General features: G+C 36.4%; 1 protein-coding gene across 3 annotated transcripts; it reads left to right on the top strand.

The window, feature by feature from the left end:
- Positions 1 to 13,270: 13,270 nt before the first annotated feature.
- Positions 13,271 to 54,851, top strand: LOC127249136 (beta-galactosidase 9). Of its 3 annotated transcripts, XM_051271800.1 has the most exons (19): positions 13,271 to 13,693; positions 14,314 to 14,409; positions 14,491 to 14,603; positions 14,852 to 14,918; positions 15,184 to 15,276; positions 15,611 to 15,754; positions 15,936 to 16,024; positions 16,379 to 16,484; positions 16,803 to 16,890; positions 17,135 to 17,256; positions 18,350 to 18,511; positions 19,174 to 19,406; positions 38,892 to 39,007; positions 47,171 to 47,268; positions 47,609 to 47,719; positions 51,854 to 51,964; positions 53,102 to 53,307; positions 53,539 to 53,881; positions 53,984 to 54,850. In XM_051271800.1, the coding sequence occupies exons 1-19, from the start codon at positions 13,520 to 13,522 to the stop codon at positions 54,143 to 54,145; spliced, it is 2,634 nt and encodes an 877-aa protein (XP_051127757.1). In that variant the 5' UTR covers positions 13,271 to 13,519; the 3' UTR covers positions 54,146 to 54,850. The 3 variants fall into 3 exon arrangements, with proteins under 3 accessions (XP_051127757.1, XP_051127758.1, XP_051127759.1); XM_051271801.1 differs by lacking the exons at positions 14,314 to 14,409; positions 14,491 to 14,603 and having other exon boundaries at positions 13,576 to 13,693; positions 53,984 to 54,851; XM_051271802.1 differs by lacking the exons at positions 13,271 to 13,693; positions 14,314 to 14,409 and having other exon boundaries at positions 14,523 to 14,603; positions 15,184 to 15,290; positions 53,984 to 54,851.
- Positions 54,852 to 64,259: the final 9,408 nt, after the last annotated feature.

The raw sequence follows: 64,259 nt of genomic DNA, 5'->3' as shown, positions 1-64,259 counted from the left end.
TTAGGCCTGGGCGCCGAGCGTGTCAGCTTCTCGCATGTTACAAATCATCTTTGATGGCCAGACAAAAAAATGGATCATTTGTTGTGAAAGAGGGAGTATTTTATTTAATTAATAATATTTAAAGTTTTAAAGTAAAGAACAAGTATCAACTTCCAAGGATCAAAGGCTTGTTCGATCAATTGAAAGGGGCACAAGTTTTCTCAAAGGTGGACTTGAGATCAGAGTATCATCAGATTCGTGTGAAGGAAAGTAATATCCTAAATATGGCTTTTCGAACACTATATGGACACTATGGATTCACCGTGATGCCGTTTGGACTCACGAATCCCCCAGTTATGTTTATGGATTTGATGCAAAGGGTCTTTGGGCAATGGCTGGATAAGTTTATTGTTGTATTTATCGATGATATCTTGATATATTCGAAGGATCCTGATGCACAAGACTTAGGAATGGTATTGGAGAAGCTTCGAGAAAAGAAGCTATACGTGAAATTTTTGAAATGTAAGTTCTGGTTTTCACTGTGCACTTCCTTGGAAACGCCATATCTGTTGAAAAGATCACAATGGATGCCTCAAAGATCGAGGCAGTATCCAATTGGAAGGCTCCGTCCAACGTATGGAAAGTTAGAAGCTTTTGGGTTTGGCAGGTTATTACCGATGAATAATTAAGAACTTTGCAAAGATAGCTTGACCATTGAAAATTTTGACAAAGAAAATAGTGAAGTTCGAGTGGAATGATAAATGTGCAGCAACATTCTCGGAATTAAAGTAAAGATTGACTTGTGCACCCATGTTGGCATTGCCCCAGGATAGGGAAGATTATGATATTTTCACTGATGCTTCACTTAATGGTTTAGGTTATTGATACGACCCGACCGTGTATAATTATGCCCAAAATAATTTCCTTAGCAACAAAGTTCAATAAAGAACCAATGGTTCAGAATATGGGTGAAAGAAGGGAGAATAAATAAAAAATGATAGTGCAGATAATGTGAATTAACATGGATGATAACCAACCACGAGAATATGTCTCGGATCTGAAATCAAAACTATAGTTAAAACACAAACAATAGGCTAAATCCCATGGCAAATGATTGGAATTCACGAACCGATGAAATCACTCTAAAGACCCGATTTGACATATCTAAGTGGGAGAAAATCACATTCTAGCACTAAACAAATATTGAGAGGGAACAATAAAGAAATTTTATTCAAAATTCACTATACTCTATTACAATAATGGGCAATGACCTTATATAGAGGTTTTTAAGAAAAATAAAAGATAACAAATAATAAAAGAAACAAACCAAAAGGTAAGTCTAACTATAAGGAAACAAATAATAAGGAAAGTTCTAGATAGGGAATTATACTATATAGGAACTTATAATAAAAGGTAATATATAATAAGGTAACTTTGAGATTCTTTCATAATTATTTATTGTCTTAGTCTTGAAGTCCCGGTTTTTGTGATCTTGGCCTCGGGATTACTCGCTAGGTGACATTTGAGTTGGATACAAGAAAATGTATTGTCTAGCAAGTCCATCTTCAATTTTTTTGAGCTTGGACGGCCGCGCCATTCCCCTCTTCTTGAAAATTACTCTTGTTCTCCCGAACATGATATTCCTCGACTCTACAGCTCACAAAAAAACTCAATCTTCCCAAAGACAATAGCGAGAAAAAATCTAAAACAAAGTAGAGAGAGAAAATATTGTAGAGAACGAGATAGTTGACAAATACCACAAATTAATTTTTTTTTTCTTTTTTTCTAAACAAAATCGACTAAGGATAACTCAAGTTTATAGAAAACTTGAGCACAAGGCTCTGATACCAAATGACATTGCTCGAACGTGTCTAAGTATGCTCAAAATAATTTTCTTAGCAACAAAGTTCAATAGAGAACCAATGGTTCAGAATATGGGTGAAAGAAAGGAGAATAAAGAAGAAATGATGGTGTAGAGAATGTGAATGAACGGGGATGATAACCAACCATAAGAATAAGTCTCGGAATAAAATCAAAACCATAGTTAAAACACAAACAATATTCGAAAAGAAATGTGCACATTGTTGATATAAGAAGTCTATTCAATCCATTTAATTTATACTCAATCTTAGATGGCTAGCACCGGCTCATCTACGGGAGTTGGCCTAGCACCGGCCCAACTCCAGGGGTATTACATCCACGCCCACTTAAGAATGCAACGTCCCTGTTGCACCCAAGGATCATCAACTGCATGGCCCGTCACCAGTCCGATCAACGACTGCAGGCTGTCGTAGGTCAGCTCTGATACAAACTGTGACACCCCGGCCCGTAAGTCATGTGAAGTCGAGCATGTTGGAATTGTAGACTGGCCCTACAGGTCAACACGAGTCCTTCCAGCGCTTCTGTCCTCACTCATGCGCACCTTGAGAAACTATCCAAGGAGTCACCCATCCTCAAATTACTCTAGAGCAAACACACTTAACTATAGAGTTCTTTCAATAGTACTTCCGAAAAGAAATGCGCACATTGTTGACATGAGTAGTCTATTCAATCCATTTAACATATACTCAATCTTGATTGGCTTGGCACCGGCTCATCCACGGGAGTTGGTGACACAGCCTGACCGTGTATAATTATAACCAATATAATTTTCTTACTCACAAAGTTCAATATAACAAATGGATTAAGAATATGTATAAAGGAAAAGAGAAGGAAGAAGAAAAGATAGTGCGGAGAATGTATATTAGTATGGATGATAACCAACCACGAGAATAAGTCTCGGACCTGAAATCAATCCATAGGTAAAATACAAACAATAGGCTAAATCCCACTGCAAAAGATTGGAAGCCACGAACCAATAGAATCACTCAAAAGACCCGATTTGAGACTCTAAATGCGATGAAATCACTCCCTAACACTAGAAAATTATAAAAGTGAAATTCGATTCAAGATGTAAAAAGTTCCGATTACAATGATAGTCAAGGACTTATATAGAGGTCCTTGAGGAAAATAAAAGGCAACAAATAATAAATGAAACAAACCAAAAGATAAGTCTAACTATAAGGAAATAAATAATTATGAAAGTTTTAGATATGGAATTATACTATATGGAAACTTATAATAAAAGAAAATATATATTAAGGTAACTTCTAAAAGCCTCCACAAGTGATGATTCCCTTGATAATCTTCCATGATTAGTGATTCTCTCCATAAGTGATGATTCCCTTGATAATCTTTCATGATTAGCGATTCTCTCCATAAGTGATGATTCCGTTGATAATCTTCCATGATTAGCGATTCTCTTGATCTTTCAATTCCGATTCTTGCGGGTCCCATTGAATGAGTGTCATGTGAGAGCTAAGTAGTCTCCAAACATCATCCTTAAATTGATTCTCCATGAAAAATTGTTCGATCAATGCAGTGACGGATTTTTTAAACTAACGAGCTTGGCTTTGAGTGATGGGTCCCACGGGCATTTGAATGCTTGAAGATTGGACGTCCTTGCCATTCCTTTCTTCTTTAAAAACTTTCTTGTTCTCCCGAACAAGATATTCATCCGCTGCATCAAAAAGGCTTAAGTCAGAAACATTAGAAGTAGCATGAACTTGGTACTCACCTGGGAGTTCAAGTTTGTAGGCATTATCATTAATGCGTTCCAACACTCAAAAAGGCCCATCGCCACGGGGAGTAAGTTTTGACTTTCGCAATTGTGGAAATCTTTCCTTCCTTAAGTGTAGCCAAACCCAATCTCCTATCTCGAATACAACTTTCTTATGCCCAAGGTTAACTTGTTTTGCGTAATTGTCAGCTGCCTTTCGTACGTTATCCCGAACTTGAGAATGAAGTTGTTAGACAAATTCAGCTTTTTTTCTGCCATCAAAACTAATGTGCTCATTGCGTGGCAATGTCATAAGATCAAGAGGAGTTAATGGGTTAAAACCGTAAACAACCTCAAATTGAGTATAGTTATGAATCGTACGGTTATATGCAAATTCAGCATAAGCTAAACATTCTTCTCGACTCTTCAAATTCTCATTAACTAAGGCACGTAACAAGCTACCCGCAATTCGATTAACAACTTCTGTTTGACCATTAGTTTGTGGGTGGTGTGATGTGGAAAATGTTAATTTTGTACCTAATTTAGCCGAAAGTGTTTTCCAAAAATAACTTAAAAATCAAGAATCCTTATCATAAACAATTGATCTTGGAATACCATGCAATCTAAGAACCTCTTTGAAAAATAATAAAGCAACATGCGAAACATCAGTGGTTTTTGTGCATGGAATAAAATGTGCCATTATTTAAAATCGATCAACCACAACAAATATTGAATCTTTAACAGACCTACTCCTAGGAAAACCTAATATGAAATCTATAGAAATATCAACCCAATGGGATTTAGGAATAGGTAGCGGAGTATACAAACCGTTTGGATGAACAGTAGACTTCCTCGAGAGGCATGTTGTACACCAACGAATTGCGGCTTCAACTTCAGCTTTCATTCGTGGCCAAAAAAATGTTCCTGCAGCAAGTTAAGTGTCTTGTTCCTACCAAAGTTTCCCATCAAACCCCCCGAATGACTTTCCCAAATTAACAATTCTCTCAAAGAAAATTTAGGCAAGCACAATTTATTTTCTCGCAGCAAATACCCCTCATATACATGATACCTTTCAAATGCATGAGAATTACATTTAGCAAATATATCGGAGAAATCAGGGTCAGTTGCATATAATTCTTTCAAATACGAAAAACCTAATAGCTTAGACTCAAGTGTGGTAACAAATGCATACCTGCGTGACAATGCATCCGCAACGATGTTTTCCTTACCTTTTTTGTATTTAACAACATAGGGGAAGGTGTCAATGAAGGAGATCCATCGGATGTATCTCGTACTCAACATACTTTGGGATTTGATATGCTTGAGGGATTCATGATCAGTGTAAACAACAAACTCACGAGAACGTAAGTAATGTTGCCATGTTTGCAGGACCCGCACTAAAGAGTACAATTCAACGTAGCGCCATGTAGCTTTTCACTGAAAAATGCAACGGGTCTCTTTTCTTGCGAGAGGATGGCGCCAATACCTACACCAGAGGCATCAAAATCAAGTTCAAATGGTTTAGAGAAATCATGTAAAGCAAGTACGGGTGCACATGTAAGTTTCAATTTCAAAGTATCAAAAGCATTTTCTTGTTCATTTCCCTACTCAAACTTATCCTTTTTTTTGGTAATTGGAGTTAAGGGTGCTGCAATAGTGCTGAAGTTCCGCACAAATCGATGGTAGAAACTTGCAAGGCCATGGAAACTGTGGACATCACGTACGTTAGTAGGTGTAGGCCACTCTTGCATGGCTGCAACCTTCATAGGATCTACACATACTCCATCGTTTCCTACAATAAAACCCAAAAAGTTGCACTTGTCAACACAAAAGTCGCATTTTTTTAAATTAGCATATAACTTCTCAGTCCGTAAAACATCTAAAATTGCTTGTAAATGTTCAACATGTGTTTTAATAGAAGTACTATAAACAAGTATGTCATCAAAGTATACTACTACAAACTTATTTATAAAATTCCTTAAAACATGATACATCAATCGCATGAATGTGCTTGGGGCATTAGTAAGTCCAAATGGCATAACTAACCACTTATATCGACCAAAAGAAGTCTTGAAGGCAGTTTTTCATTCATCACCTCGATTCATCCGAATTTGGTGATAGCCATTTTTTAAATCAATTTTTGAAAAAAAATTAAAGAACCACACAAATTATCAAGCATGTCATCTAATCTAGGAATGGGATGACGATACTTTACTGTTATAGCGTTGATGGCTCGAAAATCCACACACATGCGCCAACCAATAGCACAGATACAACACAAGGACTTAGGCTTTCACGAATCCAACCTTTGCTCAGTAGATCCTCCACTTGCCTTTGTATTTCTTTACCTCATCTGGGTTGGCTCGATAGGCTGGCCGATTAGGAATTGATGCTCCCGGAACAAAATCAATTTGGTGCTCAATTCTACGAGTGGGTGGTAAACCATGGGGTACTTCATCAGGAAAAACATCATCATACGCCTGCAATAAGTTAGCAAAAATAGATGGAAGTTTGTTCGAGTCATTCATGGAAAAATAAGTAGGTTTAGAAAGTAATAGCAAACAATGAACTCCATGTTGTAAGCGTAAAGCTTCCTTCCTACACATAAAAAGATTAGACCTCTCACTCCCGTGTTTAAGATTTCAGCTGGTTTCACCCTGAATCACTACACTCGTGTTTGATTTTTGAGTAGAATGGTAGAGTATTTGAGAGTGGCTCAACGCAGATGTATTTATTGGTGAGGATGAAGATTTGAGAGGTTGTGGGGTAGTTAGGCTATATGAAATAGTAGATGCACTTGTATACAGAGTACTTTTTGTTGCGGGTGATTCTAAGGAGGACTTAAAATTGGACTCCTCACATTAAGTTGATTCAACGAAATAGTCCACCATCTTATTGTCTTTCTTTTGGTTCTTTTCTCTCTTGCTTTAGCGGCAAACTGCTTGTACAAGTATTTTTTATCTTCATTTACTTCTCAAGGACTCAACGGCTTTAGAACTATGGTTAGTACGGCATGTGTGAAAGTATATCGATTACGGCGGCCATCATGTACAACTTCTTTGTCAAATTGCCATGGTCTCCCAAGCAAAATATGATATGCTTGCATTGAAACTACATCGCATTTTACCTCATCCTTGTAACCTTGTAGGTCAATTCCCACCAACACTTGTTTGGTGACGTTGATTTCCCCACAATTATTGAGCCACTGTAGTTTGTAAGACCTCGGGTGCAAATTCATCCTCAAATTAAGTCTTTTCACTGCAAGATCGCTAATAACATTAGTACAACTACCACAGTCAATGATAAGACTATATACCTTAGTCGCGATCTTACACCTTCCATGGAATAATTTTTTGCGTTATTCGGTATCTTTAACCTCCTTTGGAAGGGTGCTAAGAGCTCGGAGAGTGACTAACGTCAAATTGGACTTTGGTATGAATTCTACAGGTTCTTGGTCATAGGAATTTGCCTCATTGACCTCTTCAGTTTCTGATTCGAATTCGTACTCACCGGAGGTCGTAAGAACCATAGTATACTTGATGCTTGTTTGGACATTGATTCGCAAAATGTCCTCGACCTTAGCATTTGAAACATAACACATCTCGGCTATGAGTGGTGTTCTTTTGGGCATTTGTTGGCGGCTTAGAGCGCGTCGAATCAACTCCCGCTGCCTCTTTTGGTTCAAAAGAAGGGAAGATATGGTAGGGAATTTAATGAAAGGGGAGGAGGCGAAGGGAGGGAAGAGAATATTTAAATTGTAATAGCGTGTTTGGTTCATATGGAAGAGAAGGGGGGCGAGGCGAGGGAAAATAATATTTTTGTGTTTGGTTAGGTAGGGGAGGGAAAGGAAAATAAAATAATTTTACTATTTTGTCCCTATATTATATATATAAAGAAAAATAAAAGTATTTAATAAAATTTGATTAATTTATTCATAAAGCATGACACAAAATTTCCTTGTCTAATATAATAAAACAAAAACTACATTATAAAGCATCGGAGAAACCAAACACCATATACATAATGACCGATCTGCGTGCTTCGGGTGGACATTCAATAATCGCTCATAGTTGGTCTGGATTATTTATAATAAAATAATTTTTATGAGCCCATCGTGTTGTTTTAATTCCACATTCCTTAATCAAATTCCAAGTTTCTTTTCCATTATTGCATTACCGTGTTCTATTGCCTGCGCTACTTCTTTTGAACATCCCCTATCTCTTCAATTTTATTAACTTTGTCCTTGAACTTCTTTTTATTTCTTGTTTTTAATTATTAAACTAAATCAAATCATTTAAACGAATTAATTAAAATATATACTTAATTATAAAATATATTCGATTAGATTTATTTAAAAGTATTTTAAATACATTTGAATTAAATTAATGTGATTTGTTTTAAATAACGTAAATATTTATTAAAATCAAATAAAAAAATAACAATTTTATATACAGGTATAACAATAGATATCGTAAAATTTATATAAACTAAATCCATTATAAAAATCATATTAATTTTTTAAAATATATTTATTTGATAAAATCAATTATTAAAATTAAATACAATTATTTAAAACTAAATCAATTTAAAATTATTTATTTTTTTTAAAAAGTATTATATATTATTTTTTGAAAATATTATAACTAAATTTAATGCAAATTTTAATTTAAAATATTTTAAATATATAATGTAATTTAGATATATCCATAATATACATTAGTATTTATACGTATATTTAAAAATAAAATAAATAAATATTAAAATTTTGAAAAATGTTATAAAAATTTAATAAAATGTTAAAAATGGTATAATAGGCAAAAATTGTTTAATAATATCCCTCACCTCAAAATTCCCCCAAATTGAAGAGGAATAAAAATCTAAAAGATTAAATCTCCTCCCCTGTCTTATCTTCCTCTTCCCTCTCAAAAAATTTGAATCAAACACAAAAATTATTAGAATTGCATACATTTCCCTCCCTTCCCCTCCCATCTTAAACCCTCGAACCAAAGAGACCGTAGAGGGGAGGAGAGGAGAACGGGGAGGGGAGACAATGTCTTTTAATTTTTTCTTTCTTTTTAATTACGGAATTTGGAGGGAATGTATTTTTATTTAAAAAAAAAATATATGTAATTACCTATCATATATTTTAAATATTTTTTATATCAAATTTAGTTATAATATTTTTTAAAACTATATATATATAAATTAGTATATAATTATATCTATAAAAAGTTTATTTGATTAAAATTTTTTAAAATAATTTAAATTTAAATGAATGGATTTAGTTTTAATAATTTATTTAATAAAATAAATATATTTAAATTAACATCCATTATTATAATTAATATTTACAATTGACTTAGTTTATATAATTTTTTTTTATATCTATTATTATTTGTATATAAAATTAATTATTTATCTATATTTTATTTTCAATAAATACTTACTTTTATGATCAGTTTATGTATGTTTTGAAATATTTTAAATTAATTTTAATTAAATTTATTATATAAATAATTATATAGTTATATTTATAATAAAAAAATATTTTAATTATTTTATTTAGTTTAATAATTAATTTAATTTATTAAATATTTTTATTTTTTATTTATATAATATAAGAATAAAATAGTAAAATTATTCTATTTTTCTCCCTCTTCGGTTTAACCAAACATAAAAAAATAAATAAAAAAGAATATTATTTTATCTCGTATCCCATCTTTTTTATTTTATATGAGCCAAACGTACTATTATCATTTTAACATTTTCTCTCTCCCTCCCTTCACCTACTCTCCCTTCTATTAAAATCTCTCTCCTCCCCTCCTCTCCCCTCAAATTTAACCAAAAAAGCTCTAAAGTTGCAAGCCACAAGATGGAAGAAAGGTTCAGAAGAATAAGATAACTCCAACTAGGCATGGCTTGGGGTTAGCGGCTTGGCTAGCCCATAAATAACAACAAAGATAGACTTTGAGCCATGGGTCATGTTCCATGTGGACTGAGTTCAATAACAAACAAAAAAAAGAGTTAAAAGTCAATTATTAGATAAATAGAATGGGTTCTAAGTAATTACAGCGTGTTAGAAGTGAGTGGAGATTTTGTGGGAGTGACTTCTTCTTCATATGTTTCAAATACAAAATAAAACCCTTCTTTCAAAAATTATTATTTTTAAATATAATTATATTCTATTTAATTTTTCTACTATCTCATTTTTAAGTTTTAATCATTGGAAAAACCTATGTGATTTTCTCCTCTCTTCCTCAAAACAAACCTTTTGGAAAATAAAATAAAATAAAATCTTCCTATTTTTTCAATTTTGTTCAATTCAAAATAGTGATTCTGAATTCATTTATTATATCATAAGAAGTGATTAGTGGTGTGTTTAAATTCGCTTCAAAGAATTCGCGTTCCACGCGAGACTCGAATTCAAAGTTATTTATTTTTTTCGAATTTTCTCTCATCTTATTTCACCCTAATTTTTTGGAAAAAAATTTTATATTTGAGACCACACCTCAACTGAGGTGAGCGGACAGGAAAATCGGATTGGTCCGTTCAGAAATACCAAACCCGTTTCGACCGATGGTTCCACAATCGCCTCAAATTAAAATCAACAATAATTTTCACGGTTCGGTTTGAAAATTCTTTGAATCTACAATTCATTGTTTTTATTTAATTTTTAGTGAAAAAATATGCAAAACATCTATGGTGTCTACTTCCACCAGACACTACTTCTTTTCTTTGATTGCATTTATTTTTCGAGAAGATCAGATCCTTCTCTCAAAGCAGCGAGGTGAAGACTTTAGAATAAAATGTTAAAAAGAGAAAAAAAAATTAAAAAAAAAGGTAAAAGAATAAAGAGAAACAGAAGAAAGAGAATGGTGTTTTTATTTTTAATGAAAACATGAAAGATATATTAATACCTAAATAATATAGGTAGAAAAATAACAGATAAACGGAAAGATCAATAATTTACAGATAATTACCATAAAAAGCGAATACCACGAGCTTTACAAGAAATACAAAATATGTCATGCACACCCAAGAAATAAAAAATAAAAGGTCTTAGGCTGAGGAACTTTTGGCTTCTACTTCTAAGAAAAAATACTTTCTACTTGCTTGCATTGGTTTATGTCAAAAACATAAGCAATTTTGTAGGTTGAAAAATGTTTTTTTTTTTCGGAAGTACATTGAGGGTACCTTTTGAAATAAACAAAAAAAAAAAAATTTCAGTTAAAATTAGTGTTTTTATCCTTAATAAAATAAATACAATACTATAATATAATATAAAAATAATTAATTAATATATTATAGTTTAATAAAATAAAAAAATATAAATATATTATTATTTTATATTTATATGTTATACTTGAATTAAAATTTAAAATTACAATTGGTATACCAAATTTAAATAGGAGTATATACTTTTTTTTATTATACTAAAATTATGAATATAATTTATAAAATTTTAAAATACAAATAATTGAATATTAGATTGTAATTTGTATTTTAATTTAGATATTATCCTTAAATTAAAATTTTAAAATATAAATAACCAAATTTTAAAAATATATTTTGTACTTTAATTTTAAAATCTTTAAATATAATTAATAAAATTTTGAAATAAAACATAATTTTTTTTATAGGAAAATACAATTATATTAACAACATGTCCTATTGAGTGATTTTAACGGTTTAAAATCACTTTCAACTCTATTACAAGACAAATAATTTTTCAATAAAAAACTACTTTTATAATGAATCATCCAAATACAAATTGGAATTACTTCTGCTTTTGATTTAATTCAAAAGGGCCTTAATCCACCCTCTTAAGCGCAATCTCGCATAAGGTTAGTTACATCCCTTGTCGATCAAGATCAACAATGAAAGATCATGGTAGTGGCGTAGCTCGGCAACTTTATTCCTAATGTGTCATATGTCCAACAAAACTATGAAGGGCTAAATCCAAAGGAGATTTGCCAGGCTGATTTCAATAATTTCTATGGATGCGAGTCCCTGCCAATGCATAAAATATACGAAAACAACAGGATTTAATCTTTGCCATCGAGATGTTAGGACTCAAAGAAAAATTTTCTATCACACATTTGTTTCGAGCGGTCCAAATGTAATATACAATCGCAACAAAGGCCACTCGGTGCAGAACAAATAAGGCCGAATCCTTGCATTTGTCTCTTTTAGCCTAATCCGAGACACTTTCGAGAGAGTCGAGCCCCGCTAGAGCATTCAATGAAACATATATTAGTCCAAACATGATTATAAAATGGGCAGCTGAAGAATAGGTGGTAGCAATCCGCCGGCTGGTCTTTGCAAAACACATATGTAGTATCGATATCAAGAAAGGACAAATGGACCTTAATTTTCAGTTTTCTTAAAGCCGCAACCCATGAGATGAAAGAGTGCTACAGAAGAATAAGAGGACTCTAATATCAAAAATGGGCCTTAAGCCATAGGGCTGTAGAATGATTAGAAAATAGGCTTGACTTGGGCTTAGCTTGTACTAATCCAAATATAATATCAAATATGGGCCTTAGGCCATTGGGCCATAGAGGCTCGTGGCTACATGGGCCCAGACCAATTACAAAAATATCCATTCTATTTTGATTATTTTGATAATTGACTTATTAAAATTAATTATTAGATAAACAAAATTGGTTGCAATTAATTGTAACGTGTTCAAGTTGGTTGCGAATTTGGTGAGAGCGACTTCTTCTCATGAGATCCGCCGGGCTTATTAATAATCTCTACAGATACGAGTCCTTGTCAATGCATAAAGAATTCAAAACCAACATGTTTTAATCTTTTCCACCGAGATGTTCGCATCCAAAGAAAAATTTTCCATCACGCATTTGTTTTCAAGTGGTCCAAATATAATTTACAGACACAATGAAGATCACTCTGTGCAGAACAAATAAGGTCAGATCCTTCGTTGTATAAAAAAATAATGTCATATCCTTGCATACAAAATTTTCATCATGCATTTGTATTAATAATTGACTTATTAAAATAATTATCATATAAATAGAATTGGTTGAAACTAATTGCAACGTGTAGGAAACGGGTACAGATTTTGTGAGATCCCAGGTCAAATTTTCAAAATATGAGGATTAAAGATTTTTAAATTTATTTTTAAAATATGAGAAATAGTGTAAAAAACTTATTTTTAAAATTTTAAAAATCAATCCCAGGTCAAATTTTGGTGCCGCAAGTTTCTAGACAGTTAAAAGTTAATAGAAGTAGCAAAAGAATTAAGGATTGATTCAATTTCACAAAAAAATTGAGTTCTAGTGAAGTTAAAAGACAAGTTGAATCATATTGTGATGTCAAACTCTTGTAGATCACAAACTGTGAAACATCTCTTGTTCGAAAGTTAGATCTTTAAGTGGGTGCGTGTGAAGGTGCTTAAGGTATTTCTTTTTTTGTTATTTTTCAAAATGTACTGTCCATCATTGATTTAGTACACTAAATTGTGTTTTTCTCTAACAAGAATAACATATTTTCTACTAACTTTGGTTAATTTAGTAATAGAAAACGTTTAAACTCAAGTCATAACTTCGCCAAATTTACTGTATTTATTTATTTATTTTCTTTCTCTAAATTTATGCACTCGGTCAAATATTTATATTAGCCAAGGTTAATCCATTCGCTTAGTACTAATATCACTGATTGGCCCGTATCCTATATTCGTGAAACCGTCGTCAGTTTCACTTCACCTGCTGTAGAATTGCAGGCGCTGCTGATGCAAGAAAACTTTTTACTTCCAACATCTGGACGGTCATCCGATTCTGTGTTTTTTGTCGCCCGCAAGTCTCTTTCATCGTTGGTTTCTTGACGTATACTACTGTTCGATATAATTGCAACTGCAACGCCTGCGGTTCTTATTTCTATTCAAGGAGCACTGCACGCTGGCGGAACGAGTTGAATTGGAAGATGGGCTTAGTACTTCAATGGGTTTTCTTGGGGCTGATTGCGCAATCACTAATTGTTGCTGGAGAGTTTTTTGAGCCGTTCAATGTGAGCTACGATGGCAGAGCGGTGGTCATCGGTGGAGAGAGGCGAATGCTAGTCTCCGGTGGAATCCACTACCCCAGAGCCACCGCCGAAGTAAGTCATCAGTGATGATTCTTCTGTTTACATGATTACTCGTCTGCCAAAATTCGTTTCCTTTTTCCGTTTGTGCAGTGCCGCATTTGTTGCAGGTTTTGAATCATTGTTGTAGTTCCTTTCTTGGTGGGATCTTGGTCGTTTGGTGCTGAGGTTCTTTGCGCATAGTTTTCACTTGGGATGCTTTTTATTGCTTTCATTGTAAAAGACTTCATAGTTGCTTGCGTAGTTCGTTTAGTTGAGTTTAAAAAAAAAAGGAATTACTGGACTTGGAGGAACGCATTATCTCATTAGGGGCCTAGACTTGGAAGGAAATAGATTCACTAAATCAAATTTCCCCTTTGCCGCGCCCACGCCCCCCCTATAACACGCAATGAGAAAATTTGCATATTATTTTTAGCCCATGTCAATGTTGCTAGAAAACAAAGCATGACCAGGATGGATTATTTCCATGGAAATAACGATATCCAAAGTGAATTTTCATCTGGTTTCTTCCTGAATATTTAGTTTCTGCCACTGAAACAATCTTCAGCTTCCGAAATAGATTATGTGTGTATTAGTTTCTTTAATTTTGTCATTTGAAGAGTATATGTTTCACTGATGGCTCCGAATGATGCCAGATGTGGCCTGATCTTATTTCAAAGAGCAAAGAAGGTGGAGTTGATGTCATTGAAACATATGTATTTTGGAACGTTCACGAGCCAGTAAAGGGACAAGTATAACTTTTACCTCTGCATTCATAATCTGGTTCTCTATGATTGTGATATTGTTATCTAATAAATTGCCCATAATTTCAGTATGACTTTGAAGGGCGATATGACATTGTGAAGTTTGTGAAGCTAGTGGGTTCTAGTGGCCTATATTTATTTCTACGTATAGGTCCTTATGTTTGTGCTGAATGGAACTTCGGGTGAATTTCTCTCCGCTGCTTATTTCTATATCAATAATGGTTGCAAGATTTATAATTTGTATGTCATATCCTGAAACTAATTCACCAATAATGAATTAGGTCATTGTAAAATCAAATCAAAATTGTATTGGGATAATCTAACTAGCAAACGTGATTATATCATTTTTTATCAGTATTCATCTTTGCACATGCATTTGATTAAAGGGAACTTACATTTTCTTCTAATAGCTCCACTTAATTATTTACAGGGGCTTTCCTGTTTGGCTTCGAGATATTCCTGGTATTGAATTTCGAACAGATAACAAACCCTTTAAGGTATTGAACAACATCATTTACTTATACTATTAAATTGTTTGAATATAATCATGCATCTCATTGTGATTTCCATTGACTTACATAGTGTGATTTCTTTTGATGGCTGGATAGGTTAATTCGGAAATTTAAATCTTGTTGGTTTTATTTTATTCTCACAAAATACTGAACACCTAAGGCTTCATACACCACCTTGTTTTTAACACTAACCTAAAGGCTTCATACGTCACCTTGATTTTTACTGTAACCACGGCCTTGCATTCTGCAGGAAGAAATGCAGAGGTTTGTCAAAAAGATAGTGGATTTGATGTTAGAGGAGTCACTTTTTGCATGGCAAGGCGGCCCAATAATTTTGTTGCAGGTCAGATAAACAAGGTGACCCTAAACCCTAGGCAATTGTTTATTGTGGCACTAAAGCAATCAATTTTGTAGTTTCTTTTATGGATAAGAGTAGGGAAATTTGCATATATCTTTTGTTTTCTTTTATGGATAAGAGTAGGGAAATTTGCATATATCTTTTGTTTCTGCTTGCTAGCCTAGCTTTCACTGTGAGCCAAGTGATTATCAGTGATAGAGAAGCTACCAACTTAATTTAAAAATTGTGGATACTCAACTACCTTTCATAGTGTGTTATATTGTGTCTTAGTTTTATGTAACAAAATTCTATCTCCTAGTAATCACAATGTGCACTGCAGATTGAAAATGAATATGGAAATATTGAAAGCTCTTTCGGTCGTGGAGGAAAAGAGTATATGAGATGGGCTGCGAAAATGGCAGTTGGACTTGGTGCTGGTGTTCCTTGGGTTATGTGTAAGCAAGTTGATGCACCAGAATACATTGTAAACTCGAGATTCCTTGCATAAATTGTGTTTATCTGGCTTGTTCTGTTTGATATGTGTAGATATATAGCAATTTAAAATACAAGTATGCTTTTGCGTGTCAGATAAATTTAATTTTCTGTATAGTGTTGTATTTGGGCTATTTTTCTCATAAAATGTGCTTATCTTTTGGATTTACCAGATTGATACATGCAATGGATACTATTGTGATGGTTTCAAGCCAAATTCGAACAAGAAACCAATTGTATGGACTGAGAATTGGGATGGATGGTACACACTCTCTCACTCTCTTTCTCCGTCTCTCTATCTATCTATTTCTCTCTCTCTTGAATAATAAATAGAAAATAATAATAATGAAATGGCTTACATGTCTGTGCCCAAGGGATGCTGCAGATATATATTTTTTGTCTGACAGTGTATTTCTACTCAGCTTCTAGTTTGATATTGAACGATAATAAGTAAAGACATGAAGTTTAATTGGATCTGGAAAATTCGCAGGATTGAGTTTCTTCACTCGAATCTGACTTTGACCATAAATTTATGTTGGAAAGCTATTTGTTCGTGTCAAGATTAAGGCTGGCTTTGAACATTGAATGTGATATTCTTTTCCTTCTTGGTTCGAAGGTATGCAGATTGGGGTGACAGAGTTCCCCACCGCCCTACTGAAGATATTGCTTTTGCAGTTGCTCGCTTTTTCCAAAGAGGGGGGAGTTTGTTTAATTATTATATGGTATGCTGCTAACATAAACTGGGTGTGACTTAAAATATATGTTAGCTATTTGTGAATGCATACCTGTAATATGAGGATGGTATATGTTTATTCTGCACTGGGAATTTATAACTTTGAACCTTTTGTACCTGTGGATGCTTTTGTAGAAGATAATCAATTGTAACCCAAGAACTGTCATTGTCTCTGTTCGATTTTTGTATATTCAGTTTAGATTCTTCAAAGGGCCTCTTTTCCTTTTTAGAAGATCTGCTTTCATCACCATATGATGTTAAGATGATTGGAAGTATAATTTCCCAAGTTATGCTACTGTGGTTGCAGTACTTTGGTGGGACAAACTTTGGTCGTACTGCAGGAGGCCCAAATATCATCACTAGTTATGATTATGATGCACCAATTGATGAATATGGTGGGATTTTCAACTTCTTCCTCTTTTTAATAGACGTAATAGAAAGAACACGGTTTTATGACATACCCTCTGCAACATTTGCTATGGCAAAGTGTGCCAGAGGTGCACCGTTGCCATGTCACAAGGCACTATTTTAATATTATTAATATTAATTATTAGGGTTAATTAAGATTAGTTATGGCTTGTTGATCTATGTTGTCGTACATCTAATGCTTTTTTCTTAATTGCTTCACCACATTTCTAGGGCTCCTGAGACAGCCTAAATGGGGACATCTGAAGGATCTGCATGCTGCCATAAAACTATGTGAGCCTGTTCTTGTTGCTGTTCATTCACCTACATATATCAAATTGGGACCCAAGCAAGAGGTCTGTATGAGTTTTTTATGTTCTAATTTTACTTCCTTTTGATTTCTTGTGTTGCATCATACGATAATGTTCTGTTATTTGCTTCTATATTCTTTTTTTCCTGCATAGGCCATTCCCAAAATCCTAGGAAATGTGATGTTGTGATCTTGCAGTTATAGCTTCTTAAACTCTGTCATAAAAATATTTTGCCGTGCTTTTTTTATTATTTTTTGCATCACAATTTGCAGTTTCCTAATTAATAATCTTATTATTCCTTTCGTCTTTTTCGTTTGAATAAGGTTTTAGTTTTCTTGATGTTAATTATAACAGGTACATTCCATAAAGTTGTGTTGACAAATTAATATTTAGAGTTTATTCATGTGCTCCTAGTTTTCTGCATTACAGTGAAGTGAATAGGTGAGTAATATTTTCTTGCTAAATAGGTTATATTTTATTTAATTTTTTTTTTTTTGTAAAATCAAATCTGTTTCTGTTTTACCTATTTGGTGTTGGATTTTCCCCTTTGGTTTGGTCAGAAACAAGTTGATTTAAATTAGATCAACCAGAGGCCCTCTATTTATAGTACTAATCAAAGTGTTCTTGATTCACACAGTAACAAGAATGTTGTGTCAATAGATTACTTAATACTTGAATTTGGCTGCCTTTTGTTAAAATTGAGTACTTTAAACAGCTATTTTCCCAACATAGTGGTCACTTATCAACAGAAATTCAAACACTATTGTATTCTAGTTACTGTAATCAGGGTGTTTTTGGCACATGGAATGCAAAACGGTTGATTACTTACAACATAGAAACCTCTCAGATAATATGGAAGTAAACTTCTTCTGCATATTGCAGTAGTGAATAACTCCATTGATTTGCCTAAAATTTCACACTTCCATCCGCAGTGTAACTGCCATTGGCTAGTATTGTATACTGTTTGAAGACTACTGAATTTGTTACTACATTATGGACTTGTTTTTTGTTTTGTTGCTAAATACATAGCCATTAGCTTTTCCGGTAACTTAGTATTCTTCCACATATATCAAACAGGATGAAAGTAACTTTGAGTTGCATGTTACTCTGGCACTTACAAAGTTACAAATATTTACAGGCACACGTCTATCGTGATGATAGCAAGTGTTCGGCTTTTCTTGCTAATATTGACGAGCATAGGTCTGCCACAGTGAATTTTCTCAATCAAGCATACAATTTACCACCTTGGTCTGTGATTATATTGCCTGATTGCAGAAACATTGCCTTTAATACTGCCAAGGTATCACTTGCTTCGGTTAGAAGATTTTGTTGAGAATATATAAATTGGGTTATATATATTTTATGTTTGCAACATGATTCTCATATAGAGCCAACTGTGATTCATGGATATATCCATGCTGATTTATTTATAATCTATTAATAAATTTTCATAATAAAATAAGGCAAAACAACATAAAACCCACCTGTGGTTTATGAAAAATTATGTGAAACTCCCTATTATTTTAAAGCACCGTTAGACTCCCTTATAGTTTTTTTAAAGTCATGCGTTTAACCCCCATTCATCTACACGCGTTCTAACTGTAAAAGTAATTCAGAAACTCCATAACTACTAACTCACCATTAATTAATGATGGAAGAGTGTAAATGCAGGGGTTTTGAAACAATAAGGGAGTCTGATGTAATTTTAAAACAATGGAGGGTTTCATGCAATTTTCATAAATCACAAGTAGATTTTATGCTATTTTAACATAAAATAATGAATTTCTACAATTATAATGATTTCCCACAATCACATTCTGTTTAAGTAGCCACCAAGATGGCTCAACTATCTGATATTGAACGGGCATGGAAAAAGCTTAACGGGGAAATAAAGCGTAAAGTACATTTTAGAGCTATAATATGTCCATACACCACACACTTTTTCTTTGATGATTAAAACAGATTGGGGCACAGACTTCCATCAAGACGACTGGACTTGGTGTCTCTTCAGGCATATATGATCTTTCATCATTGAAATTGATGGTGCCATATGAATCTGAGTACATTTCAAAAGCCTGGAGTTTTGTTAAGGAGCCAATTGGTGTCTGGAGTGACAACAACTTCACTCACCTAGGCATTCTGGAGCACTTAAATGTGACAAAGGATAAGTCCGATTATCTATGGTATACCACCAGGTATTTGCTGTCTTAGTCATTGACTGAATAGTGGAGCTCTGCAATTAGAATTTATACTTCGTTTATAAGTTTTGCCAGGGAATTTAATTTTGAAGTATCCAATGCTGTTGAAGTTACTTATGCAAAATAAGCATTATACATTTTTCTTTTAAATTTATGTGCATATTGGATTAAATTTGGAAGTATCAGACATAGATGAACTTTTCCTTCATTCTTTCTACACAAAACATTATCATTCTTCTTTAAAGCTGAAATTATTGTTTAAAATCCATAATAAGGATTATTCCAGAGAGCAGAATTGTACAAGAAAAGTTGGAAAGAAAGATTGGATACACTCCATAAACTTACAGACTTGTTCATGTGTGGTTTTGTTGTTGGGGGATTTTTGTGGACCAAGGACAAAGAGCTGTGACAGATGCAGCAACATAAGGTTCAGATAATGTATAGGTTTATATACATACACAAAGTCTTGGATGCTTTAGTTGTTAGACTTGAACAGATGAGATCGTCAAAGCTTGATTACAGATTTATGAAGTTGATTTGATCATTTGCCATGTTGCATCAAATCAAATTACAATCGTATGAGAGTCTGAAATTCAGAAGGGAAAAAATCTCAATTTTTCTATTAGATCATTAGTCCTACATATACTGTTACAGACTTAGGTAAAGTCAAGGTCTATATTAGAAGAGGGAGAAGCACCGTACTCATTTAGGATAATTATTATTTTATTTCTTATTATTTCTTTTATTAATTTATTTAATGTTTAATTGTTGATTATAAGTCTTGGGCTTGCCATAAGTCCGCCCTATATATAGGGCACATCTAGGTCATGCTAGGTCAGACAGTCATTATTTTGGTTTTGGTTACAAAGCAAATTAGTTTCCTCTGTAGTACTTTATTTTCATTGATTCGAATAAATTCTCTCTTCGATAGCCCTAAGTCATAACAATTGGTCCGACCTGCCGGATCCTCTGCTGACGGAATCATGCCTATCTCCGATAAACAATGATTCGAATTATTGGGAACAACCGTTGGAGAAATACAGGAGGAAGTAAACCAGATCCGCTAGGATCTTTCCGCCAAACTCGAGACTTTGGGAGAACAGAACACGAATCAGATGGTTTCGCTACTGCAGGAGTTGCTCGCAGCGATCAAGGCAACGCTCGGCGGCGTCAGCGCCGCTGTTGATGCCATTGCGTTAGTGGGTCAGCCACCGACTCAGCGTCACCATGGGACATCCACTAGTGCCGGGTTCTCAACCGTTAGGGGAGTTGACCCCCCGCCACGGTAGCTTCGCCATTCCATTCCTCTCAGAAGTCAGATTACCACCGTTTGACGGGACGGAACCTATTGGTTGGGTTGCTCGCGCTGAGCAACAATTTGAACTCCACCAGGTGCAAACAACACTCAAGGTAGCATTAGCGCGCATCGTCATGGAGGGTACAACGTTGCACTGGTCTCTATGGCAACACTTTCGCCACCCAACCGCCACTTGGGCGGAGTTTTCCCGAGCCCTAGTCCTTCGTTTTGATGATCGTTACGTAGGGAGTCCCTACGAGCGCCTTGCCACAGTTCGGAGAAAAAAGGGGAGTTGATCGGTATATCAACGAGTTCATCCAACTGTACCTCGGATACTTCATGGGGGGATTGCAGCAGAACATCCGCAATCGTCTGAGGACACTAGACCCCAAAGATTTGGACTCAGCTATCTAGATCAGCCGTAGCATTGAGTGGGAATTTAATGCTGGTTCTACCACGACATATCAACAACCTGGACAACCACTTGGTCAATTTGCGAGTTCGCGCCGTAATGGTGGAGCACAAACTGGACTTCCGGTAGGTCCCTCTAGTCTTGGGAATGGCATCGAGAGCAGTGGACCAGGCACGGACAACAGCTCCACTGGCGGATGCCCGGTGGCTTCGGACCAGTCCTCCGTGCGAGTTCCTTTCCGAAAACTGAGTCGTGAAGAGTATCGCGAGTGTCAGTCTAAGCGACTTTGTTACTGCTGTAAGGAGCCTTATACACCATTGCATAAGTGTGCAAGCAAGTCCGTTCGAACTTGTGTGATGGACCCAGATACGAATTGGGTGGCCGAGCCCAAAGAGATGGACGAGGTCAAAGGGTGGACAGAAGGTGAGGTCAGATCCACGGAGTCAAGCTCATTCCTCAGGTTTTGATTCATTGGCATGGACTAATGTAGAAGGATTCGACTTAGGTTGATGAAAGAAGAATTGCGCTTCCAGTTTCTTGTCTTCTGCCTTGAGGACAAGGCGGATTTCAAGAGGGATGGAGTTGTTATGGAGTTAGGTAAAGTCAAGGTCTATATTAGAAGATGGAGAAGCACCGTACTCATTTATGATAATTATTATTTTATTTCTTATTATTTCTCTTATTATTTGATTTACTGTTTAATTGTTGATTATGAGTCTTGGGCTTGGCCATAAGTCCGCCCTATATATATATGGTGCATTTAGGTCATGTTAGGTTAGACAGTCATTATTTTGGTTTTGGTTACAGAGCGAATTGATTTTCCTCCGTCTCACTATATTTTCTCTGTCTCACTATATTTTCATTGATTCGAATAAATTCTCTCTTCAATAATCCTAAGTCATAAAATATACATGTACTTAATCTTGGTGGCTGCACAACCCATAGCAGCCTAACTCAGAGGATCCCATCAGAATTCTGAAATCAACCGTGCTTGGGCGACTGTAGTACTAGGATGTGTGATCTCCACGGAAGTCAAAATACACTGTTAGATACTAATTAGAGAACATTTATTAGTGTTAGGTAGGTTTGTTATTAACAAAATTTGTGAGTTACTTGGTATGCTACCTTATTATTGATGAATTCTCTCACATGATCTGGTTGTCTCTTATGAACTTATCTAGAATTTTTCATATTTTGTTTTTTCTATGCTGAAATTCAAACCCAATTTGGATGTCTCATTCACACTTTGTAGTGTTAGTGCTCAGAAAGTTTTCCCTAAGCCATTCTTTATCTTGATCAGCTTGGCATAAAACATTAATCTTGCCCTCATACTCCATAACATAATGGGATTGTTGAAAGAAAATTCAACATTTCATTGAAACAATTCGTACTATGTTAATTAATTTGAATGTCCCAAACTTTTTCTAATCAATGCTATTTTTGCTGGATGTTTTCTTACTAACTGGATGCCTTCGATTGTACTCTCAGGTCATACCCTATTTTTCTGTTATGTTACTAGGGAAATAACCTGTTTCTATCATTCCCCTTGTCTTTGTTTGTGTTTGATTTGTTTACCAACTCTGACCTGGTACTGATAAGTTGGATTTGACACCCATTAAGTACATTTTCTTCGGATATTCCCATCTTAAAAAAGTTTATAAGTGCTTCAGTCCATCATTGAATTGCTCCTTTATGTTTGGCGATGTCACTGTTTAGAAGAAACTCCATACTTCTGCCCATTCCACTCATCTTTATCTATTGAGGATAGCTTGTTTGTTTGACATTTCATTTCTCATTTTCAAGATACAACCTCACCTCATTTTTTCAGGCCCATATTGCCCTTTCTTCCGAGCCTGGCATTGCTTCCGATCCTACTATGTGTTTCTCTCGGCCAAATTTATAGGTATATTACTCTCGTTGGTCTCGTCTCTCCTTACAAAACGTTGACTTTGTCCCGACTTCATTTTGTATGCCTTCATCTCCACTAGATAATGATCTTGATTTTCCCATTGTTTTTCACAAAGGTCGGACCTGTAATTCTTATCCTATCTCTAACTATATTTCTTATGGCTTATTGTGTCATTTGTGTCATCTTTATTTGCTATCTCCATTACCAGGGTCTCGGAAACTTTGAGTCACCCTTGATTGCGTCGTGTTATAGAAGAAGTGTACCCTTACAAATCAATGATACGTGACGCCTTGTCCTCTCCTCCACTAGATCATTAAATTATTGGTTGTCATTGGTTTTTACCATTGAATGTTTCTAGGCTTGTCTTGTTGCTAAATGATACTCATTACCATTAAATGTATCAGGCTTGGTTTCGTAGCAATGCACGATTGATCCCTTCATAAAATAGACAAAATGCTTCTCCTCATGGTAATTTACATGAGGCAAACTATATAGAGTAACCACGAAGAATTCTTGCTCATAGGGAGATTCATTTGGTGTGCACGTTGAATACACTTTATATGGTTTAGAGAAATTTCCAAGAGCATAGTTTGGGAGATTTAGCGTAGTTGTCATGGAATTTGGGTTACAACAATGCTTCATTGATCACTTAGTTTTCTATCGTTGTACCGATGATGAAGAATTCTATTAATCATCGATGTCGATAGTATTGTGATCACTAGTGATGATTGTTGCAATACAATCATTGAAATATTTTCTTCACATGAAGTTTGAGACTAAAGATCTTAGTTAACTAAGATACTTTCTAGGCATTGAAGTTACTCACTCTAAGATGGGCATTTGCTTATTTCATGCAAATACATTCTTTATAATTTGTAGGAAACTGCAGTACTTGGTGCAAAACCAGTTGACAACCCTATGCAGCCTAATGTTAAGCTTGATGGAAAGATGTAAATGTTTGAAAGATTAAGAAAGGTACTGCAGACTTGTTGGAAAATTGAATCAAGTAATCATCATTCGCCAGATAAAATATCCCACAAGTATGCCAATTTATGGCATCACCTTAAACAACACATTGGGATATTGTAATCAAAATCATGCGATATTTGAAAAGAAAACCGAGACAGGGTTTTATTTTTTTTTATATAAAATAATGGCAATTCCTTAGTACAGGGATATACTGATTGTTTAGGATTGTACGGTCCAAGATCTCCTTTGTATTACTGTATGTTTTTTGGTGCCATTTTTATATTTTGGAAAAGTAAGAAGCAAACAGGGTTTACCTGTTCTAGTGTGGAATTTGGTTATCAAGCAATGACATATGCAAGTTGTCAATTGCGACATATTTGTAACACAGTTGGAGCTTATGATATTTTTTAACTTAAGGTGGATTGTTTGATACTATTTAGGAACATTTATTAATGTTAGGTAGGCTTGTGAGTTACTAGCTATGTTTGTTCTTAGATGGTAGTTGAGAATTGAGATTCATCTCTTATAAACATGTGTTATGTATAAAGCATCAAGATAAACAATATAGTTCTCCCATTTCCCTTCATTTTCTGCCTCTACAACATAAATAATGAAGAGCACAATTTTGCTTTTGGATAAGTCCCATGTGGCCTGCCGTTGGGTCTATGCAGTTAAGGTTGGCCCGGATGATCAAGTTGCTCGTCTCAAGGCCCGTTCAGTGGCTAAGAGATTCACACGTCTTTGGTGAGTATTATACTAAAACCTTATAGCTTATTGCCAACATGTCTTCGATTCGGCTTTTTCTTGCTTTAGCTGCTATACACTCATGGCCTTTTCATCAGCTTGATATTAAAAGTGTCTTTCTTCATGGCGAACTTTATAAGGAAATTTATATGGAGCAACCACCTGAATTTGTTTCCGAGGGGAGTTTGTCTCGATTGCAGACTACGTTGTTCGCTATAACAATCTCCAAGTGCTTGGTTCAACCATTCAACAGTGTTATACAGGATTTTGGCATGATCTGAAGTGCATTAGACCATTCTGTTTTTTACAAACACACATCAAGTGTTAACTGTTTTATATCTTATTGTGTATGTTGATGATATTGTTCTCGTTGGAAATGATCAAGAAGAGGTCATCTATGTTAAAGTAGCACCTTTTTCAGCATTTTCAAACTGAAAATATGAGACCATTGAATTACTTTCTTGGTATTGTGATTGCTAAACCACATGATGGTATTGTTCTTTCACATTTGAAGTACTCATTGGATAATCTTGAAGAAATTGGTTTGTCTGATTGCAAGCTAGTAGATTATCACATGGATCCAAATTTGAAGTTTCTTTTGGGACAAGGAAAGCCATTAGCTGGCGTAGAAAGATATTGCAAAATGGTTAGTAAGCTTAACTATCTCACACTTAGTCAACCTCATATCTCCTTTGTTGTGAGTGTTGTGAGTCAATTCTTTAGTCTTCATGCAATAGTCACTAGGATGCTGCAATTCGAATATTGAAGTACATCAACGAACTCAACGAATTTTGAAGTACATCAAAAGGTCTCTTGTAGAAGATTATTGTACACTAATCAAGATCACACTGAAGTATTGGCTACTCGGATGTTGATTGGGCAAGATCCCCATTTAATAGATGTTTTATTATAGGGTATTGCATATTTGTTAGAGGTGATTTTATCTTATGGAAGAGTCAAAAACAAAATGTTGTTGATTGATCAAATGTAAAGGCAAAACAACGAGCTATGGCATTAGCGACATGTGATTGTTTAGATAAAACAACTTATTCATGAACTCAAGATAGTGGAAGTTTCGGATATGAAACTCTTTTGTGACAATCAAGCTGCTTTGAATATTGTGTCTAATCCGTGTTTCATGAGAGGACTAAGCATATAGAGCTTGATTGTCATTTTATTCGGGAGAATGTGTTATTTGGATGCATCATCACTCACCATGTTGCTTCCAATGATCAATTTGCACATATTCTTGCTAAACCTCTTAGACCTCAAATTAATTCTCTATGTGACAAACTTGGATCATACCATTGTATTCTCCAATTGGAAATGGAGTGTTAGATATATTATGTATAGGGACATTTTTGTATTTATAAATATAGGGACTTTTTAGGTATTTTGGATAGTTGGGTTTTTTTTTATATAATGTAAAAAGTAGAAGAATATGAATGAAATAGAACGAATCTCTTATGTATGTCAGTCTCATATGCGAGGCATTTACATTACTTTTGTTGCTCATTTTTTATGTCCTCAGTTACTACAATATCATGTATATACACAGGTCATATATTACTTTCTCTAAAACTGAAATTTTTAATAAAAAAATGGTTTCCTCACTTTATATACAAATATATATTTCTATTTTGTCATTTTCTTTTAACATTATTGTTCGAAATCGGTGGCCGACCATATAAATGCCTCCGAGTAACTTGAACAACGGAACTGTGAAACGTTCGATGTGAACACAGCTTTACAACGTAATTGTCTCGAAGTTATAACAACGGTGTGTGTTCGTACACAGATTGATGACTGAATAAGTGTAGAAAGAAAAATAACACACCAAATTTGTTTACCCGGTTCGGTTTTCCACCTACATTTGGGGAATTTAGATCCAGGAGTCTTAACTAAACCAAATACTTGGTTTACACCATATAAGATACCAACATGAACTACTCAACATATCTTTGTTGGTTGTTACTACGCCGTAACGACACCAGCAGACCAGCGGCCAAGCTAAGAATTAGGTTGTATACTGGATGATTATCATCTTCGGCTTTAACTCCAAGAATCGTCCTTCTCGTCTTCAAACCTCTATGGATGGCACACTAACTGATGGAGAAGAGAACACTCTTTCGAAGTGTTGTTTATCTATCTTCTAATACAACAAAAACAACAAACAAAATACAAACACTGCTCATATGAGACAAAGTTGATTGTGTGCAGCTTTGGGGCAGTGTACCAGGGCAATAAATGCCATACAGTAGAAGAGGACATTACATAGAACCTCTCATGCAGTTCCTCTGTCCAACACATATACATTTGTCCTGTTCTATCGAATGTGGGACACGCTGAATACATCCAAAACCACCAACTCGGTCAAATTTCTGCCACTGTGCAGATTTCCACAAATGATTTCAACAGACAACTGCAACAACGACCTGCATACTTGCTCATATGTCAAAAGTAGGAACAAAAAGGGGTTTGGCTTTTTGTATATGCCAACAATCTCCCCCTTTTTGACATATGCAACAAGGCATAATTAATTAGCAAACAGACACACCCATTCACACATCCACACCACAATCACAATGCAATTTAGAGTTATTACAGGCCATCAATTCGTACAAGCCACAAGCGGCTTTAACATCCAAATGTTGTAACACCAAACAAACATCGGCAGTTAATAAAAAACAAGCAGAAAATATAATCAGGAAATAGCATATGGTAAATGGCAATACCTACCCCCCCTCAACAGCACCCACTCTCCCTGGCTTGCGGTATTCTTCTCCTTGCGTTGTAGCAGAGGCCAAAAAAGAGGTGGTCAAGGGTCGGCTTCCTCTGCACCATCACCAGCATCATCATCGTTATCAACGTCCTCATCAACTGCTCCGAGGTGGTGAGGCAGCAGCCTCAGCGCCTATGCCACTTTCCGTTTCCGAGCAATGAGAATAGCAGACATAGCTGATTGATCCTTCATCACCTCAGTCAGCAATTCCTTACACTTCTCCACTCGGGCATTGGCATCCAATAGGGCACCGAGGAGAAAGTCATTGTGGAGTTTTTTTAAGTTGGACTTGGCAAGAAACAATCTAATGGGAAACACCTCCTCATCCAGTTCTGGATGAATTCCCTTGGAACTCAAGAACAAACAAATTAAACGAGGATAGGGTAATCTTGTCCAATCCACTTTTGAATCCGAACAAAAGTCAATCCTCTTCCCGATGACCAAATAGCCAAAATTAATTAGCTTTAAATGTTTATCAATAGAGAAAATGAGGGTACTCATATCGGTGCTGACACTCGTATTGTTGACGGTTGGGAAAATGTTGCATCCACAAAGTCGAAAGAGACATTGATATTTCATCGTCAGCATTGTGTCTGTCACTCCAGAGCGTCCAAATGTTGAAGTGTTTCCAACAAATATGGTTCTGGCAATCTCCTTTGTTGATTCCTCGATTAGTTTAGGTAGAGCTTGTTTTCATCATTCGTCGGCAGTTGTAACTACTTATTGATCACTACAGGATTGAGTTCCAAAATTTAGCAACGTATATATATATCTTATGGCCCCAGATAGAGTTTAGATCGAGTACTTTGCCACTCAAATTGGCATAAAACTCCTTGACAAGACGAGGACTATAACCTCCAATCCTGTTGCCCAAAACAACAAATGCCTATCCTCAAGGAATGCGCGAAATCCGACATCGGTATAAGCTCTTCGAACAAACTGAGCTTCTGAAATCACCATTCTTCCAGGAAGAACATCTTGAGCAAAGCGACGGCCAGAAGCAATATGCCTCGTTCAACACTTTATCTTCACGAACAGTAGGAGGATCATAACTCCTTAGGACTTTCGAGCCTTGCCTTAGTCCTTTTGAAAGTCTTTATAGCAGATGCAAGGGCATCACTAGACGAACTTCCAAACTTTCTTTTTTGGAGTTTTTCCAAGAGGACAGATGAAGAGAGTCCAGCTCATCTTCTTCTTTTTCGGGGGTTTCTAGAGAAACATCTTCTCCTTCCTCAACCACATTTTCAGGAATGATTTCTTCTGCCGCTGTAGCTCCAGTATTCATATCCTCAGGTTGGGGCACTTCTGCTCCAACTTCCCCAATGTCTTCAGCAGGTACCTCTTCATTCACAGCTTCACTTTCAGGTTCTCCAACAGCATGAACCTCTACTGTGGTTGCAGCAGCCTCTGCATTACCACCAGCAACAACTTCATCTGTTTGAACATAACAGGGTTCTCTACATTTTCTTTCTGTGCACCAAAAATTTCAACAGCGACTTCTCAAGCTCCTCTAGAACATCTTCATTTGCGGTTTCCATAGGTGCAACTTTATTTAGATCAATTTCGGCGACAACAGCTTGTTCTTCAGCATGGCCTTTAAGTCCTTCAGATATAGGACGATCTTCAGTTGTTGGGACAACGGTTTCCTCATCATGGGCAGTAGCAGTTGGTTGAACCTCAACATCAAGAACAGGTTCTTCCATCACACGTTTTTGAACCATTTCCAGAACAGGGGAAGTGGATTCGTGCAGTTTCTTTCCTTTCTTTGGAACACCACCTTTCTTCTTTGAAGCTATTTTTGACTTCACGTCCCTTGAATACCACCAGATCGAGTTTTCAGCATGGTTGGAAATTTTGAGAGAACTTCACAAGCTCGAAATTAAGGTTTAGAGAAAATGACGATGATTCACACTCCTCTGATCCTTATTGATATTCACACAAAAGAATAAAAACCCTTTACACGCCATCATCATTAGATTGCATCAGTCTAGACGCGTGAGTGTGACAGAGCGTTGTTTCAACATCACATCATTGCACAAGGTGCAGTCGTTGTAGCCCTAAAAAAGGGCTATTAAATTTCCCTTCTAGTAACAAAATGCCACGATTTTCTCATTTTCTTTTATTTATCCAATATTCAAACATAATTTATCCAGAATATCCCATGAATATTGGAACTAATTCACCATAAATGGAATTAGTTGAGGTATGAACACATAGCTAATTCATTTCTCAAACCGATCCGAATCAAAGGCTTTGGTGAAGATGTCTGCCTTTTGAAAATCAGTCCCAATGTGATGCAATTTGGACACTTCAGCTTTCACGAGCTCTCTAATAAAATGGTATCGAATTTCTATGTGTTTTGTTCGACCATGTTGAATTGGTTTTTTCGAGATGTTAATTGCACTGGTGTTGTCACACCATAGCACAAATGACTCATTTTCAATCCCATAGTCCTGAAATATCTGCTTAATTCATAACAATTGCGTACAACAACTTCCAGTTGCTACATACTCCGCTTCCGCAGTAGATAAATCAATCGAACTTTACATCTTCGAACTCCAACTGATCAACTTCTCACCAATGTAAAACATCCTTCAGTCGTACTCTTCCGGTCATCACAACATCCGGCCCAATCGGAATTAGTAAATGCAATTAGATCAAGTGATGATCTCTCAGAATACCATAATCTAAGTCCGGACATTCCATGAATATACCTCAAGATTCTTTTTGTGGCTTTCAAGTGAGATTCCTTCGGAGATAATTGAAATCGAGCACAAACACTAACACTAAATGTGATATCGGATCTACTAGCAGTGAGATATAACAGGCTTCCGATAATGCTCATTTAAAGTTTATGATCGACATCCTTTCCTTCAACATCCTTAGACAGCTTGTCCTGTTGTCCTAACGGTGTTCTAATAGTTTTAGAACTCTGCATCCCAAATTTTTCAACCATATTCTTTGCATATTTCGTTTGGTTCAAAAATATCCCATCAGCACATTGCTTGATTTGCAATCCAAGGAAGTATGTCAGCTCCCCTATCATACTCATCTCGAATTCTGAATGCATGAACTCCACAAATTCATCCTTCAACTTCTTTGCCGTAGATCCAAACACTATATCATCAATATAAACTTGAGCAATCATAACATCATTACCTTTATCCTTGATGAATAATGTCTTGTTAGTGGATCCTCTGGTGTATTTCTTCCAATCAAGAACGTAGTCAATCGATCATACCAAGTGCAGCGGTGTTTGCTCCAATCCATACAAATACTCATCTTTCAGTGCTTCATCAATATTGTTTGGCTTAATGGTAGACACAAAGCAATTCATATCAGACATATCTTTGAAATCAATTTGCTTTCCTCTAGTTCGACGACCTTCTTGTGGATCTCCAATCACAGCATCAATGGGATGGTTCATAGGAATCCTTGAACCATATCTCGTAACTTCAGGATCAGACTAACATTCTCCAGGTTGTTCAGCAGCAGTTGTAACTTCAGTAGATTCCTTTACTTCACTGCAATCGAATTGCATCGAAAACAATACTTGCAGTTACTCTTCTGTTGTGACGACAGATTGACAAGTTTGTTCCTTCTGCGATTTTGATTTCGTCTCTCATTTATGTTTTCTTTGGTGGGACCTTCAGTGTTCTTCTCCTTTAGGGGTTTCTCTGGAATCTTTCACATCAATAAGCAATGCACTTTTCACAAAGGTAGTTGGTTTCACCTTTATGGATTCTTGGTAACCGATTCCACGATGATCTCTACATAGTTTTCCAATCGATAAAACTTCATCGAGTTTGTCTTTTCCTTTCCTGAACCTATCGTTCTCTTCTCTCAGATCATCACACTTCATTTTCAGATGCTTGACATTCCTCTGAAGTCTTTTATTGATTTCGAACATTTCTTGATTCACTTCCTCAACTTTTTCAACTCGAGCTTTCAAACGGTAAACTGTGTTGATCAAATCCTTGTTCCTTTAGACACAAACTTTTTGTTATGCTACAACTTCATCATAAGCTCCCATCAGCTCATTGATGTCCATCTGAACAGTGTCGTTACATTCTTCTTCAGACATATTCTCTTTTCCTTTGCTAGGTTCTCCTTTCCGTGACAACAAAAGCCACTACACTTTCATTGTCACTTTCATCTTCAGATTCTTGACTTCCTTCTTCATCACTCCAGGTAGCTAGAAATACATGCTTTCCTTTCTTCTTAAATGTTGCACAATCCACTTTCACATGGCCTACTCCACCGCATGCAAAATATTTTGGGTCATTTGAATGTTTTGGCCTAGAAGCAGTGTTGAACTTCTTCTTATAGCTTTTATCATAAGCTCTCTTTTCTTTGCTGTAATCAACATTTTTCTGTTCTGGATACTTTCGTAGTTCGTCAGATGTTTTACCACCATAGTGACCTCTGTTTTCAGACCTGTGGAATTTTCGAGCACGCTTTTCACTTATCATTCGAGACAGCTTCTTGGATAGCAGAGATCTTTCTTCGTCAGATTCGACAAGCTCTGGATCGTCAGTAGTGAGGGCAATCCCTTTTGAGCTTTTTTCTTCAATATGATTCATCTTCTAAGTCATAAAAATATCATTCAAGGTCTCAAGGTCATATTCTTGGTTTTCTTGTTGTCTTCAAGAGTAAAGACTTTGACTTCAAATTTTTCGTTTACGCTTCTCAACATCTTTCGAACCAGTCTTTCTTCATCATATTTCAAGCCAAGAGCATATGCTTGGTTCACCACATCCTTGAATCCAGTGTAGAACTAAGATATGGTTTCATCATTTGTCATTTTCAAAGCATCAAGTATACTTTCCGCCCTGAGTTTTGTTTCCTTAATTCCATCAGTCCCTTCGACTGCATTTTCCAAGGCTTTCTATGCATCATTTGCTTTCTTTCAGTTTGAGATGATATGAAACTGAACTTCATCAACCGAAGTAAATATGGCATTTGCAGCTTTAGCATTTCCATTTGCTGCAATCTTTTCTTCAGTTGTCCACTCATTTTTTGGCTTCAAAACGATAGTTGGAGGGTCGTTCGGAGTTTCTCCAAGCATCACTTTAGTTGGTGGAGTCCACCCAAGTTCTACAATTTCCCAAAATTCATCACCAATAGTTACCAGGTAAGCTTCCATCATGTTCTTCCAGTAGCTGTAGTTATTCCCATTAGACACAGGTGGACAAATGGATGAGGTTAATTCACGACTCATCTTGAACCACAGATAGATCTACCCAGGTATTAAGCACGATGCTCTGATACCAAATGTTGGAAATCGGGTGAATGATCGAATAAGAGGTCCAACAGCCTCCGAGTAACTTGCACAACAGAACTATGAAACATTCGACATAAACACAGCTTTACAATGTAGTTGTTTCGAGGTTATAACGGCAGTGTTCTGTTCGTGCACAAATCGATGGATGAATAAGTGCAGAAAAAAAAAAAAAGCCAAATTTGTTTATCCGGTTCGGTTTTCCAACCTATATCTGAGAAATTCCAATCTAGGAGTCTTAACTAAACCAAACACTTACACCATATAAGATACCAACCTGAACTACCCAACCTATCTTCTACCCAAGTTCCATTTAGTTTTTACAAATTCTCATGGACTTGTTGAAACTACGCCGTAACGACTCAAGCAGATCAGCAGCCAAGCTAAGAATTAGGTTGTATACCGGATGATTATCTTCTTCATCTTCGACTCCAAGAATCTTTCTTCTCGTCTTCAAACCTACATGGATGAGTTCTCTCAACACACTAACTAGTAGAGAAGAAAACACTTGCTCATATGCCGAAAGTAGGAATAAAAAGGGTTGTCTTTTTTTATATGCCAACAATTATATTTAAGCAGTATCCTTGGCCTTCTATTGCCTTCTAAATTTCAGTTTCTAATATAAGGAATGTAAACTTTGTATTATTTTATTTCATTAAACAAAACTAGTTTACATATAGTACATTAATCTTTCCTACTTTGGGTTATTATGATGGGCTAGGCCCATAATATACAGTTAGACGACACTCATCCTCGAGTTGGAGCATAAATGTTGAACATGCCCAGCTTGTCTCAAAGGTATTTGAGTTGAGGGCTAGGCAAAGCCTTGGTTAGTAGATCACCAAGTTGGTCTCTTATTTTGACATGAGTTGTAATCACACTCCTTGTTGGATCTTCTCTCGAATGAAATGACATCAACTTCAATATGTTTAGTTTGCTCATGGAATACAGGATCCGATGCTATGTGAAGAGCTGCCTGATTATTACATTATAATCGTGTTGGATTTGAGGTTTGGATTCCCAACTGTCAAGAACTAACAAATCCAAATAATCTCTCAATCATAATGTATCATGGTTCGATACTCTGATTCAGCACTTGATCCGGATACCACAGTCTTGCTTTTCCATGAAATTAGATTGCCGCCCACAAATACACGATATCCAGATGTTGACCTACGATTAAATTTAAAGTCTTCCTAATCAACATCATAAAAACACTCAATATGATCGCCTATAGTCCTTGTATAACAACCCCTGTCCTAGAGTACCCTTCAAGTACCCCAAAATTTGTTCCAAAACCTCCCAATGTTGGATTGTAGGTGCACTCATGAATTGACTTACCACACTAACGGAATGCTATGTCTAGTCGGGTTACAGTATGATAATTTACTTTGCCTACTAGTCTTCGATATCTTTCAAGCTCCTCAAAAGTTGTTCCTTCCTAAATATTTGGTTTGGTGTCATAGGGCAATATATGGTTTAGCTCCTAATTTTTCTATTTCAGTCAACAAATCAAACACAGTTCGCTAAGAGAGAAGCGCCATTCTTTAAAATCGTACCTCACCAAGATCTTTAGTCTAAAATTGTGAGTGGATGAATTTCTTTAAAGTTAAGATTCACTCTCGTATCACTATCAGTGATAATAATGTCATCCACATATACTACAAGAAGAGTTATGTTAGAATTTGTACAACGATAAAATACAGAATGGTCGGATTTGCACTTCATCATCCTAAAAGTCTTAATCGTGTGGCTAAATTTGCTAACCACGCCTGAGGACTTTGCTTCTATCCATATAAGGACTTTAACAAACGGCATACTTTTCCGAACTCTCTATGAGCAACAAACCCAGGAGGTTGCTCCAAATACACTTCCTTGACTAGTTCGCCATATAAGAAGGCATTCTTCACATCTAATTGCCACAACAACCAATTATGGCTAGCAGCCAAAGAAATCAATATGCGAACAGAGGTCAACTTGGCGCCACACCATAAGTTTGAGCATAATCTTTAGCCATAAGACGCGCCTTGAGGCGAGCAATAAAGCCATCAAAATAGAACTTCACTACAAAAACCCAACGACAACCAATCGACTTTTTGCTTTCTGGTAAAGGAACCAACTCCCATGTGCCATTTAAGTCTAGTGTGTTCATCTCATCAATCATAGTAGCACGCTAACCAAAATGAGAAAGTGCCTCAGAAAGAGATTTAGGAATTAATATGGAGTTAATAGTAGAAACAAAGAGACAAGATCTATAGGATAAACGATCACTAGAAACAACAGAGGCTATGGGATAGGCACACTGATGTTTACCTTTACAGAGGGAAATTGGAAGATTCTAAGTAGGCTCAACCGACGGAGCAGGAACTGCATATGAGGAGGGGATTGGTGCAGAGCACGGCAGAGAGGGTATGGGACGACAACATTACACGTGTGGAAAATAGTTAGTTTGATATGGAGTAAGAGCCTTAGACCAAGTAGGCGGAGCTGGAGGTGGAGATCCAGCATAAACCAACTAATCATTGTTTGAAAGGGGAGTAAAAGCACTAGAATCTAAGGATAAACTAGTAGATTCAAAGAAGGCTACGTCCAAAGAGACAAGATAGCGGTTAAGATCCGAACAGTAACATCAATAACCTTTCTGAACACGAGAGACACTTGAGGGACTTGGGATCGAGTTTAGGGATATGTGGTTGAACATCCCGAACGTAACATAGACACCGAAAAACTCTAGGAGAAAAAGGAAATAAAGACTGACGGAAAGAGAGTTTGATAAAGTGTTTTACCCTCAAAATGGATGATGACAAACGATTAATCAAGAAACAAGCTGTAGAGATAGCATCCGCCCAAAACATGTTAGAAACTTCGTTTGGAATAAAAAAGCACAGGCAGTCTCGAGGAGAGGCCGGTTTTTGCGCTCAGATACAATATTTTGAGTCAACACGCGAAAACTGGTGTTGATTGTTCAGAGAAGTTCTGAGTTTGAATTTCAACACAAAGGCAGAAAAGTGGAAAAGACCTCATAATGAAATTTCATAAAATATATCCATGTCATTCGAGAAAAATTATCCACAAAAGTAACAAAATACCGAAAGTCCGGTTTTGACAATATAGGACAAAGACCCAAACATCAGAATAAACTAATTAAAAAGGACTACTTGACCTTTTATTAGACCGGGGAACAAACGCTAGGCGATGGAGCTTAGTAAACTGACATGACTCACAATCTAAAGACTTAATATAATGAAATTCAGGGTGTAACTCCTTCCGCAAGGATAGGGAGGGATGACAAAATTGGAAGTGAACTTCAAAGGGAGTGTGGGTACCAGAACATGCAATACGAGAATCAAACTCAACTAATGCAGGGATATAAAGGGTATAAAGCCCCTCTGACATGTGTAATTTACCAATAATCTTCCTCGTCACACGGTCCTGAAACAAACAATGATTGGGGAAGAATGAGACACAACAGTTTAAGGCTTGAGTTAGTTTGCTAATAGAGATTAAATTGAACGCAAGGCCAGGAATAAGTAACACAGAATGAAACTAAAGAAATGGTTTAGGATTAGTGACCCCAACCCCAGTAACTTGTGCACTAGACCCATCCCCAAGGGTAACAGATGAATAGCTAGAAGAAATAGATGATAAAAGGCTTGGGTTACTTGTCATATGGTCAGTTGCTCCAGTGTCAATGACTCACTTGGAAAAAGAGAAATAAGACACTTATCTGCATTAGCAAATTCAGTTGTGGTGTTGATTGATTGAGATGAATTCACCAAGTTGTCTTGGGACACAGTAAGCTGGGCATTCTCATCGTAAAAAATAGTAACCATGTGAGGCTTATTGTCGGATGTAGTCACATTTTTTGTATGAACTTTTTGATTCTGATTCTTCAACTTCTTGCAAAATCACTTAATATGTAGACTCATGACAATAATAGCAAATGATGCCCCCACCCGTGGAAGTATCATGAGTACTTGATGAGTTCCTCTAGCTTGACGGGAGGAAATAATGTCCTGTTGGCTAACCAATGCATGTATGTACAGGAGTAGGGGAAAAAGTCCCAATGTACTCAGGCACTGAAACATTGTAGATAAATGGGGAACATCAGAAGTAGTAAGTAATTGAGACTGCACATTGTCAAAGCGAGAGTGTAGACCGGTCAAAAAACTCATCACCGCCGTATGTTCTCTTTGTTGTTGTTGAACACGCGCATTACGGCTAAACAACATCAGCATATTTAACTCTTTCATAAGTTCTTTTGGCTAATATGCCTGAAGTGATTGATCCTACTATTCGGCCCGATAAAAGTTCTGACAAAAATCATAGATATGCGAAACATTTCATTCCCCAGAGTATAAGAAGCCTAAGTATTCAAACAACTCTTTAACCGTATCACACTGAATAATTAAACTCACTATGTCAGACTTAATTGAATTCTTGATTTGAAGGAATAATCTGGAATCATCCCTAAAGCAATCATAAGAGCAGGGGTCTGGGGTCTGTAGCTAAGACAGGGCCTCTGTCTTGATGATTAGCTTTACTAATACTCCTTAGATACATCTTGATAGTTTTAGACCAATCAAGATAGTTCAACCCATACAATTTGTACTCTGTGATTCTCGGAATAATAGGTACTCCATCAAGATAGTTCAACCCATACAATTTTTTGTCCCTAAATGTATCTTTTTATCCCCCATTATGAAAACACCAAACTTGCACCCAAAGGTGTATTAGAATTGCCCCGAAATTGCACCAAAAGATTAATCATGCAGCCAACCTATTACTATCCAGAGTCTGAGAGAAAACTCGCGGCGGCGAAGGGACTGACAGGTCAATTAACCTGTCTCTAGAACACATCACGCTACGCGCAAGAAGGTGTGGGGCAGCGGATGGATGGACGGGCGGCTGACAGAGACGACTTTGACTCCGGCGATGACGATGCTCGACGGCAGAAACTCCGATGATGAAATTAGCCTCCAAACCTCCGATTCTAAACCCCAAGTTAATCGCGCTCTGATACCATGTAAACTTCGTAATATCTTATTTCATGAAACAAAACTAATTTACATATAAATATAAGTACATTAATCTAGCCTACTTTGGACTACTATTTTGGGCTAGGTCCATTATATACAATTAGACCCAAATATATATATATTTACATATATTTAACAATATATAACAAGGAACACACATATTTATTCAATTTCTGGGAATATTGAATTCCACAGCCATACCATGATCATGGAATTTTTGTTATCCCATTATTTGAACTGAGCATCTTCTTTTTCATTAGTGGTGTTGTTAGTTTGGTGATTGACCTTTCCTTTCTTTTTAAGATGGTACTAATGAGTTGAAACCATTTGAGGTAATTTTGTCTGTTTTATTGATTAGTAGAATGAATGTTCTGCAATTCTCCAGTGGTCTGAGATCTGTCACCAGTTTCTAGAACAGGGTTCTTGATTTCAGCCATCACAGATGGATGCAATCAAGATAGATTCGATTGTGCTGTAGTGAAGGCTCAATATGGCTCAAGGTCATGATGCAATAAAGATTGCGACTTAGTGTTTCCAGGCACGGTCAGAGGCTCCCAAAGATTAGGAGCTCTGATGCCATCTTATAGTTACAAGGAAAAAATGTTTCATTTCATTGTGATTCCATTAGACCTATATATATACATGAAATAGACGGCTAGTTCTAGGGAGACAAGTCCCCGTTATTATGAAATTGTTCCTATCACACATAATCTTAGCATTAATAACAAGATACAATTGTGATATGCAATATAACTACAACAAGAATACAATATAAAACTTTATAAAACACACAATGAGCAACATGCTTGGGTGTAATATACTCAGGATATATGTATGTTCAGAAACAGGCACAAGATGCCGGGCTCTTCTTTATTGAAAATTGTGAAGCTTGAACATTGTTTTAGTTGGCTTGGTCATATCTGCAAAGGACATTCTGCATTCTTATTATCACATCTTCTCACACTTATATTCTAATATTCTCCACACCTCAAAATCAATCATTTTTGTTTTTCCCTCTGTAAAGAAAACATTTCTATGATGACATGCAGAATACACATTTCTGAAGAGGATATTTCATTTTGGAAAGAGACTCAGGTTGCTCCTGTGATTTCCATTGACAGCATGCGCGATGCAGTCTGCATATTTGTTAATGGCCAATTTCAAGGTATAATTTAGTGTCTAATCTCCTTATACTCTCTCTCTCTCTTTCACTCTCCATATATGTATGTACAGACATACTCTATAGGTTAATATTGGTGGCAAATACCATTGTATGCATACACTTAGACATATTAGAGGATTAATTAATATTAAATATTAATTGTTCAAATTTTCGGGTGTTAGGTTTGTTTGTTCATATCTTTTTCATCGTCTATTCTAATTCTCTTAATCTCTTCACCCACCAAATTATAACCAGTGTCGCTTCTCTTTCTACATTGTCCCAAATTTTGCTTATATGGAAGCACTTACTAACTCTCTGGGGAGAGCTTCTCATCTATTAATGGATGCAGCTCATTTGCATCAAATTGGGAAATTTGGAATAAACATTCTAAAGCAATCATATGCGACTTATGGAAAGCATTGAATAGAGTCCTATTCAACAAGAAGATATTTTTTTTTTTCATTTCTTATATGGAAGCACTCTCTAGGTGAGTCTTTCATTAGTTTGGATGCAGCTATTGTCAATTTCATCGAATTGGGAAATTTAGGACAAACATTGTAAAGAAATCCCATGGGACTCGTGAAAAAGCAAGGAATGTGATCTTCAACAAGATATTATCTTCAAATTTTGCACCTATGGAAGGACTTCTTGCCACTATTGGGGTGAGTGTCTCTTAATAATCAATGGATGTTGTATTTTTGTTGAATTTGGAACTTTGGGACAAACATTGTAAAGAAATCTTAATAGAACAACATAAAAGCAATAAGAACAATAAAACAGAATCAACCGTTTGTCCAAAAGTCCCCAGGCTACTTTATTTCCATGATCATGTGTAAAGTTCCCAAACCCTAGCTACTCTTGATTAAATGGTACTACTAAGACTTACTAGAATAAAAATAAGCCCATTCAAGAAGCAAATGACAAGCTTAACCCACAATATAATATCATAATGGAAAATCAAACTAATTAAAGCCTAAACCTACAAACAACAAGCCTAAGCGCGATCATGTCATTGATACACAAGTAATGGCTGAGGCTCCTCTCCCTCTTGCTCTTGCTCTCTATCAATTCTTCAATCTTCAAATTCACCTTGTCCTAAAAGTCAAAGTCCAGGAACTGATGCTAGAAATGGGCCACGCTCAACCAAGTTGCCTTATCGTCTGGATGTCCCACCCACTTAACCAAAATTTGATCTTTGTCTTGTTGGCCAAGCTAAAGTGGTTTTGGGTTTAAGATTTGGACTTATTGGAAACTCTAGGCTATCCAGAAATTCCAACTCCATTTAGTGTTCTCCTACTACGCATCACAACTGAGATACATGATGAATCCAGCTAGAGGCTGGTAAATAAGCTTGTATACAACCGAGCCTGCACAATCTTCTACCATAGAGGAATTGTAGAAACAGACAGCTAACTTATGGTGTAGCTTTTGTACTACGGATTCCTATCGGTGGGGCTGGACTTTAAACAATCACGATCGCGCACTCTATGCTCCACGGTTGACATTGCCCATTGGTCTACTTGGTCATTTGTTGTTGGGCATGCTCTACATTTTGTTAAGGCGGCTTATCATTACATCCCGACTACTCAACACATCTTCCTATCCTACAACTGCTATTTGACACTCCTCTTGCAAGAATTTTCGATGGTATATGGCTCTCTCTTATAGACCACCTCGAATGGGGACATCTGCCATTTGAAAGGCAATGTTGTACCAAAATTCTGCACATGCAACCAATGCACCCACTATTTTGTTTTGTCACAAGTAAACATTGAAGATATGTCTCCACCATTTGGTTCAATACCTCTGTTTGGCCATTTTCCTAGAGATGGTATGAGAAGCTGAATTTTGGTTCTTGAGGGTGTATATTTACTTTTATAAGACACTAACAAATAAAGGATCACGATCATGCAGCAGAACAATTCCTCGGACGAATGCCTCCACGACTGTATGGGCGGTCACCGGTGGTTTCAGAGCAACAAACTGTCCATACTTTGATAGTTTTTCGACAACCACCGGTGGTTTCAGGGCAATAAAGTGTCCATACTTCGATAGTTTGTTGATAACTACCATGATTGACATGTATCCTCATGACTTCGGCAAATAGGTGATTAAACCCATGGAAACATCCCCCAAATATGATCAGGTATCGGCAAGGGTTATAGTAAGCCTGCTAGAGACATAGCCTGATATTTCACTTTCTGGCACAATAAGCGTTGTGCTATGTGTATGTACCTAAACATGCCCTCTCCAATGTACAGGGTGTTAATGAAACTCATATAAAAGACGTAGAATCTGGTGTGGATCTCCAGGTAGCACTAGAAGGCCCTTAAAGAATAATCTAACAGCTTTCCACATCATACCATTGGCGACTGTCGGCAGCTGCACTATTGATTCACAATGCCCTAGATGTAATCCTCATGCTCCTTCTCCTCTAAGGCATCGTTAGTCACATCCTTTCCAATTCACTCAATTGCATCAGAATTCTATCTTTATTCCTGTAGGACACGCCCCAGTAAGAAGGGGCCCCAATGCTGCACCGCTAACACTAGACCCATCATTTCACATTCATATGCAGGCCTGATGAGAGTTCGATCATCTAATTGTTTGCTGAAATAGGAAAGGGGCTGTCGATCTAGAATCAAAACAGCACTGATTCTTGAGCCGCAAGCATTCCATTCGATCACGAAAGGGCAATCAAACTAAGACCCATCATTTCACGCTCAATACACTGATGCTGGGAGAATTCTGTTAATCATTTACGTCAATGGTATTCTGATCACCGGTGGTATAAGGAATTCAATCATTGAAATCTTTCCTTCATACAAAGTTTCGAACTAAGGATATTGGTCGACTAAAATGCTTTCTTTGCATTGAAGTTTCTTACTTCAAGTTGGGTATTTGTTTATCTCAGCCCAAGTATGTTCTGAATCTCTTGAAGGAAACCATGTTACTTGGTGCAAAGCTGGCTGAGCCCTATGGAGCCAAATGTTAAACTTGATGCAGAAAACAGAAAAATGTTTCAAAGATCCAGAAAAAGTATCGTAGACTCGTTGGAAACTTGAATTATCTAACAGTCACTGGCCCATATATTTCCTTTCTGACAAGTTTTGTCAGAAAATTTATGGAATCACCTCAAACAACATATTTGGATACTGTAATCACCTTGAACACATTGCGGTACCTGAAAAGAACACTAGGACAGGGTCTTTTATGTAAAAATCATGGTCATTCCCAGTACAGGTATATAGTGATGCAGATTGTGTAGGATTGTATGATCGAAGATTACTTCTGGTTAATGTATGTTTCTTGGTGGAAACCTTATATATTGGCAAAGTAAGAAATAAACTGTAGTTACCCGTTCTATTGCAGAATCCGAATATTGAGCAATATGCAAGTTGTGAGTTAGTTTAGTTAAAGAACCTTCTCACTGAGGTTGGTTTCCGAGATCCATCCTTTGTGGAATTAATGTGAGACAATGGCGATTCATGTTGCCACAAATCCAATTTTTCATGAGAGAACTGAACATATTGAAGTGGATTGCTATTTTGTACATGAAATGCTGCATGAAGGTCTCATTCAAGTCCCTTACATCCAGTCCACGGGTCAACTTATGAAGGCCTTGGGAGGATCACAAGCGCGATACATTTGTAACAAGCTTGGAGCTTATGATATGTATGCTTCAACTTGAATGCGAGTGTTACGAGACTGAGTACATTTATTAGTGTTGTGATATACTAGGTTTGTGAATTGTGATTTACTTAGTGTGTGAGGTGTATCTTCTATAAATATATGTATGTTGTGTATGGTAAGAATTAGGATATTCATCCAGATTTTAAATAGAAAAATCAAATGAAGAAGAACATAAATTCTATCTCAAAACTGTATCATTTTACATACAAAGATAGAAAGACTTATCTACAAAAAAAAATCCTAATAAAAATAGAAAGGACTATCCTATATCTTATTCCATGAATCATGGGATCATCCTCTATCTTATCCCATGAATCATGGGATCATTAGATGTACAAAGGAAACAAGATATTTGTTTCCTAAAATAAATTGATTCACATATTTTTCCACACTCCCCTCAAGCTGGTGAATAGATATTTTCCATTACGAGCTTGGATACAATAGGTTGAAACATTGAGTTATTCAATCATTTTATTAAAATATCTGCTAGTTGACCGGTTGTTGACACGTAAGGTGTGCAAATCAATCCACTTCATATGTTTTGTCCGGTCATGTTGCACCGGATTGTGAGCTATGCTGATTGCAGACTTGTTGTCACAATAGTCTCATAGGCCCTTCCCACTTAATTTTTAGGTCTTCAAGAATAATCTTTAACCAAAGTAGCTCACAAACACCTAGAGCTATTGCCCTAAACTTTGCTTCTGCACTTGATCGAGCTACCACATTTTGTTTCTTGCTCCTCCATGTCACAATATTTCACCCAAGCAAAGTGCAATATCCCGATGTTGACCTACTATCAACTATAGACCCAGCATAGTTGCATCAGTGTATGCTTCAAGTCTTAAACCTCCATTTCTTTTGAATAAAATACCTTTTCCTGGTGTTCCTTTGAGATAATGTATTACTCTATTGGCTGCTTGCAAATGAACCTCTTTTGGGTTATGCATAAATTGACTGATCTCACATACTACAAATGCTATATCCGATTGCGTGTGGGAGAGATAAATGAGTCTCCCTACCAATCGCTAGTACATCTTCGAGTCTACTGCAGCTTCATCATCTGTTGTCCCAAGTTTGAGGTTCGGGTCCATTGGGGTAGCCATTGGTTTGCATGCTGTCTTGCCTGTTTCATTAAGAAGGTCTGTAACATACTTCTCTTGGGAGATAAAAATCCCTTGTTTTGAATGAGCAACCTCAATTCCAATGAAATACTTCAGTTTTCCACCAACTCAATGTTTTCTTCTATTCATCATCATTCTCTGTTATCACTATGTCATCAACATACAGAAGTAGGGCTATGACTCCCCCTGAAGGAGAATGTTTAATGAACAGTGTATGATCATCTTGGCTCTGTTTATACCCCATAGCCAGCATAACCCTTGCAAAAGTCTATATAGAGCCTTCTTCAATTTACACACGGTGTGAGCATCCAAGTTCTTATCATAACCCGGTGGAACCTCCATATAAATCTCTTCCTCTAGATCCCCATGTAAGAATGCATTTTTAACATCAAATTGTTGCAGGTCCCATCCATAGTTAGCACCAACCGCAAGCAAGACTCTTATTGTATTCATTTTTGCAACATGAGCAAAAGTCTCTAGATAATCAATCCCATAAGTCTGTGTATATCTTTTCGCCACCAATCGCGCCTTATATCGTTCAATTGTTCCATCCGCCTTGTATTTGACTGTATAGACCTATCTACAACCCACTATTTTTTTTTTCCATTAGGTAACTTTACCAACTCCTAGGTTTTGTTCTTTTTCAATGCTTCCATTTCTATATCCATAGCTTGTTTCCAGTTCGCATTAGACATAGCTTGAGACACACTAGTAGGGATAGGGATGGTGTTTAGGTTAGCAAGAAAGCTTCTGTGAGGTGGTAAAAATTTCTTGAAAGATAGATTGAGCTAGAGGATACAAAGGCCTGTTTCTACACTCTCTAGATTTCTTTCTAACAGCAATGGGTAAATTCGATTCATTATCAACAACTGGTTCACCTTGTGTTTCAGTCTTGGTAATGGATTGATAAATATTATCAACTTCAACATGTGAGTTCGGATCAGAAGTTATTACCTCAGTTACTGGCTCCGGGTTAGACTTTTGGATTCCTGCTGGTTCTGGGACAGCCTTTCTTCCCTTCCTTTTGTATTTTCTTGCACACCTCATGTCTTCATCAAGTCTTTTAGCAATATCAGGACCAATAGGAGCAGCAGGAGCAGACAAAGGATCAGCAGCAGGAGCAGATTCATGCAAAGGAACAGGAGGAGGAGCACTAGGAGTAGGTTTAGGCAAAAGAGGACTAGTAGAGAGATTAAGAGGATCTAGAAAGAAACCTTCTTGATCTTTATCTTCCAGAGATGGGTTCTCCCCCTGAAGATAAAGATCTAGTGAAGTAAGATTCATTCTTAATGTGACATCTATTGACACAGAGAATTTCTTGGATGGAGGATGATAACACTTGTATCATTTTTTAGTGGAAGAGTACCCTACAAAGATACATTTTTGGGCTCTAGGATCCAATTTTCCCCTATTTGTACCATGTATATGAACAAAAGACACACACCCAAAGACTCTAGGAACAAGATTATTTGTGGTTCTTAAGTCGGGATAAAAGGATGAGAGAACTTCCATTGGACTTTTGTGGTACAAGACATGAGAAGGCAAACGATTTATGAGATGTGTGGCTGTAAGAACTGCTTCTCCCCGAAAGGTTAGAGACACCATTCTGAAACAACATTGCTCGAGTCTTCTCAAGGTCACAATTTTTTCTCTCAGCTACTCCATTTTGTTGTGGAGTATACACACAAGATGACTCATGAATAATCTCATTATTTTGAAATTAATGAGTGAGGACTTGGTTGAAATAACCCCTGGGATTGTCAAACCTAAATCTCTTGACACAGACCCCAAATTGATTTTTGACCATTGATCAAAAATTTGGTAGAACAGTTTAACATCAGACTTGGACTTCAAGAGGAACGACCAAGTGACACGGGTACAAACATCAATGAAAGAAACAAACCATCGTGCTCCAGAGACACAAGGAATAGTAAAAGGACCCCATATATCAGTATGAATGAGGTGAAAAGGAACAAAACTTCTTTTATTACTAATGAGAAAAAGGCACTCGCTTATGGTTGGCGAGTTCACACACATCACATTGAAATTCCTCAACGCTTAAATCCGAAAACAAGGTGGGAAACAAGATTTTAACAGCCTTAAATGATGGATGTCCTAAACGACAATGGTAAAGATGAATTTTCTCTTTATTGGATAAACAACTTTCTGACATTAGACCCTTACTCTTGACCAAGTTCAACTGTCTTGGCATCTCAAGGTAATAAAGGTTGTCCATTACTTAGCACGTCCAATCGTCCTCCCCGAAACTTTATCCTGAAATACACAACAACTACTATAAAAAACCACATTGCATGATAGATCTTGGGTAAGCTTTTGTATAGAAACAAGATTGTTGGATAATTTAGGGACATGAAGGACATTTTTAAGGGTCATGGCAGGGTTTATTAGAACATCTCCTACTCCTGCAACGGTTGTTAGAGATCCATTAGTTGTGGCTATTTTCCGGCTACTAGGACATGGGGTATAGGTTGAAAAGTATTTAGATGAGTGGATTATATGATCGGTGGCTTCGGAGTCCATGATCCAAGAATTGGTAAATAGTGTGTCTGAAGTATTTAATCCAATGGAAATAGGAAATGTACCTGAATATACCAGTGAACAAGTACTTGAAGGCTTCTCAAGACGGTTGATTAGAGACCTTGACCTCTCAATTTCTTCCCAATTAAGGCCATCAGCTCTTCACTTTGTGGTGCAGCAGCGATGAGTACTTGTCCAACATGGTTTAGGTCTGACATATTATAACTCGCAGCCTCCGGTGATTAGGACTAATAAACTTTGAGAAATAGTCCAAAATAAACTCAGCAATTAAGGCTGATCGAACGGAGGAAAGAGATTTAGTAGAATCAAGAACAATTCCCAAGAAAGAGCTGCTCTGATACCATCTCAGATTTTGAATAGAAAAATCAAATGAAGAAGAAGAATAATTCTATCACAAAACTGAATCATTTTACATACAAAGATAGGAAGACTTATATACAAAAATAATCCTAATAAAAATAGAAAGAAACTATATCATGGGATCATCCTCTATCTTCTCCCATGAATCATGGGATCACTAGATGTACAAAGGAAACAAGACATTTGTTTCCTAAAATAAATTGATTCACATATTTTTCCACAATTCAAAATACAATCTCCCATACAGCCAAATGTGGTGGGTCCCAATCACATGATTTCTCCAATGTCATGATCACATGACATACTTAACTCTATGTAACATGTTCTCCTGTTCGTTTTTTTTTTTTTTAATTGAAGTTTGTCTCATTATGCTACGTTTCAGTTCTGTAATATCTTTGACTTTTTGGAATATGTAATATTTCTCAAATTCAAGCTAGTGCAAAAGGAAATTGGAAGAAGGTAGTTCAACCTGTTGAGCTCATCCAAGGACAGAATGACATTACACTGCTATCTGAAACAGTGGGTTTGCAGGTTATGTACTTCACACTTTTATTATTTGTTGATAATAAAAATATTTTAACAGCCTGCCTAGCAAAATTTTCTGAATTCTATAGCTGCATGCTAGATAACCAAACATTAAAAATTCTGCAAAAATGACGTATGTCTAGAACAAATTTAGATAGGAACTAAAGTCACCAGCGAAGGAACTCTTGTGGTAATTGAATCCCTTGAACTGTGGGATGTTTCATTCCATTTTATTTGAGTTAATGATCATCAGTCATCTGCATTTTCTCTCAATATGTTAACCATTAGATTCGGTCTCATAATTCCAATTCCTATGAGTTAACTCTGGTCATCTTCTCTGGTTCAGAATTATGGCGCCTTCCTTGAGAAGGATGGAGCAGGTTTCAGAGGTGAAATTAAGATTACAGGGTTTAAAAATGGAAATCTTGATCTTACAAAAGCTATGTGGACCTACCAGGTTATTTTTGTGTTACTCAAGTGATTCTTGCTTTTAGTTTACAGAAGGATACAATTGTATTGTGTATACGTGGTTCTTTTAGTGCATTTCTATGACAATTTTATTAGTGAGAATAAATTCAGGTTATAGCATCCCGATCTCTGCTAATCTTGGAGAACTCTTAAAATGTGTGCCCTTTTTCTTCAAATAATGATTGGATATGAATGGTGGTATATGATATTGAAAAATATACTCTTACACACAGGCATATAGACATATATATAAGATATATAAATATATATATTGTCCACTATCAGTGTGTAACTGTTATAATGTTTTAGTATACTTTGTACTGCTACTCATACTATGTGTTTGAGTATTATCTAAATACTCCGCTCCGCCCGCTCCCCATAACAGTTGATGTGTTTTCTATTTTAGGTTGTCCCATAACAGTTGACATGTTTATATTTTTAATAAATTTATTTATTTTGAACATATTTTATAAATATAAATTTCTTTATATTAATCATAAATAAATAAATATATTTTTTATTTATTTGTATTATATAAAATTTTATTTTCTACCAAATGATATACATATTATATATTTTATTGAGATATAGTGTAAAATATTTGAACACATATTTTAAAATTTTTAATTATATATATTAATTCTTATTTAAAAAGTACCAGCAACACCACTCACATAAAAATTAATAAAATAATATAATTTACTATCATTAAGTTACTAGCTGCATTACTCTTAAATACTGTGTCACTAACCAAACACGTCAATTGTTCCGGGATGGAAGGAGTATTTTACATAGATATATTATCTTTTTGTATTTAATTGAGATTTAAAATGAAATTTGTTACTAAAAGTTATAACAGAACGGTTTGGTCTTTCAATTTTTAAAATTTGGTCTCTGTCAATTTGATCCTCTATCACTCTATTTGTTCAAATTTTTTGGAGAAATACTAGGACAAGGCAGTGGAAAAGGGTTTGTGAAAGTGATTAGATGTGGCATTTTGGGTGTGTTATCTCACGCCTAGTTTCTAACAACACAATTGTTTTTTGTGAGGCTGATTTGGAATCTCTTATGCCATAAAGTGAATCCTTTCAGCTATCCTTCACTCTCAAAGTTGATCTGAGGAAGAGCATTCTTTTCAGCATCAAAAGTCCCTACGCTGTCAGCTAGTGCAATCAATTGCTTAGCAGGCTTTCTTCCTTCCCATATCTTGGCAATCTCATAGCAACCAAGAGAAACCAAGTTTTAGTATAGCTTCCTATCATGAATAAATTGGATAGCGAGTTAAATGGTTGAAAAGCTAAGTTTCTATCATTTAGTGGACGTGTCACCCTAAATAAGTTCTATCAAAATCTCCCACTTCATTTCTTATCTCCATTTAAGATTCATTCTCTTGCTCTCAAAGGACTTCAGTTAAGTTCAGAAGTTCCATCTGTGGAGTCTTGGACTTAAAAGAAAAAAAGCTTCTTACTAACCGGAGAAGTATTTTCTGAAAAAATAGTTTGGTGGTGTGAGGAAATGAACTAAGCTCTATTTATTCACATATTTAAATGCCAACATGAATAGGCAACAAATAAAACACCTCTCTTGCATCTTTGGGAGAATTTTTGAGTTGTTTATTAGTTAGGATGTATTTATAGACCCGATACAAAAGGGATAAACTTAAATAATAATCGAATATATGCCTGAGCTTGGCCAAAGAAACCATAGGTGGAGTTTGAATATGGACAGACTTTATAACTGAGCATTAATTTTCGGAGCATTCAAACTAATTCTCTATCGTGGTGGTGGCACTAAACCTGAAGAAATTAGACATTTGACCAAATTAAAGTTTCTAATGGAGGCAATGCTTTGTCGCAGAATACACCAGTAATCATATGTCGCAGTGGCGATACTAAGCTTTAAAAAATTAAAGGTTTAGTCAAATTAGGATTTTCAATGGCCATGATTCTCTGTTACGGCGGCAGCAGCAATGATCCTCTACCGCTACAACAACATAAAATTAGGATTTCTCATGGCGGCGATTCTCTATCGCGGTGGCAGTACCGGTGAACCTCTATCGTTGTGGCAACACTAGACCCTAGAAATTAAACTCTAATAGGCATAAACTTCGAATAGATAATTGAAGACCAAACTAAAAAGTTGGTAAAACTAAAAACAAGTCGACATATAGGTCAGAAGTATCTTAGTAGGTTTTCTCTAGAAAATTCTAGTAATCAGACACTGGGCGCATCTTCACACGCACCTGGAGTCCACAACAACAAAGTTGTTGACCTCATTAACCGATTGTGGCCGACATGGATAGCTCACATGCACTATTTCTAACAACTTTTGGTGGCCAGTATCGTCTTAGAGTAAGAAATATGGTGGCTGTAATGCAAGGGAAAATGCATCATAAAAATGATGAAAACACTAATTAGAATGGGTTATATATTTTTCAAGTGGTAGTAGAACTTAAGTTCGAGAGCCATTTTGGTTGTACCCGGAGAAAGCGTGACTATGATACTGTATTATATTTTTGAGAGAATTTATAAGTTGTATATTAATAATGAAATTAGAATCTATTATAGACCTAATACAAAAGGAATAGACTCAAATAATAACAATATAATCTAATAAATATTTCTAAATAATAACTATCAACTTTAAATAATAATCCCTCAGTCTGTCAAAATTATGTCATTTTTCATTTTTTGGTTGTCCGTTAAACTTATGCTCAATTCATTTATAGTAAACAATTATATTCCAATTCATTTTTTAACAAATAATAAAATTCACTTTATTCACTCCATTATTTTTTTATCAATCATTTAATAAATTTTCTATAATATCCTCAATTCACTTTTTATCACCTCACTTTAATATTAAAATATCATTATTTTTTAGTTTTTATGTCCAACGAAAATTACTGGACAGAGAGGATATTAACCAAAATATCTATCTACAATATATCTCAAATACCTTCTATCGATGAAATAACTTAAGTTGTTCATAAAGTACCTATACCAAAATGTTATGGTTACACAAAATCATAGCTTCCTCATTGGTAGTGAGGGAAATCTTACAATCTCCCAATTGCACACATCACCAATCGGCATGATAGGAAACACCCATCTTATTAACATGTCTCTGTTATGATGCCTGAGACAATGGCTTGGTAAGTAGGTCAGCCACTTTTTCTACTGAATCTACACTTTGCATGGCTACATCATTTCCAAGATTTCTTGAATGATGTGATTTCAATATGTTTGGATGTGTTGTGAAACCTCATTTCCTTAGCCAGTGCTATAGCTCTATTATTGTCAAAAATAGTAATAATAATAATAATATAAAAAGAAAGTATAAATAAAAAAGAAAGAACAAAGAAAGAAAAAGAAACTGGCAACAGATCTGCTGTACTAGGAACCACTTGAAGTTCAACCAAGGACTTCCTAATCCTAATATCTTCTTTTACAGCCTTGGATGCCACCACATATACTGCCATGGTACTGGAATCTGCGGTTATTAGGCTCCTTTTCTCTTCCATTGACTTGGTCCTTAGAGTTGATTAATGATCCTGCAGTTCTTAATGTGCAATACTGATGGGATTTATGAATAAACTAACTGCAAAGCGTCAAAATTGGTTTTATAATCTTGGAATTTGTCCCACAACATTGCTTGTTGTTTTGGGGTTTGGATATGAATTTTGGTTTAAATAGTATTTTTATTATGATGTTTTGTAAGATGAATAATTTATTATTATTGGGAATTATGAAAGTTGAACAGGAAGAAAAAAGATCAAAGTTAAAACACCCTAGTTCTCTGGATTCACATGACACAAGCACGATGCCTTACACCTATTGTTAAACATGATTTCACCTTTTGTTATATGTTCTCACAAATTAAGTACAAGACATTGAAAATTCTTTAGGAAATTAAAAACTTTCCATTCCTTCAATTGTCTAAGTTTTCTTGCATGGTACAGTTATTAACATGACAATAAACTTGATGAACTGAATCTTAAACGACTTCAAATAAATTAGGCGGACATAGATTTCACTAGACTAAATTCCACTCTGCATATACTTCTCATTATCTGCTAAAGAAAAATCATGATCTAGGCTGAAGTGTTGCAATTTCATTGCAGGTTGGACTTAAGGGGGAAGCCCTAAAATACTTTTCCATTAATGAAAAAGTTTGTACAGAATGGAATCCATTGCCATCTGATGCAGTTCCAACCAGGTTTTCCTGGTACAAGGTAATGATTCAAGGATGTTAAGAAATCACTTATTGTTATCTTGGCTGTTTCATGTGATATTTGGAAACAACAAACATGTGATTATTTGAATTAAAGCATATTATTTTATGTTCATTATATTACTGATTCTCATTTAGATCAGTGGTTTATTGGGCTTATACATGCTGAGAATGTAGACTTGCATAGTATGGTTGCAAAAATTGTCTTCATATGATAGTTTGGTTACTGGAAGTGGTTGAAAAGGGTATGTAACTCCATTAAATGAATAAATATTGGTTATCTTCTGTTAGATTCAACAAATAGCTTAAGAGAAGTGAGGAAGGACAATAAATTGCTAGTGTATAACTTGGATTATATTCAAGGGAAGTGGATAGATGTGTACATACATTATATTTGTTTGCTCTCAATCTTTTTTTAAGAAATTCAGCTATTTATGTAGCCAATTAGACATCAAATAACCTTCCATGTATTATCCTTGATACCATGCCAATCCGAGATCAATTATTATCTGATGCAAAACCAAGCAACAAATTTAAGGGTCTGTTTGAATTGACTTTAAAAATAAGCAAAACTCAAAATGAGAAATTGAAGCCAAAAGTAGAACCAGTTTAATTTTATGTTTGGATGAATCTTTATAAAAACAATTTTTTATAAAATATGTTTGGATATAATAAAATTGAAAGTATTTTTAAACTATTAATTAAATTCTAATCTAGCTGAAAATATATTTATTAAATTCTATATATATATTATATTTATATAGTATATATAATTAAAATTAAAAAATATAATTAACTTTAAAAATAAATTTTACTCTAGAATTTATTTAAAACCTTTATAAATTATATTTAAAAATTAGAGTATTACATATTGTTTTTAGGTATGTGTGTGCTGCTGTAATTAAATGTTAAAAATTGTAAGCTTCTGTAAGTTAAATCAACCATTAACTTTTAAAGTAAATGCATGTATTTTATTTGCCTTGATGGTGGATTTAATGTGTTCAGACTATGATTTTTTAATGATAGCATGCACTTTGTTATTTAACACAAATCTTTCAATGTAATTTATTCTTGTCTCTAATAACATAAAGCTTTTGACTGTAAGCATCATGTTTTATGATGGTGGTATATTTTCCAGACGACTTTTGATGTCCCCAGCGGAATAGACCCCGTTTCCTTAGACTTCAGTAGTATGGAAAAAGGTCAGGCATGGGTCAACGGTCACCACATTGGAAGATACTGGATCTTAAATGCCCCACAGGATGGATGTCGGACTTGCGATTATCGTGGAACATATAATTCCGACAAGTGTGTGACAGATTGCGGAAAGCCAACTCAATCTTGGTAACTTCACTATTGAAAACTTGCTGGTTGCTGATCTATCTTCCCACTTTGCGTATGCACTTGAATGAATTACATTTGGTTATTAGTTAGATTACATTCTTCTTTCATCATCCTTGTCCACAAACCCACAATAGTTTAGCTGTTTAACTGTGGTTTGAATGAGAGCACTGCATGTTAATTTATGCTCATTATGTATAGTGTTCTTCCCATTAACTTCCTACAAATTTCCAGGTATCATGTGCCAAGATCATGGCTACGACCATCTGGAAATCAGCTTGTCATCTTTGAGGAAAGTGATAAACTTCCTCATAAGATTTCCATCGAGTCACATTTCACCGAAACTGTTTGTGCCAAAGTCTCTGAGAATCACGCTCCTCCTCTGCACGCATGGTCATATGCCAGCAATGGAACAGTTTCACTCAATCCTACAGCACCTGAGATGCACTTGAGTTGTGAAACTGGAAGCAAAATCTCCTCAATCGAGTTTGCTAGCTATGGAACTCCACAGGGCAGCTGCCAAAGCTTTTCAAGAGGCGATTGCCACGCACCCAATTCATTTTCTGTGGTCTCTCAGGTTCGTATTTGGTATCTTCCAGGCTCTATTTTCCTAAAAATTCTCATGGAAAACCAGTGATCTTTCCGGATGATTAATGTTGTTTTAATCTTTTGTGTTTAGGCCTGCATTGGGAAGCAAAGCTGCTTCGTAAGTGTCTCCAATTCTGTATTTGGAGATCCCTGTCATCGTGTCGTCAAGACATTATCTGTGGAATTGAAATGCTCGTCGTCGTCATCAGCCACCAGAGCGTCTCTAACAAACTCTCTCTCCCAATCGGCCTAAAGATAGATCTCATGATACATGCGCTGGGAGTCCTGTAAGACCTTCAAAGTTGTGCATTAAAATCTGCATTCATAAGACCTTCAAAGATTGTGCTAAAATAATATTGTCAAGAAATCCATAATAATAAAGTTAGTACAAATTATTGCTACGTGTACATTAGGTGTATGTCTTTTGACTGCAGACGTATGTAATATACTTGTTAAGTACGAGAGTTTAAAAGTATGGTTTTGACCCAAGAAATGGAAAGAGTGTGGACCCAATGGTGGGCCAAAAGTGATTTTCAGTCGGATTGACTGATGGAAACCAACAGGCTATCAGGTATATTTGGTCAGTTCATCAGATGAAGAGCCCATCCGACTTTTACTGCTGGGTCGGGTGGTTTTGAAGAAACTGACTGGAACTGCAGGGTCGGACATCTGTGGTTATAATATACCACGTGTCGGCAGAAGGTTTCTTAAAGGCAACCGATGATCGTGTGGATAGGGTAACCGACGACAGTTCAATACACGATATTAGGTAACCGACTCTGAAACAGTTTTGGACGGTTCAAGTGGGTTTTTATTTAAACAAATCAATGGATGAGGGAAAGGGGATCTTCAATCATCTCATGAAAAGTCTTATCGGAGATCACTCATTTTATAATTCTTAGTTCTAGTGCATTTTCTAGTTTTTATGTACTTTGTTTTAGGGATCTATGATCTCTGACACACTTTTATTTCAAGTTCGGAATATATTTTTGAATTTTACTTTTTATTGTTGAAAATCGATATCAACAAATTGGCAGTGGGAGAAGAGGCAAAATTTTTGATCTTACGTCCAACGAAAACTACATACGACTCCGATCAAAAAAAAAAAAAAAGAAACTACATACGACTTCGATCTGGTCGAATTGTTGCAAAGAACCTAATGGCGGGTTCATAGTCCCAAAGTCTCAGCACAACTGTCGGAGCCACCACAACGACTCCGTTGTCTATCCCGACTACAGAGGAGCTTCTCAGACATCAACACAAGTACTAAAGGAATGTTTAACATGTATTCAGCAAAGGAACAACCAGCAAACAACAGTTATGCAAGCAATGTTGCGTGAACAACAAAACTTAATCAGAATATGCTAGATCAAGCCCTTTCGAGGGTCACTTTGCATTCCATGTCTACGCCTCCAGGAATGTCTCATTCGCGTCTATAGGATAATTTTGCAGGGCCATCTTTCGTGGACAACACCATTCCAAGTGCTACCGCCCCTAGTAAGGCAAAAAGGGGAAAAACTTCTCTTACTTATCCTAACAACATTCCTTTGGGAGCAAGGATTGATCCTTTTGCAAATGTGCAGAGAGAGGAACGACCAGGGGGCAAGCACGTGATCCTATCCCGGTGCCGGATCACCATCCGTTCAGATTGGACCCAGATGATGTTGCACGCGTCCTAAGGGTCCATTTTGGTATGGCTCCCCATGTTACCAACTAACCCACACATCAACGATCATTCCCAGAGAGAATCATCATTGAACATCCTCTTCCGACGAATAATCGACCACCTGATTTTCACGTATTTTCTAGAGAGGATTGTTCGTCTACTATTGAGCACGTACGTTGTTTCACGGCTCAAATGGGAGAATCGGAAATAACATTTTTTACAAGTTACAGTTGTTTGGTTTATCTTTGACCAAAACAACATTTTTTTGGTTCGTCAATCTGCAGCCAGGGCAAATTCATACCTGGGAAGGGTTGGAAGCAGCTTTTCATACCAAGTTTTTCAATCTTGTTCCAACGGTATCTTTGACTGATTTGTTGGAAATTAGACAAATTCCAGAAGAATCTTTTGCACAGTTTATAGAGAGAATTCGTCTAATGAAGGGTAGATGCCCGACTGTGATAGAGGAGAAAGAAATGACCAATCTCGTGGTCCGAAATATGTATAGACGGTTACGTGAGGTGCTAACTGCTCATGATGTCGAGGATCTGGCCAGTCTTGCATCTAAGGCTGGACGTTTAGAATCGTTGTTTAGAGAAAAATATCTGAATTTCCGGCACAACAAGGTCCAGCAGATGGCCAACATAGAAATATAATCATATTCCCCAAATTTGGACCCGGCGGTGGAAGCAGAAAAAATGGCAGCAGAGATAGTCAGTGGGGAACCGTACGTCTGCCCAAAGCTGAAACCAATTCTAGGAATAGAAGGAAAGGATCAGCCGACATTCGAAAGTTCTAAGGCAGACGAGATCTTTGATATTTTATTAGCAGATGGACAAATCTGAAATCCTAAAGGCCAACATCTTGCCACGAAAGAAAATATCAAAGGAATGCCGTATTGCAAATGGCACAAATTTATTTACCTATAGTAGGGGTCAATGCACACACTTCCGGAAAGAAATTTAGAGGGACATTAAAGCTGGACGTTTGAAATATATCACATTGGGAGTGGAACAACAACCGTTTCCAATAATGACAATGGCCACAATAGGGGTTTTCCCGAACAAGGGTTCAACAGAATGAGCGCCCCCATAGGAGAATCATAAGGAAAATTTCAAGTTGTGTGAAGACCGAGTTGTAGAAAAATGGGATAATCCCGACAGAACTTACAAGGTGGAACTTAAAGACCGGGTGTTAGTCCGAGATCATCCGACTAGGAAGCCTTGTTCAATCAGTAGCAAATGGAGTCAAAATAGGAAGACGTTGCCAATGGATGTCGACCCTCGATTCCCAGGTATGAATCGTACCTAGATTCGCAATGCTAAACATAGGTATACTGCTAGGTATTGTCGTAATTCTAAAAATAAAAAGTTTTCTACGTCGGGGCTTGAACCTGGAAAGTATCTCTGGATACCGTTATGGATTACATAACCGTTCAGAAGGAAAATCCAGAAAGGCCTAGTAAGAAAGCAAAGTGTTACAAGTTTCAGTATTGTAACCGAATCAATATAGATCCAATCATAAAAGAGACCAACGAAGATCGCCGAGGAGTTCATTTCGGGTCATTCTCGCCACTAAAGTTCATTCACTTATGAAAAATTAGGTAGGCCATGTCAACAGACAATACCCTTTTGAAGTCGGGATGTCAAGAATGCACTGGAAACAAGATGAGCCGATTTGGGCTAGTTTGGTGAATGAGTGTATGGAGGAACCTGAATGGGCAAAAATAACAAATCAGGATTTTGAAACCAATAACCGTCCACCGATTTTTTTTCTCCCCTTCCTGAAGGGATGGTTCCTCATCTGAAACTCTTTTATGTCAATGTTTATATTTGTGATTAGCCAATTAGTAAAATATTTATTGACAATGGGGTGGTCTTTAATGTTATGCCTTTAAAGACTCTTGAAAGATTGAGCAAAGAAACCGCTAATTTATCACCCGTGGATATTGAAATAACAAGTTTTACTGGGCACCCAACCAAACTAGAAGGCATGATGGTGGCCCCAATAAAAGTGGGGCCAAAATTGATATCTACGGTTTTCTTTATGTAGATGCGCATACCACTTATTCATTGTTGCTAGGGAGAGATTGGATGCTGGGGCTGGCTTTGGCGGCAACCGCTTGTCTTTTTCGTGGTACTAGCACAGGGCGGGATAAGACTAGCGTCGGTGTTAGTGTCAGGGTCGTCAGCATTTGGTCGGACGACAGGACAAGCAAGGCCCATGTAGGGTTTGATTGTTAGGCCTATGTAGGGTTCTCTGAAGGGTTTGATGGTTTAAGGTTATGTTTTGAAAGGTAGATAGAAATTAGAGCTAATATAGATTGAGAGTTGGGTCAGATACGGTTGTATGAGTTCGGGGATGACAAGGCCATATGGGCTTTGGGTTATCAAATGAGGACTGGCAAGCGGACTAGGAAGACTTTGGTCGCAGCCGAACTGACGTGCCAGATATTGAGGTTGGTAGTTAAAGGTATAGAAGGACTTGTTTCCCTTTTTATTCATTTTTTTTTTTTTGGGAAAAAATGATCTCGGTTTTAAGGCAGCATCCCAGAAAAAAGGGGTAGGTCGAATGAGGTAATGGATCCGGGTATGGAAAAAGTAATTAATGTGTAGATAAGGCTAAAAGAGTTTGGTAGTATATTGCACAAAATTTTCATAGACATAAAAGCAATAGTTGCTACGGTTGTCGAAAGTAATTTGTTGGATAATTGGGTGAAGGTTTTAAGTTGGATCTCTTTGGGGACATGGAGGCGAGGTTAGGCAAAGTGAACGTTTGGGTCCTGGATTTATGGGCCGACGGCCATAGAAGGCGGTTAAGAAGTATACGCGGAGCCAAAGTTCGAGAAACCAAAAGGGGCCTGAGGCGGCCGTATCTAATTTTTTGGCATCAGAAAGAAGACCACTGACTCGGGATAGACCTTCAAAAGGGTTGGCAAGAAAAATGGTTCCAATCTAGAAGAACCGGTCGGAAACAATGTGGATAGCTAAGTCCAAGTGAGAAGGAAGAATGCACTTAGAGGAGAAAATAATAACATACCTATAGAGCCAAAATACTATGAAAGCAGTATGTTCGCGGTCAGTCACGTGAGTGCCAGATTCACCTTAGAAGTCAGTTATGAAGTTGGTCCACTTTCTGTCTTGAATGTTGGACAACGACCAGCCAGCATGGTCGGATGCGGGTTCCTGACCGTTGAGAGAGCCGACCACTGGATCTTCACCCATGATTGGGAGATGGGCGATCATGGTCACATCCATCAGTGTTGGACCTTTGGGACCAGCAGGTAAGAGAAAGGCGCCGATTTCTTGATTCCAAAAAGCATCCATGGCTATCAAAACTTTATCGTGGAGGTGAAGTGCTTTGGTGGAAAGCATAATGGCCTTGTCAATCCCCTTGTATTTCCATTGCTCATAGAAGTGGGGAAGTAGCCTAGAATGCCAGGTGCAAAAGCTGTCCTTAGGGTTGATGGTGTCTAAAAGGCGATGAGGATTGAAGGCAACATTCTTGATGGTAAGGGGGTTTCTTGTTCGAGAATATCTCTCATTCGGGACGCATCTTCGGTGGTTGTACAATAGGGACGAATGGTGGGGGCTAACACTCTGAAAGAACAGAAGAAGTTTCCGGATCAGAGCCATCAAAAGGAAGAGCAGAGACGTATTGGTTGGTCATGAGGATAAAAGCGCGGAATGGAGAAAGTGATTTGTGATGAGGAAGACGAAGGACTAGGATTTGCAAATGGCAAAGAAAAAGTGATTCGTGTTGAGGAAGATGAATGATTGGGTTTGGCAAATGACGAAGTGGAAGTGATTTGTTGTGATGGAAAAGGTTTTTGTAAAACGTTGTGATTGGACTCGAAATGGCATAATGATTACACATTGTTGCTTTGAGTCTCAGACTTCCAAACATTCCATCTTAGGACGATCAAGGTATGACATTTGGAAGTCAGGAGGGGAGGGGCAAGTGTTGAGCACGAAAATTTAAAATTAGGGTTTTAGCCCAATAAAGGGAAAGGGTGTGGTCCTAGTGGTGGGCCAGGAGTGAATTTCAGTCGGGCCAACTGACGGGTGGTTTTGAAGGAACCGACTAAAATTGCAAGATTAGACGTCTGTGGTTACAATATACCATATGTCGGTAGAAGGTTTCCTAAAGGCAACCAACGATCGTATGGACAGGGTAACCGGTAACGGTTCAGTACACGATCTTAAGTAACTGACTCTTAGACGGTTTTGGACGGTTCAAGCGAGATTTTATTTAAACAAACTATTGGAGGATGAAAAGGGAATCTTCAATCATATCATGAAAAATCTTATTGGGTATCACTCTTTTTATAATTCACAATTTTAGGGCATTTCCTAGTTCTTTTTGTACTTTGTTTTAGGGATCTGTGATCTCTGACACTCTTTTATTTTAAATTCGGAATATATTTTTGAATTTTACGTTTTATTATTAAAAATTGACATAAAAAAATTTTACTTTATATTTTTGAATTTTACTTTTGGAAGTTAGGAGGGGGCAAGTTGTTGAGCACAAAAATTTAAAATTAGGATTTTGGCCCAAAAAGGGAAAGGATGTAGGTCCAGTGGTGGGCCAGGAGTGAATTTCAGTCGGGCCGACTGACAATATAGACTATCAGGTTTGTTTGGTCAGTTCATTAGATGAGGGGCCCATCCGACTTTGAGTGCTGGGTCGGGTGGTTTTGAAGGAACTGACTAAAATACAAGATCGAATATCTGTGGTTACAATATACCACGTGTTGGCAGAAGATTTCCTAAAGGCAACCGACGATCATGTGGACAAGGTAACCAACGACGGTTCAATATATGATCTTTAGTAACCGACTCTGAGACGGTTTCAGATGGTTCAAGTGGGATTTTATTTAAACAAACTAATGGAGGATTAAAAGGGGATCTTCAATCATCTCATGAAAAGTCTTATTTTGGATTACTCCTTTTATAATTCTCAGTTTTAGCACATTTTCTAGTTCTTCTCTGACACTCTTTTATTTCAAGTTCGGAATATATTTTTGAATTTTATTTTTTACTGTAGAAAATCAACATCAACAATACTAATATGTTTACTCATGATGGTAGATTGATTACCACACAATCAATATTGAATTCACTATAAATATATGTATGAGATAATAAAATAAGTTGCACTTCCATTTCCATCAACTTCCGTCTCTTTGTCTCTCTCTATTTCCTCTAATGCATTAAATACAAAAATCACCATCACATCCCTTAATACATAAACGCCAACACCATCACACATACATCATACATATAAACGCACACACACAACATACCTATATATATTATTATATATACAAGCTGGACACACATCTATACTATGTATAAAATAGTGGTTTGCGGTGGAAATAATTAATAGTTCTATTGACTATCCCTATAATCATATCACAACAAAAGAAGTATATCAAAGAATTAGGATTTTTCAAGAATCTACCTTTACTTCTTCAAAGAAAAGTTAAGCAGGCATTCTCATTAAGTAATTTTGACGATAGATTGAGGTTGATGATGATGGTGCACAACATCCGAAGCGATGTCATTGACAGTCGAAGATGAACCTATTTTGTGTATAAGTCCCTGTGATCCCATAGCTTCGTGTGCAGCTTGTTCTTTCGCCCAACACGTCGTCCTACAGAACCATACCGACATCATTAGAACATTCAACAACAACAATGTATTATCATGATTGGTCCCTTTTCGATAAGCTCTCCACCTAAAAGTGCAATGGATTGATCTAAACAAGCGTAAAATACCAAGTGAATGTAACAACATTTGAAATTCTTGAAGCTGCTTCTGCTGCCCAACTTGCAGTATGTCGATGATGCTAAGGAACTCTCCCACAGCTGACTCTACCCGCTCGTTGACAGCTTTTGCCACAACCTTCCCCCAAAAAAGTGCATCTAGAATTGTTCTGCTCTGGTTCTCACCTGCATAGTGTGTGCCTTTTTAGCCTTAAATGATGATTGAAATTCGAACAACTACACACTCTTCATCCAACTTCTTCATTTGTGAAGGAGCATTTTTCAGGTTTTTCAACACACTAACAATGTAATGTGAAGACGAAATAAATTTTTGCACAAAGTCACATAGAGTATACACTCTAATCAGTGCAATCAGTTCTGGTACAAGAGCTATGGAAACAAAATCAATTCAACAGACAACAGAATTACAAACCATCGGAAGAGCACAAATAGAATTACAAAATCCTAAAAACAAAATAGAAATTCAAATGATGGGACGATTCAGAAAATTAACATTGACTAGCGAATAAGAAGAATGAAAAAAATAGCAGAGTAATGTTTTTGTACCCGAATCACCAAAACTACAATTGCACCTTGTCAGGCAGAGAGGAATTGTAGAGGAAATTACGAGAAGAAGAAACAAGTAAGTTGGTTATTATTTTGCATAACTTTCTTATAAGGTAATACAATGGTATTTATAGACATTTCACCATATGCTTTTACAAAAAGAAATACACTTTTAAAAGGATATGAAATAGCATAAATAACTTCATGACATTGCTCCCCCCTTATAAGAGTGTCTTTTCCTCAAGACAAAGTTAAGGAAAAAGATTATGAATTTCTTCAAAAGATTCCGAAGTCGCCCCAGCTTCTAGAAGGTAAGACCATTGCACCAAAAGTTGAGTAGCTGATGAAGAGCCCTTCTTCACCAGGAGCCGAGCAAGGATTTTAATAGGCTTTAATAGGACTTTACCATCTTCGTCAAATTCTTGTAAGGATGAAGTCATTGCAGAAAGAGGTCCTACATGTTTCTTGAGTAAATAGACATGAAAGACTGAATGGATTTTTGCAGAATGGGGTAGCTAGAGCTTGTAGGGAATAGGTCTCACTCGTGTAATCACCTGAAATGGACCAACAAATTTAGGACTAAGTTTTCATGTCTGCTTGGAATGAATCGAGAATTGCATGTATGGTTTCAATTTGAGATACACTCAGTCCCCGACTTGAAAATTTCTTTCACTTCTATGTCGGTCAACCAATAGCTTCATTCTAGATTGTGCAGCCACTAAAGCTTGCTTTAAAAGTTGTTGGGCTTGTTTTCTGTCATGAACCAATTACTCTACACCTTCTACTGTAGTATAAGCGATGGGACCAGAAAGTCAAGGAGTTGGATGAAATCCATAGGGAGCACGAAAAGAACTAGTACCCAACGAAGTATAATAAAGTGTTGTACCATAATTCAGCCATAGGAAGCCAAGAAGCCCTTTTTTTAGGATTCGAACCACACATACTGACGAGGACATCCAATCTTCAAGCATTCAAATGCCTGTGGAACTCATCACTCGAAGCCGAGCTCGTCAGTTTAAAAAATCCGTCACTGCATTGATCAGAAAATTTTTCATGGAGAATCAATTTAAGGATGATGCTTGGAGACCACTTAGCCCTCACCTGACGCTCTTTCAATGGGACCCGCAAGAATCCCAATTGAAAGATCATGAGAATTGCTAATCATAGAAGATTATCAAGGGAATCATCACTTATGGAGAGAATCACTAATAATGGAAGATTATCAAGGGATTCATCACTTATGGAGAGAATCACTAATCATGGAAGTATATCAAGGGAATCATCACTTATTGAGAGAATCGCTAATCATGGAAGATTTTCAAGGGAATCATCACTTATTATGGAGGCTTCTAGAAGTACCTTAATATATATTTCCTTTTATTATAAGTTTCCATATAGTATAATTCCATATCTAAAACTTCCCTAATTATTTATTTTCTTATAGTTAGACTTACCTTTTGGTTTATTTCCTTTATTATTTGTTGCCTTTTATTTTTCTCAAGGACCTCTATATAAAGTCCTTGCCTATCATTGTAATGGGAACTTTTTTTTTACATCTTGAATCGAATTTCACTTTTATAATTTTCTAATGTTAGGGAGTGATTTCCTCGCATTTAGAATCTCAAATCAGGTCTTTGGAGTGATTCCATCGGTTTGTGGCTTCCAATCCTTTGCAGTGCGATTTAGCCTATTGTTTGTGTTTTACCTATGGATTGATTTCAGGTCCGAGACTTATTCTCGTGGTTGCTTATCATATGTACTAATTCACATTCTCTGCACTATCTTTTCTTCTTCCTTCTCTTTTATTTTATTCTTATTCTTAATCCATTTGTTCTATTGAACTTTGTGGGTAAGAAAATTATATATGGTCATAATTATACGCGTCCGGGTCGTGTCATCTGGTATCAGAGCTAGTTGATACAATCTCTTGATTGATATCACGGTTCTTATTTGAAAAAAAAAAAGGCACAAAAAAAAACGAAAAAAAAGGCAAAAAAAAAAACGAAAAAAAAACAGTTATTATCAAATATCAAGATAGTTGTTATTTACTTCTAGTTCTCAAATCATCTTTTCTTTTATAAAAAAAAAATATCTATTTAGATTATTTGTCTTCTACCTTCATTCTGAACTTACATTTCTTTTGTTTTCAGTATTGTTTTGGATTTTTTGGCTATCGTCTTTGGGAGAATTCCATCGATTTGATTTGAGTCCTTTTTGCGAGACGGAGAGGTACATAAGGTGTGGAGTGATACACGAGAGTTCTAGTGAGGTTATTTTCTTTTTTTTCTTTCTTCTATTTCTAATGGCAGGGGGTGTAAGATCCAATTCTCAACAAGTTGATGTACAAGGTCTTCTCAATAGCATTCTACA

This window comes from Andrographis paniculata, unplaced genomic scaffold (genome assembly GCF_009805555.1).
Source record: "Andrographis paniculata isolate CXL003 unplaced genomic scaffold, ASM980555v1 Contig35END, whole genome shotgun sequence".
Classification (NCBI taxonomy): Eukaryota; Viridiplantae; Streptophyta; class Magnoliopsida; order Lamiales; family Acanthaceae; genus Andrographis; species Andrographis paniculata.
This window is presented reverse-complemented; position numbering and strand designations above follow the sequence as displayed.

Coding starts and splice junctions, on each gene's coding strand:
- LOC127249136 (XM_051271800.1), top strand. CDS start 13,520: ATGGGCTTAGTACTTCAATGGGTTTTCTTGGGGCTGATTGCGCAATCA. Junction 15,277..15,610: donor GCCCAATAATTTTGTTGCAG/GTCAGATAAACA, acceptor TGTGCACTGCAG/ATTGAAAATGAATATGGAAA. Junction 19,407..38,891: donor TATCTATGGTATACCACCAG/GTATTTGCTGTC, acceptor GATGACATGCAG/AATACACATTTCTGAAGAGG.